The sequence below is a fragment of the Miscanthus floridulus genome, chromosome 10 (assembly GCF_019320115.1).
Source record: "Miscanthus floridulus cultivar M001 chromosome 10, ASM1932011v1, whole genome shotgun sequence".
Classification (NCBI taxonomy): domain Eukaryota; kingdom Viridiplantae; phylum Streptophyta; class Magnoliopsida; order Poales; family Poaceae; genus Miscanthus; species Miscanthus floridulus.
Window position 1 is genome coordinate 112358075 of NC_089589.1, and position 71150 is coordinate 112429224.

The 71150-nt window shown below is 45.5% G+C and overlaps 3 protein-coding genes and 1 long non-coding RNA gene across 15 annotated transcripts; 2 read left to right on the forward strand and 2 right to left on the reverse strand.

Moving 5' to 3' along the window:
• Positions 1–7084: 7084 nt before the first annotated feature.
• Positions 7085–8239, forward strand: LOC136485346 (xylanase inhibitor protein 2-like). Its single transcript, XM_066482261.1, has one exon. The coding sequence runs from the start codon at positions 7119–7121 to the stop codon at positions 8052–8054; it is 936 nt and encodes a 311-aa protein (XP_066338358.1). The 5' UTR covers positions 7085–7118; the 3' UTR covers positions 8055–8239.
• Positions 8240–11545: 3306 nt separating this feature from the next.
• LOC136486967 (uncharacterized) lies at positions 11546–39356 on the forward strand. 12 transcript variants are annotated; one of them, XM_066484058.1, is made up of 11 exons: positions 11546–11935; positions 13143–13351; positions 13450–13752; positions 15508–15665; positions 15844–15959; positions 32051–32235; positions 32331–32398; positions 32502–32728; positions 33597–33816; positions 33900–34085; positions 34916–35054. In XM_066484058.1, exons 8-11 carry the CDS (start codon positions 32607–32609, stop codon positions 34985–34987), a joined length of 600 nt encoding a protein of 199 aa, XP_066340155.1. In that variant the 5' UTR covers positions 11546–11935; positions 13143–13351; positions 13450–13752; positions 15508–15665; positions 15844–15959; positions 32051–32235; positions 32331–32398; positions 32502–32606; the 3' UTR covers positions 34988–35054. The 12 variants fall into 12 exon arrangements, 5 of the variants coding, with proteins under 5 accessions (XP_066340155.1, XP_066340157.1, XP_066340156.1 ...); XM_066484060.1 differs by having other exon boundaries at positions 32526–32728; XM_066484059.1 differs by lacking the exon at positions 32051–32235.
• On the reverse strand, positions 18801–22295 carry LOC136486969 (uncharacterized). The gene is made up of 3 exons (XR_010767100.1): positions 22134–22295; positions 18938–21306; positions 18801–18865 (listed from the first exon to the last, which is right to left on the reverse strand). It is a non-coding gene; the product is annotated as an uncharacterized lncRNA (long non-coding RNA).
• LOC136486966 (putative disease resistance protein RGA3) lies at positions 34917–38251 on the reverse strand. Its single transcript, XM_066484057.1, has 2 exons — positions 37888–38251; positions 34917–36112 (listed from the first exon to the last, which is right to left on the reverse strand). The coding sequence occupies exons 1-2, from the start codon at positions 38164–38166 to the stop codon at positions 34949–34951; spliced, it is 1443 nt and encodes a 480-aa protein (XP_066340154.1). The 5' UTR covers positions 38167–38251; the 3' UTR covers positions 34917–34948.
• Positions 39357–71150: the final 31794 nt, after the last annotated feature.

Genomic DNA, 71150 nt, shown 5'->3' on the forward strand with positions numbered 1-71150 from the left:
CTGGTTCCAGAAACACATCGATGTCATTCCCAGGCTGTCTTGGCCCTTGGATCAGAGCGGCATCTGGATGTACGATCGCTTCATATAGAGCCAAGATGGAAGGTTGTATATATAGAGCGTCATTGGCTAGGTATGTATTTTCTGGTAAATCATTTTTTCTGGGAGCAGTTTCCTTATTATATGTAACAACTAATCAGAGCCTTTATCGCTCAATCCATTTGTAGATTTGAACTCTAACAGCGTGATGTCAGCTTCCAGTTTGCTCACTGGACAATCCTTATACAATGGTGTTTTGCCATCTTGTCTCATTTTCTCTAGCTTTCTCAGCTATTTATCACTAAGAAATCCACTCTCTACATTATGTACCAGCTGAGAAATGCTATCGTCATCCTTAGTGTCGTTAGGCCTTCATACAACGTTGAAGAATGAGCACAGCTTTATGATTGGGGCGCCGACCATTGGGGGGAGGATACCACGCAGGGCAACAAGGAGCAGTTGAATCATAATGACATGAGAGTCATAGGCCTTCATACAACCATAGTTGAACTTGAGTTCTCTAATGTTCACTAGCCTCTTTGGGTTCGCACAGTAGCACGTCGGGACTTTGAGTTCATTGAAGAAAGAAATAAGCGCACACTTTTCTTCCCCCTTCAAGGTCCATGACACAACCAAAAGTTTGAACTGGCCATCATCTTGCTCCACAGGATGCAGCTCCTTCAAATTGAGGCCAGAGTAAAACTCCTTCCATAGCTTGTTCTGTAGTGTTAACACGAGCCAAATCCGACATAGAGGAGGAGAAATAACTTCATATCTTGCTTTAAGTTCTGACCACCAAACCAAGACCACTTGATAGTACCAGTGGCGATGGATCGGCATTCGAGCTAAAGGTGGCTTTAACAAGGTCGTTGAGGGTGGGAGGCCTTGACTGCAACATTGAAGTCCTTGCCCACTGCCTTCGTAGATCTTGGCACCACCACCGTAGATCTTGGTGACCTTGCATTAAGGGCATCTCCAATGACCCAGCTCAGAGCTAGATGATTTTTTAATTATTGCATAGTGCAAAAGACAAGAGACTAGCGTGGACTTAAGAGATAGTCTCGCATATTTCATGATGGATCCCTCTCTCATAGCATGAGATGTTTATAGCTTCTTGCTGCAGTCTCCCTCTCCTCCATATTTATTAGCTTAGAGCTAGTGCTAGCTCATATTGTCGGAGACACCTTCAACATAGCCGTCGACCCAGGGCCACCAACCAACTGCTTGAAGAAGTCGTCCCACAACATGTCGTGTCTCATTAGGTCTATAGACCCGGTGTACCACCATCAGGATCTGAGACACGCATGAGAGAGATGGCACAAGATCTGAGATGTGAGAGAGATGACACTTGAGAGACCCATGAGGTGTTGTTGCCGTCAGGATCTGAGATGCCAAGCATGAGGTGCCACACTACTAGGATATGAAGCTCCAAGGTAGAGCGGTCCTCTAGCAAGGTGTTAGATGGTGGCTCTTAGCCTTAGGCAGGGTAGCAGAGGTGGCAGAGATGAGACAGAGAGTCGATCTGCCTTGGAGCACCCTGTTATTGAGGGCTCATCATAGAGGATTGCACTACTATGGAGAGCTGATGCGTGGAGGGATTTGCCATGTGGTGGGCCACGCCATGGAGGTCAACACCGCCGTGGATCCATGGGATTCCTCTTTCTCCTTATCTCACTCTCTTCTCTCTAATATGCCTACGTCACATCCTTCGGTTCTGTGTGCTCTTGTCGGATCCGGACCACAACAATGGCTAGGATGGGAAGGCAGGAGCTTAGGTGTGGAGCTTTGCTGCGGTGGCTGCGGATTGGAGGGAGAGGAAGGGGCATGGTGTTGGAGAAGGCAAGGTGAGGAAAAGAAGGGTTGTGATGGCGGCCGACTGATACAAGTGAAGAGAGCAAACATGGGAGGCTATGGTTTCGGGTGGGTTGTATATGGACCTTGGGCCCATTTACAGATGTGGCCATTTAAAGAAGCTCAGCTCTGTAAATTGTTTTTCAGAGGTGGCAATCTTAAGAGGTCTTGCCTCTAAAAATTTACTTCTAAAGGCGGTTTTCTTGGGATGTCTCCATAGCTGGGATGACCACCTTTGGAAATCACTAGTATTTTTGGAGATGGTAACATCTTTTGACCGCCTCCACTAAGAAAGGGGTTGTGTCCAAAAAAAATTAGTCATACTTATATTAAGGTTAATCATCAAAAGTTTATTACTATTTCATAGTCTAGTGGACCTTTGCTACTATGTACAAGGCCACCGCCTCACACTAGACACAAAAATATTGCAATACATGGAAATGGAATGAAGTCAGAAGAAAAAAAACACATTGTACATTCTCAGCTTACAAGGCCCAATTCTTGGGCCAAACAAGGAACCACTTCAAGTAGCTCTGGGGGTGGGGGGGGGGCTTTGCCCCATGGTTTTGTTCAAAAAAATCAAACACACAAGGGGGGTTAGTAGGAGATGTGCATGTTTACTTCTTGATGATGATGTGGTCACACTTTGTAAGCATGCATTCCTCATGGTACGGTTCGTAGGGTCCTCACCAGTGAGGAGCTCCTAATTGCGGAGGCAGGCGTGCTTGAGGGATGAGGCCAAGTAACTTCCATCAGTCGAGCTCCCAGTTCCCGCTTCTCGAGTTGGATCTGATGTTGTGCGCCGGATTTAGATGGCGAGGGTGCCACACCACCAGATCTCGAACGGAGGACGCTCCAAATTGTTCGCATGGGGTTCGGGGGTTTTCTCGGGCTGGGTGAAAAGTCATCTACCTTAAGCTAAAATAGCTCGGGGTGTCTACCCCGCAACCTGAGTTTTTTTTTCATACACCATGGGCCCATGAGGTGGTGGCACACTCATAGTAGCCCAAGTTCATTAGGGGCGAACATGGTAGCGATGGCGGAGGAGAGAGGGTAGAGAGGAATGAGAACCACTTCTGAAAAAATAGTGGCGCCTCATAAAGTAGTTTTTTAGTAGTGTTTTAAGTCCACTATTACATGACACTAATGATTTCCTCAAATAATACATGTGTGCAGGGTTGTTTCTATTGGGAAAAATCTCACCTGAGCTCGGGAAGCACATGGAATGATCTCCGAATTCATTAGAGTCACGTCAGGATGTATATACTACAACAATCATACATCCACACTACAAGTAATGAACAATAATAAAAAATTAAGTGGGACTGTTCCCATGGAGCAACTATGGGCACTCACCCGTAGATTCATGAAACTGTTGCTAAAATTTAGGAGGAATATTTAGAAAGAAAAGTATATTCCTCTGATACATTAGATGCATATATGTATGGACATTATCGCGATGGTTGTTCCGACTATCCCAACTAAATTAGGAAATGCTTAGGGGCGGACATCCGATCTTCCGGACGCTGATGTTGCCGTGGGCCATGATGCTGGCATGAACGGCCCAACAAGTGTGTTCCACTATGCTCGCATTTTTTTTATTGGAAAATTGTTCGGTCGTTGTCTACTCTCCAGAACAGAAAACCCACCCACCATTCATCGAGGTCACAGTCTCCTACACCGCTGCCATGTGCCGCAACTGCTCCGCCGCGGTGGCCGCCTGCCTGCCACCATCCCTCCTCTCCACCGGTGGTGCTCGTGCACCGCGGCTGCCGCTGATGCTGGCGGTGCTCGCTCCGCCCATCGCACACGTTGCCGCCTGGCCGAGCCAAGCCCAGTGCTGGTGGCGCTGGTGGTGATCGTGGTGCTCGCGCTGCCGCTGGTGCCAGTGGTGCTCACGCGCTACCACTCGTCGCCGGCTTCGATCCCAACAGCTGGATTCGACCGGCCCTAGCCTCCCCATGTTGCAAAACGCATGTTTCAAGTGTTTTAGATGTTTCATAGGTATGTTGCAAGTATTTTATATGGATGTTGCAAAAGTAGATCGGGGATGTTGCATATGTTCCAATAGTTGTACACGTATGTTGCAAGGTTTTGTTCCCAATGTTTCATCTGTTTTTTTCAGACATATGATGCAAGTGTGCTTATTTGGATGTTGCATATGTTTCGTACATATGTTGTAAGTGTTTTATCTGGATGTTATGTATGTTTACAATGGTTTCAAGTGTTTTCAGTGTTTTTGCAAGTGCTTCAGATGCATGTTTCAAGTGTTTCATTAGTCTTAAGATATATGTTGCAAGTGTTGCATCTGGATGTTTCACAAGTAGATCGTGTGTTGCATCTTCCTCCTCGCCTTCTGTTGCCTCGCCTCGGTGTCTCCATCGCCGCCAGCGAGGTCCAGAATGACCGTATGGGTCCTTCCCCTTCTAGGTTCTCAAGTTGGACGTAGGGCAGCAGTGGAGGAGCAGGGGCCAGTGTTGGCCTGCAGATGGGGATGGCCTGCGGATGTAGATAGGGCACATCGCCTAGTGAGGCATGAGGCTTTTTTTATAGGGAAAGAGGCACGAGCACTACGGGAATCAGTGGCTTTGCCGAGTGCCAGGGGCACTCGGCAAAGCCCAATTTGCACTCGGCAAAGAACACTCGGCAAATAACCCGTCGGCAAAGGCGTCTTTGCCGAGTGTCTTTTGTCGGGCACTCGGCAAAGCCTTTGCCGAGTGCCGACACTCGGCAAAGTTGAAACCGAAAAAAACCCGAAAAAATGGGAATTTTTATCCAAAAAAATGGAAATTTTTTTATCGATGGAGGCCCCCACCGGCCAGCGCCCACCCATCTCCGACATTTTTCGCGTGAATTTCATGACTATGCGGCCGACGCGATTCGAACCCGAGACCTCCCGCTATGCACGTACCTCCTCTACCACTACACCACACTCTCACTTGTGTCTGGATTCCATTTTAGTTCCCAATATATTATACTAAACCGAGTGTAAATTGCATGTTTGAGGCCCTAAACGAATTCAAATAAAAAAGTTGTAAACTACAAAGTTTCATAGCTTTTCGAGATCTACACTTTTAGTTTAGGAAGTTTTTCCATCCGAGGTCGTTTACAAAATTTGAATTTCAAATTTTTAAAATTCAAACGCAGTTTTGCATGACAAGATGTTTTCAAATCAAAAAGTTGTCAACTACAATGTTTCATAACTTTTCGAGATCTACAGAGTTTATTTTGGTTGTTTTTTCATCCGAGATCGTTTGAAAAGTTCGAATTTTAAAATTTTGAAATTCAAATGCAGTTTTGTATGACAAGATATTTTCAAATAAAAAAGTTGCCAACTACAATGTTTCATAACTTTTCGATATCTACAGAGTTTATTTTGGTTGTTTTTTCATCCGAGGTCGTTTGAAAAGTTCAAATTTTAAATTTTTGAAATTCAAACACAATTTTGCATGACAAGATGATTTCAAATCAAAAAGTTGCCAATTACAAAGTTTCATAACTTTTCGAGATCTACAAAGTTTATTTTGGTTGTTTGGTCATCTGTTCATCCGACATGGTCGTTCTAACATTGTTCACAAATCTTATATATCTCTCTTGTAGTTTCATAAACTACAAGAGAGATATGTTAGATTTATGAACAAATTTACTTTCACTTTGTCATATGAAGAAAAGACCAAAACAAACATTGTACATCTTGATGAGTTATACAACTTTGTAGTTGAAAACTTTTTCATTTGAATTAATTTACTGCTTCAAAATATGCTTTGAAATTTTCTTTACCGAGTGTCAAAAAAATAACACTCGACACTCGGCAAAGAGCCTCTTTGCCGAGCGTTAAAAAAAACACTCGGCAAAGAAGTTTTTTTTGCCAAGTGTAAATTGCATGTTTGAGGCCCTAAACGAATTCAAATAAAAAAGTTGTAAACTATAAAGTTTCATAACTTTTCGAGATCTACACTTTTAGTTTAGGAAGTTTTCCCATCCGAGGTCGTTTACAAAATTTAAATTTTATAATTTTGAAATTCAAACGCAGTTTTGCATGACAAGATGATTTCAAATCAAAAAGTTGTCAATTATAAAGTTTCATAACTTTTCGAGATCTACAAAGTTTATTTTGGTTGTTTGATCATCTGTTCATCCGACATGGTCGTTCTAACATTGTTCACAAATCTTATATATATCTCTTGTAGTTTCATAAACTACAAGAGAGATATGTTAGATTTGTGAACAAATTTACTTTCACTTTGTCATATGAAGAAAAGACCAAAACAAACATTGTACATCTTGATGAGTTATACAACTTTGTAGTTGAAAACTTTTTCATTTGAATTAATTTACTGCTTCAAAATATGCTTTGAAATTTTCTTTGCCGAGTGTAAAAAAAATAACACTCAGCAAAGAAGATCTTTGCCGAGTGTCAAAAAAAACACTCGGCAAAGAGCCTCTTTGCCGAGTGTCAAAAAAAACACTCGGCAAAGGCGGCTTTGCCGAGTGCCCGAAAAACAACACTCGGCAAACCACCTGGCACTCGGCAAAGAGCCGGTCTCCGGTAGTGGAGGCTGCGAATGAGTGTGACACGGGCTCTCTGGAGCAACGTTCGGACGTGTCCTACGGCCGGACTTCCGGGCTCTAGCCCTTCGGTACTGAATTTTTCTCCATTAGGACTCGTTTGGTTTGGGCATTTTGATGCCAGGAATCGTTCCAATTAACGAAAACTTATATAAATTAAGTAACGGTTCCGGCTGAGAATTATTCCACCCTCTCATTACAAGAATGGCACACACATTCAACAGATTAAAGCCACGAGTTTGTATATTGATTCAGGAAATGGTTATGTTCCAGGCTGGCCTGCATCATATCATAGCCGGACGCAGCAGGTGTCAAAGTCAAACCACGCCGGCTATCTGGCGAAGCCGCCGCCTTGGTCAACGTCGTCGTCGATCACCGACACATCTTCACACATGGGTCAACATGTGCAAGCTCATCTGCTTTCTGCGGTGCTGTCCTCCACTCACTCACTCACGATGCTTCTGCAAACCCTTTTTTTTTATAATATCATCAACGAAGAACAAATGTGTGGCTAACGTGTGGATTAGCTACCGATAACATTATAACAATAATCATCATGCCCCTCGTCACCCTAGCCACTCCGATCCATGCATAAATACACGTGCTCCGCGCTCGCAATCTTCACCCATCACACACACCACCACTCCACAAGGCCGCCAACAATGGCGTACACGCGGCGTCCGTCTATCCTCCTCCTCCCCCTAGCTCTCGTCCTCCTCTCCCTGCTGGCATCGCCGGGCACGCTGGCGGCCACCGGCCCGGGCGACGTGGCCGTCTTCTGGGGCCGGAACAAGGACGAGGGCACGCTGCGCGAGGCCTGCGACACCGGCACCTACACCACCGTCATCATCTCCTTCCTCCGCGGCTTCGGCGGCCACGGCGGCGGCGCCTACACGCTGGATCTCTCTGGCCACCCGCTCGCCGGCGTCGGCGACGACGTCAAGCACTGCCAGTCGAAAGGCATCCTCGTGCTCCTCTCCATCGGCGGACCCGCCGCGGCCGGCACGGCCGACTACTCCCTCCCGTCCGCGCAGTCGGCGGCGGACCTCGCGGCCTACCTGTGGGACGCCTACCTCGGCGGCGGCTCCCGCCCCGGACTACGCCGCCCGTTCGGCGACGCGGCGCTGGACGGCGTCGACTTCTACATCGACCAGGGCCAGGCCGCCGGCGGCGCGGCCGGGGCCGGCGACCACTACGACGAGCTGGCCAGGCGCCTGTACGCGTACAACAGTCGCTACCGCGGCCGGCTCGGCGTCACGCTGACGGCCACGGTGCGATGCGCGTACCCGGACCACCCGGGCGTGCAGGCGGCGCTCGCCACGGGGCTCTTCTCCCGCGTCCACGTCCGGCTGTACGGCGACCTCAGGTGCACCTGGTCCGACAGGGAAGCCTGGGAGAAGTGGGCGGCGGCGTTACCGACCAGCCGCGTGTTCGTCGGCGTCGTGGCGTCGCCGGAGGCCGACAAGGACGCGTACATGTTCCAGAAGGACCTCTACTACAACGTGCTGCAGTTCGCACAGAAGGTGCCCAACTATGGAGGACTCATGATCTGGGATAGGTACTACGACAAGATCAACCACTACATCAGCAGCAGCTAATCAATTAAGCTTCCGGTCCACCCGGTTTATATCACCTATAATAAGCTTAATCCTTATTTTTGAACTTTTAAATAAGTACTGTAATGTGTAATGTTATATCCACAAATAAAATGGAATAAATGGTCTGTGATTGATATATGAAGAAGACTAGAAGAGACAGGATCCATCTGTTTGTGTTTTTGGGCCTGTTCACTGGTTGGTTTCTGGGCTGGTTTAGGCTGACTGGTGCTGGTTTATTGTGAGAGAAAAACACTGTTGGCTGGCTGGTTTGGGCTGGCTAAAACCAACAAACGAACAGGCCGCTTAAGTATTTATTGTTGTCTTGTGTGGGAGTACAATGACTTGTGAGTTTATTACTAGGTTTGTGCCCTGTGCTTTCGTGTTTCAAAATCCACACAATCCTATGCATTTTCGAGTGACGTGAAAGAAATGTATTTTCAAAATCCTAACTATCCTATGCGTTTTCCAGCTAACACATGAAAGAAATGTATTTTGTCCACAATGGTTTTTATTTGAGTACAGGCAACTGAAGCACTTTGCATATGGTTATAAATAAACTTGGAGAACTTGAAGTTCACTTTACTTAACACCTCCTTAGAAGCCAATGATTAAAAGTCTATCATCAACGCCTAAGTTGTTTATATTACAGTGGAGATATGACATTTGTGACCTGCAAACCTTTCCGATCCACCTTCAAACTAAAACAATATACAATATATGAGGCAACCTAAGATGCACTGCCATGAACATACATGGTCAAGTAAGTCTTCAAAAAAAAGTAAGTCCATTATGTAATCTGGGATCTTTTACTTGGGCCATGATCAATCTACTAAAAATAGTTGACTTGTTCAAAAGTTTTGAATATTAGAGAAATACTATGGTTTTATATATAAAATACCCCCTTCGTTCTAAATTATAAGATGTTTTAGCATTTCTAGATACATTACTTTTGCTATCCATCTAGACATAATGTATATGTAGACATATCACATAAGTAACGTATCTAGAACAACCGAAAATGTCTTATAATTTAGGATGGTGGAAGTACTTTGGTTTTTAAAAGCTAGTGGGTGTTTGGATGCAACAAATCTTGTAGTCTATAAAGCCATAGTTTTGTCAAAACTATAGTCCTTTTTGGAGCATTAGAAACTCCACTTTTTTCTAAACCATTGTTCTATGTCTCTTTGACTTATAAAATCATAGTTCTGTGAAACTATAGTTTTTGAAAACTGCATCATCCACCTTTAGTGTTTTTCTTTATATATACTTCCTCTATTCAAAGAAAATAGAAGTCTCACTTTCCCGATGATACAAATAATCCCTAATCTAACTAGATTTATAACAAATAGTATCAACACTGATATATCTTCAAATAAATTTATTAAAAAATATATTACAGAATTAATCTAATGACATTTATTACGGATTGGTAAATATTAATATTTTTATGTATTTGGTCACGATGGTTTTTGACTCCTTAAAAAGCAATACTTCCATTCTTTTTGGACGGAGAAAATAATATTTTTCCTCTTTTGGACTGTGATTACATGATATTTTAAGCTACTTATCTACTCCCTTAATTTCAAATCATAATATATATCTAAGCATGAATTAAACCTATGTATCGAGACTATTATCATAAAAATATCAGTTATTTTCAAATGCATATTCGACAACTTGCTCCAGATTTGAGTTACCGATTCCTCACCGATATTCGATAGGGTAATACTACCATTAATATGTTTGGAAGGCCGGATGCCTCGCTCCACTCACTGCCACATACGCCACTCGTCTAAAAAAATCAGATCCCCACGGAAGCTCGTCTCTCCACTCCGCGCTCATGCGTCGCGGCTTCACGGCACCTTGCGGCCGTCCGACCGTCCCAATCCGCCGCGCCGCCACCTCCGTCCCTGTGGCACCTTCGTCTCTAACGGAGAGGAGGAATCCTCCGCGTCAGGTACGCTACCAGCTGCCCCACCAACTGCAGCTGCAGCCGGACCCGGTTGCCAGCGCCTCGTCCTCCGCCTCCAAGCTCCATGCTCGTGCTCGACGAGTCTAGCGACACCTCTGTCCCCCGCGCGCGGCGCTATGCTCTGTCCTTCACCGTGCCTAGGCTAGGCGGCTAGGAGAGGGAGGCGTCGCTGGCCAGGCCCAAGCCAGGCATAGGCGCAACTAGCTGCTACTAGGCCGCGCCACCATCCTCGGTTTTCGGCTAGCCGGAACCGGCCGTCCCTCGCTTTGCGCTGCGTCATAGGTGAAAAACACATGTTTCAAGCGTCTGCTTCAAGTGTTTCAACTGTTTAAGAGACATGTTGCAAGTGTTTCATACGGATGTTGCAAAAGTAGATCGGGATATTGCACATGTTGCAATGGTTGTACACGTATGTTGCAAGCTCTTGTTCTCAATGTTTCATCTGTTTTTTGCGACGTATGTTGCAAGTGTGATTATCTGTATGTTGCATATGTTTTCACACATATGATGCAAGTGTCTGGATGTAGATGTTTACAATGGTAAGTGTTTTTCAGGTGTTTTTGCAAGTGTTTCAAACGTATGTTTCAAATATTTCTTTTGTTTTCATACGTATATTGCAATTGTTACATCTGGATGTTTCAAAACTAAATCGAACGTTGCATCTCCCTCCTCGCTGCTGTCTCTTCAATGTTAGGCGCGGGATGGCAGAGGCGGTGGCGGTCACGGCAGGTGAGATGTGGCCGGACATGCACGGGACTCGAGACGGGATGCAGCAGCGTGGGCCTCCGAATGGGACTAGTGTTCGGGCGTCCGGAGGCTACGCACTATTGATACCCTCAGTTCTCGACCCCATTTTTCCGATGACGATCATCAGCATTCCGTGTATTTCGTTTTCATTTTCTGCGTAAAATATGAAACTGAGAGCGACTGGAGTATTTTCCGGACTGTTTTCCATCCGTTACCTAGGAAGGAGCAGAACCGCGCGGGCTCCACCAAACAGCCAGCGTCCAAACGAGAGGCGTCAAACAAAAATAGAAACTGGTTTCTCATTAATTAATAATTATCATTAGTCTGTCCACTGCTCAACCATATGTTTTATATAATTTTAACACATGAATTTTTTTCACCATAAGATTAAGATTCAACAGCCTCCATCATTCTTCTATCTCTAACCTTCTTCTATCTTCAGACAATCACAAAATCACAGATCCACATATCATAAATTGCATATCATAAAAAATATTTTTTTTATATGAAAAGACAAAATACAGAGAGTTGGTTCACTCGTCTGACCGGTGCTGCTGCTGCGCTGTTGGTGCTGACGGACTGCTTCCGCTGGTGTGGCGTCGCAGATCTGATGGACTGCACTGCTGGTGTACTGTAGATCCGACGGACGTCGATAAACCGAGCCGGATCCGATGGACTAAAAATTCATATATATATATATATATATATATATATATTTTTAAATACACATGTATTGTATAGCATTTCTAAAAATTCTAAAAAGAAGAGCGGCTTTGTTGTATCCGTTGCTCGCAAAACGCCCACCCACGCCCCGCACGCCGCCGCCGCCCGCTGGCGACTACCGTTGCGACGGGGAGGAAGCAGCCACGCCACGCCACCGTCCCGGCGCCTGCCTCTCCCCGATCTCGAACGCGATCGATCCGTCTCCTCCCTTCGGAGCCGCCCGCTCGGGAGTCGTCCTACCTAGGAGCTCCGCGTCAGATCCGGGCGCGCGCCGCGCCCCATGGTGCCGGCTCTGGCGCCGTTGGTCCGCGAGATCTAGGGTTTGTCGAGCCGAGCGCCGCGGAGTGGGTGGGAGGCGGAAGGATGGGGCGCCGGAAGATGTCCGCGGCGGCGCCGCCGTCCCGGAGCTGGTCCAACGTCGGCGGGAGCGTCATCCCCGGTGAGATCCGTGGCTTGGTTTTAATGCGCGTGGTGGCGTTGTGGATCGAAGCTTCCTAGCTTGTTGCTATTGATGTGTGCACTGTGTGATGCTTGTGTTGGGGACGACAATGATTCGCTTGTATTCAAACGCGGATCACTGCATTATGTGTGCTTTATATATATATATATATATATACCACGTCGTATCTTTTGTGCTATTGCTTTTCAACGAGCACGTTGTTTCAGTTTGAAGTTTATGTTAGTTGAGGAGCTGTGCTACTAATCAGTTATATACGAGAGAGAATTGAGTTACAAGAGAGAAATATAGGAAGTGTTTATTATGCTACAGATGGTGATTCTTTTGCTTGGGCATCATGCGGGCTTGTCTCAAATGACATGTACGACCATATCCCAAATGTCATCTAGCTTAGTGGTATAGATGAAAAGTGTGCCTCAAATTGTGATGCAAATCCCGTTATGGAAATGTCTTTCATTTGATACATGTGAATTTGTATTATAGGGAATACATTAATTTAGTATGAATAGCTTAGTTAGTCTGGGTTGATGAATAGCTTAGTTAGTTATTTATGACAGATGAACTGATTGCTGAAAATAACTGAATAGCATACCAGTCGCTATGAATTAGCAGCAAACTCGGCTGTTAAAAGGATTTTATGTTTGCTATATAGCATGATGCGCACAACTCAAATTCTGAAGTGAGATAATAGCTCATCAATTTGTCTATGTTGCTGTGGTGCACTGTGAATTCATGACCAAAGTGTAAATGTTGCATCATGTTAATGAGCCTGACCACCCTGGTTCATAGCTGCAGCTGTGTAAAATATTCCTTTCATGCTGTCACTTTCTCAGGCGTCAATGACTCAAAAAAACTGTGGAAAGATTCCTCCTTTTATCACCTAACTTTAGATAGTTTGCAAAATATTGTCTAACCGTTGCCAATGTTTTAGACGTTTGGTACATGAATGGACAAACCATACAGGCCCTAACTGCTTGCCTACACTAAACCACTGTTCCCTCCAGATCAAGATAACTTGCAGCAACAAACAATCTATGTTCTGATTTATCAGTGACAAGATGAATTTTGTTCTTGATAACCAGACATATTACTAGAGTTGAAGCAATTTAGTTTTTTGTTTTGGCATTTAGCTGATGACTGGTGCTGTTGCTCTGTTTTCTTTTATCTCATGTATTTATTTATTTTGCAGAACTCCGAGCAAAACACAAAATGGACTTGGAGAATTTGACGTTGACAAAACAACCACTCAGAACATTACATCTTTTCCTGTTAGCCGTGTTACAATACTTGAAAAGATTAGCAAAATATATCCTGAGCAAGGGTGGTTTGTTCTTTCTCTTAATTGTTTTGGTGGTAGCTCCTGGAATCTTACTCGCTATTTCAGATGGCGTGCATAAGGTGTGCTCTCATTCTAATGCTTTTTTTTTATTAATCTGTGGGATAGGCAACAGAGAGAACTCATTTTAGAAGCTGATGATTTAAGTTTTAACATGCAGGTTCTGGTTTGCGTACATTTGTGCTGTATCTAGGTCCTCATATTGCTCTGTTCACTATTAACGCTGTTCAGTGTGGTCGAATTGATTTGAAAATGGCTTCATATGATACCATACAGCTTAAGGTTGGGCCGTCATGGCTTGACAAGAAATGTTCAGAATTTGGACCGCCTGTGTATCCAGCATCAGCTCATTCTGTTAGGATCCCAGTCTTTGACTTACTACCTCAGATACAGCTGGAAGCAGTTCTTTGGGGCATTGGGACTGCACTCGGCGAGCTTCCCCCTTATTTTATATCACGAGCAGGTAAAATTGCAATGCTTTAGTTTCCTTCTAAAATTAAGTAGTGATGTCCTATTATATTTTAGAGTGGGCCAGGCACAGTGGTAGAGCTTCTGCACTTGTGGCCTGGAGGTTCCATGTTCAAACCAGCCTCCTTGCAAAATTGGCAAGGGTAAGGCTATCTAGAAACCTTTCCCCAGACCCCACCTAGTGTGGGAGCTTTCAGCATTGGGTGGTATGCCTCTTTAATGATATTCTGTTATATGCTGTACAACATTTGCTAATCGCTGTACGGAAACAGAAATGTTACTAGGCTCTGTACTGCTTCTAACTGAATTATTTCAACAGCAACAGATACATCTTTTGTACATACAGTTTTACTATGTAACATTCTGGTTTTTCACTACATTCATTTAACATTTTCCCCCCTTGAACAAGCAAGAGGGTTACTTATCATTTCATTAAGAGAGGAGAATTCACAGGGGGAAGAAACCCCCCACCCAAGAAAAAAACACACACAGAACACACCTCAAATATCCTTGATCTAGGAGGAGAATGAAGTAGCCCCAGAAAGGCAACCAGCAAGACTAGGGGTGTTAGCTCCCAATAAACGACCCAGCAACCATCTCCTCGAGTGCTTTTGCTCCATCAGAACACCAAAGGGTAAACACACTTGCTATTGCCTGCAGCACCATTGAAATATTCGTGAACACGCAATCATTTCGATGTTTCCAAATCTCCTAGGTAACTAGAATAATGAGAGGGTTGAGCCCCTTCTTGATCACCCTGGGAGCTTCTTTGATTGTCTGACCACCAGCTTCAGAATCTGGTTGCACACAGTTGAGCCTAGTCTCTGAAGGATTATGCACCAGACGTGACGGGCAAAGACACAAGTGATCAACATAAGTTGGATTGATTCATCCACCTGGTCACAAAGGGACAAGCAGCCAGATGAGGGAGTCCTCCCTTGGCTAGGTGGTAGGCCGTCCAACAACGATTGTTTATTGAAAGCCAAATGAACCACTGTCTGTGTCTCTGGACCTCGCCAATGTCTGGCCAAGGTGAAACTCAGAGCGGGTGGCATGACGGGCAACAGGGTGTTGTGCTACCAGTTCTAAAGAGACACCTTCCATGGACTTCCTGCTTGCCAAAGCCAAGGTAGCCATGACATCATGATATGACGGCCTCATCTTGGGGCCTGGTGCACTGCGACTAGGAGTAGGACTGGCGTCGCACCAGCGCTCTGACTTGGAATGCCCGATTAGCTGGGGCTTGCCGGAAAAGGAGGTGAGGGAGGTGGATGGCGCTTGAGGGTTGGGTTGCCAGTTTAGCAGAGGACATGGCGGAGGAGGTGGCCAGGCCTAGGATTGGTGCCCGTGGGATGCTCTGGGGAGATGAGACACCATGGAAGAGGACATCCCTACAGTTCAGTGTTCTATCTACACCATACATTGAACTTTTGACTTCATGTTCTTCTAGAGGCGCCAAATAGTACATACTATATTGCGTTTTTGTTTTGTTTTGTTTTTCTTAAATTTCTAAAACTGGGAACAGGGCCATGCCCATTTTCTTGACACTTTAGCTGTTTATTTAGGTAACATTTTGGTGCTGTGGAGCTTCAATTGTTTGATGGATTTTAGGAAAAAACATTTCTAGAAGTGTTATGCCTGTGATGTGAGTTCTTGGGAAGAGTAGGAAGGCTAGTTCTGGCATTTTTGTTTCTATTCCTTTGATTGGTTTAAGCTACCTATCCTAAATTGATCTCTTGTCATGCTGCAGCTCGCTTATCAGGAAGCAAGTCAAAAGCTGTTAAGGAGCTTGATGTTGCTACTTCCAAAGAAGATGGGACAGTAGCATCCACTCTTAATCGTACCAAGCGTTGGCTTCTTTCTCACTCTTAACATCTCAACTTCTTCTCTATCTTGATACTTGCTTCGGTTAGTCCCCTGTCAGCCATCCTTTGTTACCAATTTCTTCAGTGTGGACATCTTACAACCGTATTTGTTTTATTAATCATTTTATGGAACATTTCCTGTACAGCAGTTACCATAAGTTTCCTCTAAGAGGATTTTCATTGAATTAAAAAAAATGCCTAATTTTGATGGCCCTTGTTAGGTTCCGAACCCACTCTTTGACCTTGCTGGTATTATGTGTGGCCAATTCGGTGTACCATTCTGGGAGTTCTTTTTTGCAATTTGATTGGGAAGGCCATCATCAAGACTCATATTCAGGTGAGGCATCTAACTTTATACATTTATCTTATTTAATAATCAGTAATTGTGTTTATTGTGATTCGTGTGTGCCTTTGTTCTACTTGTTGCCACACTCTTCATTGTTTGGCTGTGCATGCGTGTTCAATCTTTTGGAGAGATTTCCATTGATAGCTAGTGGTCTTTTTTAATGTTTGGTAAGACAGTTCTTTTATTAACTTAATTAGATGAAAATATTCTTCGATGTGGTATTGTTTTATGCTTGTATGTGTTCATTATTGTCCATTTGGATTCAAATTTTTTAGGACTGCATGCCAATCTTTGATTTTTTAGGACATGGACATGTTAGAAAGCCTGGGTATGATTTCAGCACAAAATATCTCAGTGTTTGCATAAATTGATTTGATATATTAGTAGGATGAGTGCCTAGTAAGTCTTGTCCTATTCCTCCCCCTAATTTGTTCTTGAATTCCTTTTTTTTTACAAGAATTCAACAAAAACTGAACCAGAAAATGAAATAAACCTTGAAATATAATGTGATGAACTGGATTCGGTTTGATTCTCTAGGTTTATTTGGTATCCATAATTATAGAAGAATAAAACTACTAAAGACTATTATACCTGAAAAAATGTGTGAAATTAATTGTGAAACCTCTCTTGCTAAGGTTTATTATGGTGACTGACTTCCTGAATTTTTGAGTCATTTTAGTTTCTCCATACCTGGTTTAGTGAGTTGTCAGGTGGTTTGACACCAATAGTTGCAGCGCCCCTGCTCCTGATATGCATTTTTCTTCTTTTGCAGACACTTTTTATTGTGTCTTTATGCAACAATTAGCTCCTGTATCTTATGCAAGGTTCGAAAAAACGCAATTAAACTTCGTTTAATCGAGATTAAACGATAAACGGAGGCCCAACGTCTCGTTTAGGGCCTAGGCGCCCAATTAAACGCTGGGCGCGCCTAGACGCTGCGTCTACGCGCTAGGCGGCGTGTAGGCAGCGTGGACGCGTGAAAAATCGGCGCTAGGCGTCGCTGGGCGGGTGGGTGGCGGCCGCGCGCGCACGGAAAACGTGAGCAGGAGAGGGCGCTCTCACGCGGGAAAAAAGCGAAGGCTGCGGGTGGGCTGCGCGCGAAAACAGAGCGGGCGGGAGGGATTAGATAGGTATGGAAATTACTCTGCTCCTTTCCTTTCCTCACACACGCGAGGCCATGACCCGCCGCCGCTCTTGCCGCTGGTTGCGAGCGGAGCCCCTGCTCAAGAAATCGCACAGCCTGGAGGGGAATCCAGGAGCTGCTCAAGAAATCGGCACATCCTGGAGGGGAATCGAGTGCAGGAGCAGCTGGTGCAGGCCGCGGCGTTCTCCTGCGGTCCGGCCCCTTCCATTGTCGCCAGCAAATCCCTGCGCCCCTGCTGCACACCCACATCCCTCCTCGGCTCCTCGACATAGCTGCCTCCAATCTAGGTGTTATTACTTAGTACTTACTACTAATCTTGCTCCCAGCAAGAGGTATGGTCACTGTTATTACTTCTAGTTGTGTTATTACTACTGATTTTGCTCTCAGCATCACAAAATAAAAAAAAATAAAAAAAACTTTTAATCACGTTTAATCTACGTTTAAACTTCCTAAACTCTAAACCATAGGCTAGCGTTCGCCTAGCGTCTAGTGTTTTTTTGAACATTGAATAATACATAAAAAAGTGCCTAAAGTGACAACTTAGTGTGCTAGTCCTTAGGTGCATATAACACCTTAAGAAGGTTGTACTCATATCAGTAAAATTTCATGCATACTCCCGGCCTAGAGAAACTCTGAAATGTTTGGTAGCTCCGCCTGCACCTGATGGGGTGAAGCTAGAACAATGGACCAGCACCACCAATAAAAGGCGACTGCAGACTAGAGTTTAGGAGGCGGATAGGAACAAGTGAACAATGGGCTTGTCATGCTCTGGAAGGGACTCCAAAGTTGAGACAACAGTAGCTTCAGCCAACTACAACCTAACAGGACAAATAAATATTAGGAAACATTACAAAGTTCCTTCAGAATAACAAAACTTCAGTTACACCCTTCCCATAGACTTCAAACGGCCAGGAGGAACAAAATAGCTGAAGAAAGCCTGGAACAAGAAAAAAAAAGAATTGGGACTGATTGGTATAGACAAACAGTCACAAATTCATTTCACAAACCTTCATGTGATGCATCTTCTGAACAATATCATCATCTTTTTCTGACAAGAATGAAATGATAGCATTTGCAGCTGCTTCAGTGGGTACAAAACAGTTAAAGAAATCCTACAAAAAAAAGTTGGTTAAGCAGTTTCGAATCAGAGGTCCAAGAGTTTACAGAATTCAGGGATTAAGGAGAGGAGCTTTTAGCGGCGCAGAAATACAGTAGTTTTATTTATGTATATATATAAGCCACATGTATGTACCTTGGCAACACTCAACATTGTTAGTGTTTCCTGATACTCAAATTTAAGCTCATGTATGACCTGGTCCATCCTTCTCAACTTTTGTTTCATTTCACTCACCTTCTCTTCAAGATGCTGGATTAGCATGCCTTGCTTAACAATCAAGATATCCGATGACTCAGTATTCTGGGAGCAAGTATCTGGGATCGCTGCATGCTTGACTTCTTGCTTAACAGTCAGGATATCCGATGACTCAGCATTCTGGGAGCTAGTATCTCGGATCGATGCATGCTTACTAATGGTGTTTCCTTGCTGGTGGAACCATATTGGCCCTGCACTTCTTTCCCTTTCAGCTTTTGTGTCGCTTCTTGAGTCATCTTTTCATGATGTTCGAATAGTACAATCTTGGAGCAAGGATCTGGGATCGCAGCATGGTTGACTAATGTTGTTTCCTTTTTGGTGTCCCACATGGGCTCTATGGAACCATACTGGCCCTCCACTTCGTTTGAAATTCCTGACTGACTGATATAAACAGGTTAAGAAAATCATAATGCACCAGAAAATTGATCAATAATATGCAGTAGGAACACTAACCTTGTTGCATGGTTCTGCTGCAAAAGTCTAAGTTGCAGCTCTCGAATCTTCTCCTTAAGTAGTTGGATTGTTTTGGCATGATCTGCATCCTCGGTGTCTCCAATGGACTCAATGGGATCATCTTTTTCACTCACTGTACTTTTAATTTCCAAATCACAGGCGTAATAAGCATGACGATCTTGAAAATTTGCTGAAATTATTGCTTTATAGTATTTATTCAATACCTCGTTTGTCCGAATGACGGAACAAAGTGTGAAGCCAACCCACCTGTTTAGTAAAGGGCATCTCCTGATACAATGAATATCGGCCAATTGTCAAGCCATGCATGAGCTGAGGCATAAACTAACAAATAAAGTACTATCACATGCTAGATTAATCATTCATAGAAACATACAAACAGCAGCATGGCAAACATCTCATCAGGAGAACCTTGTTGGAAAAAGCTACGAGCGGACCTCTTGAACCATTTAACCACTCACTAAGCAAACCGGCAATCTGTTACTAGACTGTACTGGTAATCCGAGAGAGTTGGCTTCCTTCGGAATACCTTGTTGGAAAAAGTTTTATCTACATTACATAGTGGCGATGTAGATATGGCGGTGCTGGCTATTTGCCGGAGCATATTCAGAGGAAGTAGAAAAGAAAAGATAAAAGACTCAGGACTGCTTAAGCAAGACTTCTAGATGGAAACAAATCTTCATTTTTCTCCTGAGCAAAGACATATCAGGGTGGCATTTGCATCTACTGGAAGTTAAGTCAGTAATTTCTGCTCTAAAACCTGTCTCTTATTAGTAGTAAACACACTGAGCAAGCCCATTAGCCTGTTGCTGTGGTTCCCCATGTAGCTGAAATGCTGCTTGGGCAACCTTGCTCAACTCAAACTGAAACTCATGGACTATTCTTTCACAACTGGCTACCAAATTACTGGTCAGTAATATACAGTGAAATACACAGAGAGACAAAATTTAAAAGGAAGCAATGGACACAAATGATCACTGAACTAAGACAATCTAGCAAGTTAAGACAAAAATAAGTACACGACATACTCGTGAACTAACACCAGCAAGCATCCGAGTGGCATTGGTGATTGGACGTACCTCGACAGCAAAGTGAGGTGGATCCGAGCGCCGCTGAGCAATTAGGGTTAGGGATTGGGGAATAGGGAATGGGGAGCGGAGGCCTGGAGTTGAGCGCGCGGCGATCAAGTGGGTCAGGCCAACAACCCAGTGGGTCTAGGAAGAAGGTGATGGGTCTGTTGGGCTCATTTCTTATTCTTTCCCCTTGTTTTGGTGACACGGATTCGTGTTTGAAATACACGGATTCCTGTTTTGGTGAATCGAATTCGTGTTTTTTTACACCTGGATTCGTGTTTTTTTACAACTGAACGCGATCCGCCAATCATCAAGCACATGAACATAGCATATCGCCATCATCACATGCAAGCAAGGTAGATTGAATAAGACAACATTATACCATAAAGAATACTGATTCTCTAATAACATTAGAGAAAACATCACTAAAGGCATTGTTCAAGCAGAACTCGATCATAAAATAGTACTGGCCAGTGGCCAGCGGCCACTGCCCACAAGTTCACTACTACTAGCACAAGTTGGACAATAGTTATCAACCATCCATCGTCAACCAACCACATGCCACTGTCAACTACTCGCCATTGTTGCAATTACTAGAAGCCCCCGTAAACATGATTGTGAATTCCATTCCAGTATGGAGCATGAGGAGGATCTGCACGAGGATCTGCTTCCATAGGATGTTCAGCTTCTTCAATAGGCTCGTCACGGAAGCGCAAGTGAGTTCCATTCCACCGGGAATGACAAGTAGGAGGAGATTGAGAATCTTCAAAGCGTATGTGCTTTCCATGCCACAGGGAATGACACGTATAAGCTTGTGGATCTTCTTCCATAGCTTCTCCTTCAGGAGCTGACAGTACATAAGTACCACTAGATTCTCCTTCAGGAGCTGACAGTACATAAGTACTCAGAAACAATGACACTTCAGTACTAGCAGAACTCTGGCCACCTTGGTGACGCTCCAAAGTCTGATTGATAGATATGTACATTAGGAAAGTGTATATTAGGCAAGTCTATATTTAGTATGATTAGCACCTGCCATGTATTGCATATATGCTGCCATGTATTGGCTATATATATCAAGGTCACCCCCCCACGTTGGGTGTGTGGTGTTTCCCTTCTATCTCTGTTATTGGCTATATATATCAAGGTCACCCCCCCCACGTTGGGTGTGTGGTGTTTCCCTTCTATCTCTGTTATTCTACACTGATGTATGTCCGATTCCCACATTTGAGCCCAAGTATCTAAAGCATCATGCAGCCACTCCCCATGTTCAGCAACCTACAAAAGAGAGAAATAAAAAGCTGAACATTGCATTTTGATTGCACATATACTTCTGAGCACAGATCCAGAAGGGAGAATCGGTACCAAAACAAGAATCTATATGACAAAATGCTTTATATATAATTGGTCAAATTTTAAACATGACTACAAATGTTTACTGCACAATACAATCCAAATGCTTAGTGGACACAATAATGGAAAAAACTGACTTCATCATAATTAAGCACTTCAGATTTACAAGCTCCTTATTCTTTTCAGTCCCTACAAAAAGTTCATCTAGTCCAAACCTCAAGCAAAGTTTATCTACAGTTTCATATCTGAATAATGGTGTGGCTGTCCTATACATATAGCAGTGTTCAAAATCTTCGGCTAACTTTACGTATTTTGGACATGATAAGTCTATTAAAGGTATACATTTGAGCAGGAATTGAAGTTCATATAGGTAAGGAAGAAACAAATTGTGGTGTAAAACAAATCTGAGCTCTAGGATTCAAGACCATAGGTGGAGATTTAAAAACTTGGCATATAGAGAACATTGCAATGCAGAGATGAAAAACAAACATGATTAGCCTTCATATCACTGCTGTTAAACATTATGCTACAATCTGGACAATAAAGTGCTCAACATGCATTTTGACAGATAAAAAAAAGGACAAGATAAGGACCTAACATGCCATCTCTAAGCATAGATGTTATCTCTACCAATATTTGTCAAACAATAGAGAGAATTGCAATGCAGAGATATAAAAGAAACATGGTTAGCCTTCATACAAATCACTGCTGTTAGCCTTCATTCCATTTGACAGATAAAAGAGGACAAGTACCTCCATATACGGATCCCTCTTAATGAGGCCTGCTTCAAAATCATACTTGATATTGTATTTGAGGCAATAGGCCTTTCCTAGAGTTTCACGAGTTCCTGAAATCAACGCCGTAAGGCTTCTATTGAAGCGGGCGTATAGCTTTTTATTTATTTCTTTAAATTCCTTCTCACACGAGTGGACTGACTGCAAAAAAGGAAAAGAAATCTAAGAGTGGTAAATGGCCGTCGAAATTTGAAGATAAAACAACAATATAAATTCAAACATACCCAAAACTCATCGAAGGTTTGTTGCAACATGCCACCAAGGAAATAGTGTTTCATACTAGCAGCAGCAATCGTGAAGTTCTTTTCATCTACTACTAGTCCAGGATAGTTGTTCTTGAGCACTTTAATGATATGTGCTCTGGTGAAGCGTGAATCGAAAATGTGATCAGAAAGCTTCAGTGGAGTCTTGCCGTTGACCCATCCCTTCACCTTCTTAATAAAACTGTGGAAATCAAAACAAAAAGAGATCAGTACTGGAAAGAGAGAAGAAAATGGAGAAGAAAAGGGTTGGAGGTGAAAATGCAAGTCACATATAGGTTTCAGACTCGTAAAAAACAGAGAAGAAAATAGAGAAGGAAAGGGAGCACACCAAGCTTCAGTTCAAACAAAAAGCAGTGAAACATTTCTAGAAGTGAGAACAAATAAGAATCGAACCAAGAAACAGAATGCAGAAGAAAATGGAGAAGAAAAGGGTTGGAGGTGAAAATGCAAGAATCAAACCAAGAAAAAGAATGCAGAACACTTGCCTCGCCATCTTGGAGGAAATGGAAGAGATGTGAGGAAGAGCCGCACTGGTGTGTGTGTGTGGGAGAGAGAGGGAGTGCTCTTGGGAGTGAATGCGCGTAGGAGTGAATGGAGCCTCTGCAGGGTGGTGTGGAGGAACCGGTGTGGAAACCAGTGCGCGGGAGTGAAGGGTGGTGTGTGATTTCAAGACGAGCTTGTGTGCGGGTGTGGAGAAAGTCTGCAGGCTTCGGGTGGTGTGTAATTTTAAGGGTGTGGAGAAAGTCTGCAGGCTCTGGGGTGCTGCATTAGTACCCAGGTCCTATCAATGTACGGGGGATGGCTATAGGGAGCTAGGGGTAGGGATGTAAAAGAAATTAGTCCACTAGGGGTAGGGATGTAAAAAAAACATTCAACAGAAAAGGCTATACAACAACATGAAGGGCCAATAAAGTCTAAAAAACAAAAGAGTTGCTTGTAAAAAATTTCACTGTACAACAACAAAAAGGGCAAAAACAATGTTGCTCGCCAAAAATCATCACTGGGAGGAGATCAACAAAAAACGAATGCAAAGGTATTAAGTTACTGACCTGGAGAGCTCGCAAGAACAATCATCACACAGCTCCTGCACGTTGCGCTTCAACATCGACTTCTCCAAATGCAGGCCCATCAAAAGCAAAATTCTGCAGAATTCCACAGACCATGACCATGGATGGGTCTGCCTTGATGGTGATCAAGTGAGCACGTTTTGCAGACTGAAGTTTCCACTGGATGTGGAATTCTGAAGAATTATGTCCAGCAGATCACCATCCATTCTATCAACCAGGTATTCAAAAGATGTGATATGAACATGTTTCAGATTGATACAAAAGGATTAGAAAGAAAAACTGCGCCAAAAGAACAAAAATAATTACATACCTTAGCTTGTAGCTTGAACTCCTCCAAGCTCGCTTCATTCCACCAGCAGCAGGCTGGTTGGTACGAGTCTATGAGAATAGCAAGCTAACACTCCAACAAAGCATGATTATGAAATATACATTAAAAGTACTGACTTGTAAGATATCAAATTAATCCGCACAAGCAATACAAGCCCATCATTAAAAAAGCACTTGGCGCACAGGTGGGCTGCAACATTATCAAAGCAACATCCATGTTCTGTATGCTTGTTTATTACAACATCAGATTAAGGATGCATGAAAGTACTGACTTCTAAGATATCAAATTAGTCCACACAAGCAATACAAGCCCATCATTAAAAAAGCACTTGGCGCACAGGTGGGCTGCAAGGCTTGCCGAGCCCTGCGAGAACCTGTTGATCCATGATAACCAATAGAATGGCTCAAGAGAGAAAGCACTGCAGTAGAAGAGTTAGTTAGGATAGGAATCAAAGAAGTGAAGCAATTTAATAGAATTAAGAGAAATATTTGCGTGCCTGCACAATATGAATTTTTTCTATCATTTTCTGTAGGTGCAGCCGACATGAACTCCACTTTTTCGACTTTTGGTAGAGTTCCTGCTCACATAACTCAAAATGCACTTGCATCATTTCAATCTCATTGACAAGTAGTTGGAGTCGCCTGCCCTGCTCACTTTGTTTACCGATCCAGCTAGCAGATGACTCACCACAGTCAAATCTGTCCGCGTACCTTGCATCACTGAGGTCATCCCAAGAGGGAGAAGCATAATAGACAGGTCCTGTAATGAAGTAATGAAGATTTTCAGCATTTGCTAAAAGTAAATATCATTGTGCAAAATAAAATTGGACTTCTTACATCAAACAGGTCCATCTCACTTGAGGCCTCAAACAAGCCAAACTGACTGCATAATCAATAACGAGACCAAGGAAATCAGAGTCCATGACATATTGCATATAACACCCTGTTTGGATGTAGATATTGGAGCCTGGAAAAAGATTTGGTATTGTAGGCCATTTCCAATATAAGGCTGATTTGGTATTAGTATCCAATTCATTTCCACTACCTCCAATTTCTATATCCAAACATACCCTAACTGATATTAAATAAGAATGGTACCTGGGTAACGATCCTAACGGAAAAGTCTCACATGAGGTCCCGAACAAGTCAGACGAACTGCATAAACAAAATAGACACATCAAGGAAACCTGGCATATTGCTTCAACTAGATATAAGAATACTACCATATTTGCCCACGACAGGTTAATACAGAGAGTAGGGAGTGAAGGCCCAAGCCAACCAATTTCTTTGGTACCATCTTCAGGCAAATTTGCTTCCCCAACTTCGTACAATGCTGATGAAATAGATTTGAAACCATCAGTGTTTGAAGTTGTTTCACGTTTCTGATCTCAACTCATGCGAAGAAGAGCTGCAGTTGGGTACATGAACAAACCTGCCAAATCTGAAGACATGCGGACCGCTCCAGATCGCCGTCCTGATCCCGCAGGCTGCAGGTCTGTACATTGCAAATCAGTAAACTCTAAACCAATATTTGCAACCAAGACCAAATTGGAGTATGGAGAGTGGAGGAATGAGGATGGAGACCCGCTGTATGTAGACTGTAGAGTCGTGACTGGCGGCTGCGACCCCTATCCCTGCCCCTGCCCCTGCCCCTGCGGCCGGCGCCGAGCACCCGGCTGGGCGGCTGTGGATCGGAGCCCCCTGCCCCCGCCCCCGGCCGCCGCTTGCCGCGAGTTGCTATGCTGCTGCTGGCAGCCGCGCTGGGGGCTGGCTGCGGTGCTGCCTTTCTCGGCCTCCGCCCCCATGCTCGCCTCCGTCCAAGTTATTCTGGTAGCATCAATCCAAGTTATTCTGGTCTCTTGTCTTGAGTCCTCGTGAGCTGCTGGCTGCTGGGCCAGGGTGGGCTGCTATGCCACCTAAGGAGACAGCCAAATTAGCTGTGGTATTAATAAATACTAAATTTACTGAAAAGAAGATTGAGCCTCACTGATCTTAACTGGAGTAATAGTAAATGAACAAAGAATGTTCCAATGTCACTATGTTCAAACAAATTGCAGAAATCAATTTGGGAAGAACTGATGAAAATGGCTGTGCAGCTAAAATGCAAAGGTTCAATTACTTTACAGCTATTATTAGACACTAGTCTCTTTTAATATTTGTCAGATAATGTGATCACAATTCTCAGAAGTGCATTTGATAAAATGTAGGATTCCACACAGAAAAGAGGAATCTTAGCGAATAAACAAGGATCACACCAGGTATCGCGAAACACAAGAATGTTTCACAGTAAAGGGGAATCGCCTCGGAGAAACAAGGATCTTACCAAGGAAACAAACATGACAGATTTTTGCATAGAAATAGATAATACTTGATAAACGATAAGTTTTTAACCGCAGATCGTAGGTCATCAGTTCACAAATTTCAGAGTAATTACACATGGGATCAGTAATTCAGTGTCACCTCCTACAAACAAAGCAAAAGTAGCAGCCGAGAGAACACCTAGTACTGTGATTGGGGCGTCAAGCGGAGGGCTAGCAGGGCGTCGGGCGGGGGGCTGGACGGGGGGCCGGCCAGAGGCGCCGGGGACCTGTCAATCTTAGCCTATGCAAAGACGTCATCCTTTTGCGAAAAATTATTTGCCAAGCATCTTCAGCAGCTTCCTCTTCCAACATTTCTACATATTGCTGCTCAATGAAAAAAGTCCAAATGGTATATGCATCAGTAATTAAAAAAGTAATGGCTGAAGGGATAGCTTATGCAAATGAAAGAACACAGAACCTATATGCACTCTGGTCTCTGGAAGACATCCATTCATCCTCAAGCCTTCTACAGATCAAGTGATCATCAATGGTATACACATCGATTTCGACTTTTTCAATGGTACGGGCGATTCGGACTTTGAAGCTCTCTTCGATTCTTTCGTTTTTTATTCGAATTTGACTCCATTTTATACTTTTCGTGCTCTACACATTTATTTCCTCCACTCTCGGGTACAAATTTCTCTTTAGTCGCACTGTTAATTAGTAATATGATGTATGAGGCATATGACATTCTTTTAGATGTGATTGTTTTTCATCTCCTCGAACATCATGTCTACTATGTCAAAAGGCTTCCCGAACAAAATATGATACAGTAGGACCCTGCTTGATCCATAAACATTACTTTTATCTCCAATCAAGGGATTGATAGTCTTTCTAATAATCCGGTTTAATGAATTCACTTGGTTACCATCTGCACTCATGAGCTCTTTTTCTTGTGCATCAGTCAATTGGCGCTTAATCTTAATATTGTGCTCGGACGAAACACGTCGAACCTTTTGACAAAATATCTTTGTGACAGTAATCTTCTTATTTATGCCTGTCATCCAAGTCAGTGAGGTCCTACTTTGATTTATGGACAATGTGGAGTAGAACTGTTTGATCGGCTCTTCATGCCAGTTCTGTTTTATAGCCATCAATTCATGAAGACCAATGTCACGACATGCTTTCTCAACATATGGCATCGCCGGTAAACGTTTGATATTTTCCCAATCGATCCATTTGTTGTCAGCACATTTCTTCTTACTATAAATACTGTTGTATAGATCCATATGCTCGTTAGACCAAAAACGCCCATCGCTTGCAGATCTGGTCTGTTCATATAAATTTACAAATTTAACCAATTTCGAAGACTTCTTCCGTTTTGATTTTTTGTAGCTCATAGGCGTCCTGGCTACAGCCTCAGCTAGTTGGGGCAAACCATCCAGAAGGTTAATTTGAGGACGGTCTTCTTCCTCTAGTGCAGCCGCTTCTTCATCTGTGAGTTGAGCACCTGGAGCAAACTGACTGAGACGGGCCATCTCCCTTGATGGACTGGGCGAGAGCTGAGCAAGATGCACTTGCTCAGCATGTGCAGGCTCTACAACCTATTCATCTGTTAGTTGTTCACCTGTAGCAAACTGACTAGTAGGCTGGTCCTCGAGCAAAGAATAGATTCTCTTCCTTGAAAGACTGGGCGAGAGCTGATCAAGACGCACCTGCCATGTCTTCTCTGCAGACCTTTTCTGACTGCACAGGCACCTGCTCTGCATGTGCAGGCTCTACAATCTGTGCCTTGTCTGGTATTGTGGCACGGTTGTCACCTGTGAGTTGTGTATCTGGAGCACACTGACATTCAATGTTCCATCGCGAAACATTGTCACCTGTGAGTTTTGCATAAGTCTAAACTGATCCATTGTTCTAGCAAGAAAATCATCATCGCGAGCTTTAAAGAAACATTCACGATCCTTCGCGTCTTTGACTAAACCAGACCATGTTGAATTACTGTCAAGGAGAGTCGTTTCATGTCCAAGGATCCACATGCGGTGCCTGTGGAAGAAATAATTATTTAGATGAGTATGTACTGGGATCTTGAATTAACTAAGTATCCAAAGGCTGATCCTTTGCCAATAAAAAAATAAAATTTGATTAAGCCAACAAAAAGGAACAAAAGTTAACCTACTTTGTTCTTGTCAAAGCCACATTAGTTCTCTTATCACAATCAAGAAAGCCTATATTCCCACCATTATTGTGTCTAACTGTTGAAAGGATTAATATGTCCTTCTCAGCACCTTGACATGAATCAACAGTGCATACTTCAACAGAAAGAAAGTCATGCTTCTCATAATTCTGAACTCTTTCTTGCAAAGAAATTACTTGGGCTGCATATGGAGATACTATACCAACGCTGGTTTTCTTCTTCTGCTTGGTGCATGCTGTAGTGGTTATAGACCAAAGAAACATGGATGACACTTAAACAGATCAGCTTTAATTAAACTTACATGTTCTTTATCAGCTCAAATGTTAGACATACCTTCAGCAAGTCTGCCAACAATATTGGCTACCACAGCAGCTTTAATAATATTTTTTGATCCCTGTTTATTGTTTTCTTCGAAACCATCTTCAACATGGATGAATGAATAAGGACCATACATATGGCCATTGAGAAAAATATTGTTATAGTCCTTAACATTGGGACCATCTATAATTTTTTCTTCATAAAACTTTTGATTTGGAAACTTGCTGATGGAAGGGTGCATTCTATATTGAATATTTAGCATGTGCTTTGAGAAATCAAGTCCACTTAATCTCTCAAAGAGGCTTCGCCCAAACCTGTTCTCTTTAGCAATCTTACCAGTAAGAAGAAAGTATTAGCAGTATAGAAATAATCATTGGTAACACAAGGAATCAAGGATACATTCAAATGATCTTATAAGTTATAATGAAGATATGCCGTGCTCTTTACCACTAATTGTAGTTGCTTGTCATCCCCAACAAGCACCACATGTTTTATCCCACTAGTTGCAAGAGGGATCAATGATTCACATTCTTTTAAGTATGCTGCCTCGTCAATAACTATGATGTAGAATTTCTGATTTTTCAACCAACTAGACCTAGGTCTAGTTTTATCCCACTAGTTGTAAGGGATCAATGATTCATTCTTTTAAGTATGCTGCCTCATCAATAATTATGATATGGAATTTTTTATTTTCCAACCAACTAGACCTAGTTGGTTGAAAAATCAAAAATTCCACATCATAGTTATTGATGAGGCAGCATACTTAAAAGAATGTGAATCATTGATCCCTCTTGCAACTAGTGGAATAAAATATGTGGTGCTTGTTGGGGATGACAAACAACTACAATCAGTGGTAAAGAGCACGGTATGTCTTCATTATAACTTATAAGATCATTTGAATGTATCCTTGATTCCTTGTGTTACCAATGATTATTTCTATACTGCTAATACTTTCTTCTTACTGGTAAGATTGCTAAAGAGAACAGGTTTGGGCGAAGCCTCTTTGAGAGATTAAGTGGACTTGATTTCCCAAAGCACATGCTAAATATTCAATATAGAATGCACCCTTCTATCAGCAAGTTTCCAAATCAAAAGTTTTATGAAGGAAAAATTATAGATGGTCCCAATGTTAAGGCCTATAACAATATTTATCTCGATGGCTATATGTATGGTACTTATTCATTCATCCATGTTGAAGATGGTTTCGAACAAAACAATAAACAGGGATCAAAAAATATTGTTGAAGCTGCTGTGGTAGCCAATATTGTTGGCAGACTTACTGAAGGTATGTCTAACATTTGAGCTGATAAAGAATATGTAAGTTTCATTAAAGCTGATCTGTTTAAGTGTTATCCATGTTTCTTTGGTCTATAACCACTACAGCATTCACAAAGCAGAAGAAGAAAACCAGCGTTGGTATAGTATCTCCATATGCAGCCCAAGTAATTTCTTTGCAAGAAAGAGTTCAGAGTTATGAGAAGCATGACTTTCTTTCTGTTGAAGTATGCACTGTTGATTCATGTCAAGGTGCTGAGAAGGATATATTAATCCTTTCAACAGTTAGACACAATAATGGTGGGAATATAGACTTTCTTGATTGTGATAAGAGAACTAATGTGGCTTTGACAAGAGCAAAGTAGGTTAACTTTTGTTCCTTTTTGTTGGCTTAATTAAATTTTGTTGTTTGTTGGCAAAGGATCAGCCTTTGGATACTTAGTTAATTCAAGATCCCAGTACATACTCATCTAAATAATTATTTCTTCCACAGGCACCGCATGTGGATCCTTGGACATGAAACGACTCTCCTTGACAGTAATTCAACATGGTCTGGTTTAGTCAAAGACGCGAAGGATCGTAAATGTTTCTTTAAAGCTCGCGATGATGATTTTCTTGCTAGAACAATGGATCAGTTTAGACTTATGCAAAACTCACAGGTGACAATGTTTCGCGATGGAACATTGAATGTCAGTGTGCTCCAGATACACAACTCACAGGTGACAACCGTGCCACAATACCAGACAAGGCACAGGTTGTAGAGCCTGCACATGCAGAGCAGGTGCCTGTGCAGTTAGAAAAGGGCTACAGAGAAGACATGGCAGGTGCGTCTTGATCAGCTCTCGCCCAGTCTTTCAAGGAAGAGAATCCATTCTTTGCTCGAGGACCAGCCTACTAGTCAGTTTGCTCCAGGTGAACAACTAACAGATGAATAGGTTGTAGAGCCTGCACATGTAGAGCAAGTGCATCTTGCTCAGGTCTCGCCCAGTCCATCAAGGGAGAGGGCCCGTCTCAGTCAGTTTGCTCCTGGTGCTCAACTCACAGATGAAGAAGCGGCTGCACTAGAGGAAGAAGACCGTCCTTAAATTAACCTTCTGGATGGTTTGCCCCAACTAGCTGAGGCTGTAGCCAGGACGCCTATGAGCTACAAAAAATCAAAACGGAAGAAGTCTTCGAAATTGGTTAAATTTGTAAATTTATATGAACAGACCAGATCTGCAAGCGATGGGCGTTTTTGGCCTAACGAGCATATGGATCTATACAACATTATTTATAGCAAGAAGAAATGTGCTGACAACAAATGGATCGATTGGGAAAATATCAAACGTTTACCGACGATGCCATATGTTGAGAAAGCATGTCGTGACATTGGTCTTCATGAATTGATGGCTATAAAATAGAACTGGCATGAAGAGCCGATCAAACAGTTATACTCCACATTGTCTATAAATCAAAGTAGGACCTCACTGACTTGGATGACAGGCATAAATAAGAAGATTACTGTCACAAAGAGATTTTGTCAAAAGGTTCGACGTGTTTCGTCCGAACACAATATTAAGATTAAGCGCCAATTGACTGATGCACAAGAAAAAGAGCTCATGAGTGCAGATGGTAACCAAGTGAATTCATTAAACCGGATTATTAGAAAGACTATCAATCCCTTGATTGGAGATAAAAGTAATGTTTATGGATCAAGCAGGGTCCTACTGTATCATATTTTGTTCGGGAAGCCTTTTGACATAGTAGACATGATGTTCGAGGAGATGAAAAACAATCACATCTAAGAGAATGTCATATGCCCCATACATCATATTACTAATTAACAGTGTGACTAAAGAGAAATTTATACCCGAGAGTGGAGGAAATAAATGTGTAGAGCACGAAAAGTATAAAATGGAGTCAAATTCGAATAAAAAACGAAAGAATCGAAGAGCTTCAAAGTCCGAATCACCCGTACCATTGAAAAAGTCGAAATCGATGTGTATACCATTGATGATCACTTGATCTGTCTTCCAGAGACCAGAGTGCATATAGGTTCTGTGTTCTTTCATTTGCATAAGCTATCCCTTCAGCCATTACTTTTTTAATTACTGATGCATATACCATTTGGACTTTTTTCATTGAGCAGCAATATGTAGAAATGTTGGAAGAGGAAGCTGCTGAAGATGCTTGGCAAATAATTTTTCGCAAAAGGATGACGTCTTTGCATAGGCTAAGATTGACAGGTCCCCGGCGCCTCTGGCCGGCCCCCCGTCCAGCCCCCCGCCCGACGCCCTGCTAGCCCTCCGCTTGACGCCCCAATCACAGTACTAGGTGTTCTCTGGGCTGCTACTTTTGCTTTGTTTGTAGGGGGTGACACTGAATTACTGATCCCATGTGTAATTACTCTGAAATTTGTGATCTCATAGACTCGTACCAACCAGCCTGCTGCTGGTGGAATGAAGCGAGTTTGGAGGAGTTCAAGCTACAAGCTAAGGTATGTAATTATTTTTGTTCTTTTGGCGCAGTTTTTCTTTCTAATCCTTTTGTATCAATCTGAGACATGTTCATATCACATCTTTTGAATACCTGGTTGATAGAATGGATGGTGATCTGCTGGACAGAATTCTTCATAATTCCACATCCAGTGGAAACTTCAGTCTGCAAAACGTGCTCACTTGATCGCCATCAAGGCAGACCCATCCATGGTCATGGTCTATGTGGAATTCTGCAGAATTTTGCTTTTGATGGGCCTGCATTTGGAGAAGTCGATGTTGAAGCGCAACGTGCAGGAGCTGTGTGATGATTGTTCTTGCGAGCTCTCCAGGTCAGTAACTCAATACATTTGCATTCGTTTTTTGTTGATCTCCTCCCAGTGATGATTTTTGGCGAGCAACATTGTTTTTGCCCTTTTTGTTGTTGTACAGTGAAATTTTTGACGAGCAACTCTTTTGTTTTTTAGACTTTATTGGCCCTTCATGTTGTTGTACAGCCTTTTGTGTTGAATGTTTTTTTTACATTCCTACCCCTAGTGGACTAATTTCTTTTACATCCCTGCCCCTAGCTCCCTATAGCCATCCCCCGTACGTTGATAGGACCTGGGTACTAATGCAGCACCCCAGAGCCTGCAGACTTTCTCCACACCCTTAAAATTACACACCACCCGAAGCCTGCAGACTTTCTCCACACCCGCACACAAGCTCGTCTTGAAATCACACACCACCCTTCACTCCCGCGCACTGGTTTCCACACCGGTTCCTCCACACCACCCTGCAGAGGCTCCATTCACTCCCACGCGCATTCACTCCCAAGAGCACTCCCTCTCTCTCCCACACACACACACCAGTGCGGCTCTTCCTCACATCTCTTCCATTTCCTCCAAGATGGCGAGGCAAGTGTTCTGCATTCTTTTTCTTGGTTTGATTCTTGCATTTTCACCTCCAACCCTTTTCTTCTCCATTTTCTTCTGCATTCTGTTTCTTGGTTCGATTCTTATTTGTTCTCACTTCTAGAAATGTTTCACTACTTTTTGTTTGAACTGAAGCTTGGTGTGCTCCCTTTCCTTCTCTATTTTCTTCTCTGTTTTTTACGAGTCTGAAACCTATATGTGACTTGCATTTTCACCTCCAACCCTTTTCTTCTCCATTTTCTTCTCTCTTTCCAGTACTGATCTCTTTTTGTTTTGATTTCCACAGTTTTATTAAGAAGGTGAAGGGATGGGTCAACGGCAAGACTCCACTGAAGCTTTCTGATCACATTTTTGATTCACGCTTCACCAGAGCACATATCATTAAAGTGCTCAAGAACAACTATCCTGGACTAGTAGTAGATGAAAAGAACTTCACGATTGCTGCTGCTAGTATGAAACACTATTTCCTTGGTGGCATGTTGCAACAAACCTTCGATGAGTTTTGGGTATGTTTGAATTTATATTGTTGTTTTATCTTCAAATTTCGACGGCCATTTACCACTCTTAGATTTCTTTTCCTTTTTTGCAGTCAGTCCACTCGTGTGAGGAGAAGGAATTTAAAGAAATAAATAAAAAGCTATACGCCCGCTTCAATAGAAGCCTTACGGCGTTGATTTCAGGAACTCGTGAAACTCTAGGAAAGGCCTATTGCCTCAAATACAATATCAAGTATGATTTTGAAGCAGGCCTCATTAAGAGGGATCCGTATATGGAGGTACTTGTCCTCTTTTATCTGTCAAATGGAATGAAGGCTAACAGCAGTGATTTGTATGAAGGCTAACCATGTTTCTTTTATATCTCTGCATTGCAATTCTCTCTATTGTTTGACAAATACTGGTAGAGATAACATCTATGCTTAGAGATGGCATGTTAGGTCCTTATCTTGTCCTTTTTTTTATCTGTCAAAATGCATGTTGAGCACTTTATTGTCCAGATTGTAGCATAATGTTTAACAGCAGTGATATGAAGGCTAATCATGTTTGTTTTTCATCTCTGCATTGCAATGTTCTCTATATGCCAAGTTTTTAAATCTCCACCTATGGTCTTGAATCCTAGAGCTCAGATTTGTTTTACACCACAATTTGTTTCTTCCTTACCTATATGAACTTCAATTCCTGCTCAAATGTATACCTTTAATAGACTTATCATGTCCAAAATACGTAAAGTTAGCCGAAGATTTTGAACACTGCTATATGTATAGGACAGCCACACCATTATTCAGATATGAAACTGTAGATAAACTTTGCTTGAGGTTTGGACTAGATGAACTTTTTGTAGGGACTGAAAAGAATAAGGAGCTTGTAAATCTGAAGTGCTTAATTATGATGAAGTCAGTTTTTTTCCATTATTGTGTCCACTAAGCATTTGGATTGTATTGTGCAGTAAACAGTTGTAGTCATGTTTAAAATTTGACCAATTATATATAAAGCATTTTGTCATATAGATTCTTGTTTTGGTACCGATTCTCCCTTCTGGATCTGTGCTCAGAAGTATATGTGCAATCAAAATGCAATGTTCAGCTTTTTATTTCTGTCTCTTTTGTAGGTTGTTGAACATGGGGAGTGGCTGCATGATGCTTTAGATACTTGGGCTCAAATGTGGGAATTGGGATCTTGAATGTTGCAAGAATGACATCCCTGATAGTTTCATAATGCAGCTCTCGCCATGCAGCCAGGTGGACACTTCACTAGACGGTTTAATAAAACCAAGAGCAGCCCATTGATAAATGAGATCATCTTTAGTCATCTTGTGGCCCCTAGGAAAGATTGCACAATAAGCAAAGCAAAGCCTTTGGAATGGCGGCATACTTATGTAGCTTAATTTCAAGGATGCAAGAACATTGTCATATGGCGAAGGTGTATATCCTGTCGCAGAAGCATTCCATATTCCATTGTCTTTTACAGAAACCCATCCAACAAAATTCCTGGATCTCAGCATGTACCCAAGAGCTCGAGCTGTTAGTGCCACACCTCCACACTTCATTGCAATCTCCTTTCCTATATCTTCTAACCTTCCTCTGTCTGCTCTTCCTTCAAATCCAACAATCTGTTTAATTATCGTCCAGCATACATCAGATGACAGAGGTTCTATGGGGTATGCTTCGGTCGTTTGAATTTTCCGAGCAATATTAGCATCTCGTGTGGTTACAATGACATGCACTTTGTATCCATTCAAAACCCTTTTCAGGGTATGCTTTAGATCATCAACCTTAAAGTCATCGTTCTCCCACAAGTCATCCAAAACGATCAGAATCTTCTTAGGAAGTGGTGGATCAGCATCTGGCTCTTGCATGTCGGTTAGCTGCCTCTGATCCTTCTGAAGTTGTGATCTTATAGTGTCATCAATTTTTTTCAAATCAAATATTTGGGAAACATATACCCATGCTTTCTCATAGTCCTTGAAATACTTATCATTGAAAAGCAGTTGTGCTAACGTTGTCTTCCCAATACCTCCAATGCCGTATATAGGAAGGATAATGAACTCTGATGAGGTGCTGGCTCTAGTTAAAAGTGCTATTACTCTCCGTTTCTCTTGATCCCTTCCCAGGATATCTGCTTCTACCACCTCTGACTTTGTTTCACGTTCATCAATAACTTGCTGTGCATACGAGCTGTTGCCTGCCGTAAAACTGAATTCGTGCCGTTGCTTTGAGATATTCTCCAGTTTCTCCCTAACCTTCTTCATCTTAGCAGCCATACCAATCTCGGAAGCAAGTGTGAGAAAGGGATTTAGAACTTTGAACTGAAAGAAAAAAATGTTCTGTTAGTATATTTGAAACTGAAGTAATACGATACGAACAAACATCCATCCATCCATCAGCACGGCAGCACCTACCTATAGTCCTCGCATGATCGTACGTACCTGAATGCGAGATGCAGGGCCGTCTCGGGAAAATTTGAGGCCCAGGTGCAAAATGAAAAATAGGACCCTAGAATTAGATCAATATTTCACTGCTACAAAATCGTTAGTAGCAACGGGAGGTTTTTTTTATATAGGCGGCTCATTTTCCAACCATGCCTAAGCCACCTCTACAAATACCACTAGTTTTAGAGGTGACTCTATTTCCATACTACGCATGCAGTAAGTTTTATTTTTTTAAATGACCTTAGATAGAGAAACGATCCAAACAAAAGTTGTAAATCTTGAAAAGTTATGCAACTTTGTAGTTGACAACTTTTTCATTTGAAATCATCCATGCATGAAAAATTGCGTTTGAGTTTCTCACATTTAAAATTTAAACTTTTCAATGACCTCAAATGGATAAATAAACGACCAAACAATAGTTGTACATCTTGAAAAGTTATGCAATTTTATAGTTGACAATTTTTTTATCAGAAATCATCTATGCATGGAAAATCTACATTTGAGTTTCTTGCATTTGAAATTCGAATTTTTCAAATAATCTATGAAGGAGAAATGACTAAAACAAAAGTCGTAGATCTCGAAAAGTTATGCAACTTCGTAGTTGACAACTTTTTACTTGAAATCATCTATACATGAAAAATCTAAGTTTGAATTTCTCACAGTTGAAATTCAAATATTTCAAACGAACTCAGACGGAGAAAAGACCAAAACCAAAGTTATAGATCCCAAAGATAAAACTATGTAGTTGGCAATTTTTTTTCATTTGAATTCGTTTAGAGTATCAAATACTTATTTAAAATTTGAATAAAAATAAAATAAGGAGGACGAATATCCTAAATGGACACAAGTGTATTATAAAATAAAGATACTCATTTGAATTCATTTTGGCTTTTTAGAAGCAAAAGAAGCTCCCAAAAACCCAACCAAAGGCATGTTATAGAGAGTCTGTTGGAGTTGCTCGGTTTCCAACGATGGTTTCCTAATGGCGTCCTGACTATGAAAACTCGTTGGTAGTTTTGAACTGTCTTTAGCGGTGATAAAAATTCCTCATATTCTATAAGAGATAAGTAGGAGTATGTGTTCAAGAGCAACGTGGGACTCCGTGCTCTCGTCGCTCTACAGATCTACCTCGTTCCCTATATAGCTGCATGCAGGTTCTCTAACAATGAAGATCCCTTCAGGAGTTTTTTTTTCTTCAGCTCTACCGGTAGAGCTAAAGCTATTTTAATGAATCATTTGGCAAAACAATTCAACATGTAGAGCTCCTCAAAATATACTCTCGTAGAATCCAAACGCAGGGGCCTACGTAGAGAGTTGAAGCTAGGAGAAGCAGTTTTTCAGCTCCATCCCACATCAATCCCTTGTGAGAGCACGTTTGAAAGAGTTTCACATGTGAAGCTGTTTCAAAAATACTCGTTTGGCACGTAGAAAACAATTTCAAACAGCTCGTGAAAACTGTTGGAGAAGCTACGACAAACAGAACCTTACTTCCGTAGAGTGAGACGACACAAAATACAGGCGGGCTCTCCTAACGAGAAGCACTTTGACCAAAATTTGACATGCAACTATGCTTTTTTAAAAAAGAAAATACGACACCGAAGGGAGTACTGATCTGATGAATTAGTGATTGAATGAATCAGGTGCTTGCGTACCTGATTCCTGCTAGTATTGACCTCGAATTCATCAAACATGTCGGATATGCTGCAGGAGGCTGTGGTGAGGCGCTTGAGCTTGAGCCACACCCGCACCGACGCTTCACTGATGGAGCGCCTCTCCGCGTCGTCGATCACCGCCTCGATTGATTCCATCATGTCCCTCAGGTCGTCGTCGAATCTCCACTGCAGCATGACCCGATCTGCAGCGGCGGCTGACACCTTTCCGGCCGCCGCCTTGAGGACGGCAGCGGCGAGCATCCCTCCGATTTCCGCCATGGCTAGCTATTGAGCTCTCACGTCTTCCGCTTCTACCGAATTCGTCACCTAGCTTCGATGGACAAGGCAAAGGGTGGGTGAGTCAACTGCGTGCTGTTGTCGTGCGCCCCGCCCCCCCCCCCCCCCCCCCCCTTCTTGTTGTTGTACGTCGTCGTCGTCGTCATAGCTAATATGCTATTAGTATTAATTTTTCATTTGTTTATTGCATCATAGTGCTTAGCTGTGCTTAGATGGTGACAATATATATATTTATTTATAGTGCTTATTATAATTTATCATTGGCTGATAGCTAGGTCGAAGGCTGCTACAGCCCTGCACGTTATTTGATTGTCAACGCGGACGGCACGTAGTTTTTTTTTATGTACTCTCAGTTCTAGATAAGTCACGTAGTTTTTTATATACTCTCGGTTCTAGATTGTAAATCGTAATGTATCTAGATAGAGCGTAAATCTAGTTACATAACAAAAACCTATATACCTAAGTTATACCGACTTACAAATTTAGAATGGAGTAAATATATATATATATATATATATTAGAACATAATATATGTACGTTCAACCAAGAGAGTAACAACCATCAAACGGTTGTAAAAACAACGACGGGAACGATACATGCATGCATTTTTATATTTTATTATCCTTTCTATAAAATTAAAAGCTAGAGTTTATTTTATAATGACTATGACATCCACATAATACAAATTAATATTTTTTTGAGGGCTCAGTGGGAGAATCCCCCACCTATTTTTTGTATTAATAAATATGAAAGTAGTACAGGTGCACAAGGAGTGCTAAAAGAGCTTTCAAGCTCAAAAAAGAAAAGAACAACACTTATGTAAATTCTCCAAATAATACATGTCGAGGGAACCTTCTGCAAGGTTCGACTTGGCCTTGATACAAATCAAGCCAATCTCTTCTCTAAACCGAGCTTTCCGGTTGTTCATGATGCAGGGCTTGTTATCGAAAATAAGTCCATTTCTCGAAGTCCAGATAGTCCAGCAGGTTATGATGACAATCTCTCTGAAGATGGGGCTCTCAAATGCAGTTCTTGCTTCTATGATCATATCCAGAGGAGGAAGGTTCATGTTCCAGTTAATACCAAGATGGGTCCAGCAGTCCAGGCTGAATGGACGTTCAAAGAAAAGATGCATGCAGGTTTCCTCATTTCCCAAATTACATATAGCACAAGAGTTTCCTCCAAAATTTTGTTTTTCCTTCATAGCAGATTTCTATTTCTGGTATTCAAACGGTCCTTGAGCAGGAGCCAAAAAAAAAGAACTTGTGCTTTCCTAAGCTGCCGGCTGTCCAAAGCCAAGAAAAAAGGGGAGATGCTTCCTGAGTACCATGTAAAAATTTATATGCTTTCTTTGAACTGAATTTTGAGGAGTTCCACATGTACTCCCATCTGTCCCATGCCTCTTGATCTCCAGTACCTTGCTGTAGAATATTTTGAAGAGTTCTAGTTCTTCAGATGCCTGAACTAAAAGGGGTAGGACAAAGTTTCTATTACCTCACTATCCAGAACGAATCTTAGAGAGCACTTCTGTTGTTTAGCAAAGGAGAATTGTCGATGGTGTAAACAAGAATAAATGAGGGAAGCTGTCACTGATGCAGGGGTTGTTAGCTAATCTACTACCACCTTGTATGAACACAGCAGAGGAAGGCGGCGCCGTCTTAGCCGCCTGCTGTGTGTGAACACAGCAAGGGAAGGCGGCGCCGACTTTGCCCCCTGCTGTGATACTGTAAACGCTGTAGGTGCAGGCGCCGCACGGCTCACCTGCAGCACTGTAGGAACAGGCAGTGGCCGGCACAGAGTCAGCCCTGTCAGGTTATCTAGTTACTGTGCCAGCATGGGCGCTGCACATGGACTAGATAAGTTAGAGTTGTATAAATAGACATGTATGGCAACTCAGTAATGAGAGCTCAGATTTGCCATCACACAGACTGGGCCTCGGCCAACGCTGTTGTCTTGTATTGTGCGCGCTTGCTCTGTTCTCCCTTCTTCTCCCAGCTCGTTCCGTAGTGTGTGGGTACAGACAACGCCGGTACGTGGTCTGCACGGCTAGTGGGTGCTCGGTAACACTAGCGCGTGCTCGGCGAGACCGTCAAGTGCTCCACTCGCCTGAGCCGGTGGTCGGCAAGATAGGCTAGAGTGGTTCACTGTCGTGAGCCGGTGATCCTGTGAGACCAACGGGTGGTCTGGAGGCTAGTGGTCTGGAGGCCATCTCAGTGGTCGGGAGGCTAACTGTGGGCCAACAAGTGGTATCGGAGCCGTACAAGCGCCGTCGTCATTCTAACCGATGGCGATGACAGGCGGTTCGGAGTTGGGCGACGGCAGTGGCACTGTCGTGGCTGCCCAGCCACTACCGAAAGTAGTTGTTCGCACGGTGCGGGAGGTCAGCGGCACCACTTGGCCGACGCTGACTCGCACTAACTATGGAGAGTGGTCGGTGACCATGAGGGCCAAGCTCAGAGCCCGACGGCTCTGGAATCCTGTTGACAAGGGCACCGACGTGGAAGAAGACGACATGTCAGCGTTGGAGGCTATCCTCGCTGCTGTACCGACAGAGTACAGGGAGCCGTTGGGGACGAAAAGCTCAGCTAAGGAGGCGTGGGAGGCCATTGCGGCGATGCGCGTCGGTTCCGACCGCGCAAAGAAGGCGACGGCCCAACTTCTGAAGCAGGAGTACGCAAACCTCAAGTTCAAGGATGGTGAAACAGTGGAGGACTTCTCCCTCCACTTGCAGACGCTCATCAGCAAGCTGAAGAGCCACGGCGTCACCATCGACGAAGAGGAGGCGGTCTCCAAGTTCCTCCACTCTGTGCCGGCAAAGTACATCCAGATCGCTCTCTCCATAGAGACGATGCTGTACTTGTCCACCCTCACCATTGAGGATGTGGCAGGCCGTCTGGGGCGGTGGACGAGCGCCTAGAGCAGGTGACAGCAACGAAGGACAGTGGGAAACTCCTGCTGACGGAAGAGGAGTGGGCTGCTCGGCGAAACTCCGGGAAGGCAGCCTCCTCCAGTCGTGGTGGAAAGGGCAAGCACCGAGACAGGGCTTCTTCGGAGAAGAAGCACATCGACTCCAACGCATGTCGGTGTTGCGGGAAGATGGGCCATTGGGCATGGGAGTGCCCAAATCGTAAAAAGGAGAAGAAGGCTCAGGCTCACCTGGCGAAAGCCGATGATGAGGATGAGGCCACTATCCTTATGGCGATGTTCTGTGCACTGCACGACGTCGAGGCCATGGAGAGGGAAGAGGCAACGACGGTGGAAGGACCTAGGAAGGCCCTAAAGATCGTCAACCTTGATGAACCACGCGCTCAAGTTCACCTCGGGCGTGTGGGCATCGACCAGGAGCAGCGGTGGTATCTGGACTCTGGTGCCAGTAACCACATGACGGGCTCCAAGGACTCCTTCTCCGAGCTCGACGACGATGTTACCGGTACGGTGAAGTTTGGTGACGGCTCAAGGGTGGCTATCCAAGGGCGCGGCACCATAATCTTCAGATGCCAGAACGGGGAGCACCGCGCGCTAACGGATGTATACTACATCCCACAGCTGCGTTCCAGCATCATCAGCATTGGCCAGCTGGATGAGCGCGGTAGCGAGGTTCTGATCAAGGATGGCGTTCTGAGGATCAGAGACCGGGAGCAACGACTTCTTGCCAAGGTGAAGAGGTCCCTGAACCGGTTGTACCTGCTCGACCTGAAGGTAGAGCAGCCGGTTTGCCTAGCGGCAAGGCACTCCGAGGAACCGTGGATGTGGCATGCCCGGTTCAGACATCTCAGCTTCGACGCGCTTGGTCGGCTTGGGCAGATGGTCCGAGGGCTACCCCACATCAAGCACAGAGGCGAGCTGTGTGACAGCTGCCTGGCCGGGAAGCAGAGGAGGCTACCTTTCCCAAAGGCGGCCAAGTATCGCGCAAAGGAAGCTCTCGAGCTAGTTCACGGCGACCTCTGCGGGCCGATCACGCCTGCTACATGCGGTGGTCGGCGGTACTTCCTCCTACTTGTGGACGATTGCAGTCGCTACATGTGGCTGCAACTCCTAACGAGCAAGGATGAAACAGTGGTGGCGATCAAGAAGTTCAAGACGCGCGCGAAGGCCGAGAGCGGCAAGAAGCTTCGCGTGCTGAGGACTGATCGGGGTGGTGAATTCACTTCGGTGGAGTTTGCTACGTACTACGCGGATCAAGGTGTGGGGCAACATCATACCGCGCCGTACTCGCCACAACAGAATGGCGTGGTAGAGCGACGGAACCAGACGGTCGTCGGCATGGCCCGATCCATGATGAAGGCCAAAAGGATGCCAGCGAAGTTCTGGGGAGAGGCGGTGACCACGGCGGTGTTCATCCTCAACCACGCTCCAACCAAGGCCCTGACGGGCAAGACGCCGTTCGAAGCTTGGTACGGGAGCAAGCCGAACGTGTCATTCCTCCGGACATTCGGTTGCATCGGCCACGTCAGGAGGACAAAGCCGAACCTCACCAAGCTGGAGGACAGGAGCACACCAATGGTGTTCCTGGGCTACGCGGAGGGTACCAAGGTGTACCGGCTTTATGACCCACGCGGAGACAAGGTGACTATCTCGCGCGACGTTGTGTTCAACGAGGAGGCGGCTTGGGACTGGGACAGTCCGAGCACGGGGGAAGCGGGAGGCTTCACCAACACCTTCGTCGTCGAGCACTTGGTCATCCACGGTGGTGGAGACGCTGCGGAACAGGTGCCACGCACACCGGGAGGAGGGCCGAGCACTCCGGCGGTAGAGTCGAGTACTTCTGGGGCAGTGCCGAGCACTTTGGGAGGGATGTCGAGCACTTCGGCAGGAGTGTTGAGCACTTCTGGAGGGATGCCGAGCACGCCAGGAGTAGAGCCAGGAAGTTCTACAGTGGGGGCGACCACTTCAGGACGGGTACCGAGCACTCCCATGGCGGAGCCAAGACGTCTTACTGTGGTGTCGACCACTCCAAGACTGAGGCTGGGCACTCCTAAAGTGTGGCCGAACACTGCATGAGTTATGACGAGCTGTTCAGAAGTAGTGCCGAGCACTCTGGGTGCTCTGACGGGCACTCCAGTGGAAGAGGGGACTCTGTCGACGTCGATCGAGTTCGCCTCACCTCCAAGTGACATCACTGAGTTCGTGGACGCCTACCACGAAGGTGAGGAGTTGAGGTTCCGCAGGCTGGACGACATCGTCGACGGCACAGGTCCCTCAGGTCTGGCGGGTAGGCTGCTCAATGACATAGAGCTGCTACTCGTCAGTGCAAAGGAACCACCCACGTTCGCGCTAGCCGAGCGCGATGGAAACTGGCGACAGGCGATGCTGGAGGAGATGAAGGCGATCGAGGAGAACAAGACTTGGCACCTCGTCGATCCACCTCCGGGATGCCGTCCGATCAGCCTGAAGTGGGTGTACAAGGTCAAAAGGGACGAGCATGGCGCCATTGTCAAGTACAAGGCGCGCCTCGTCGCCCGAGGCTTTGTCCAGCGCGAGGGCATCGACTTCGAGGAGGTCTTTGCGCTAGTAGCGCGCATGGAGTCGGTCCATTTGCTACTTGCTTTGGCGGCAGCAAAGGACTGGCGCGTCCATCACTTGGATGTTAAATCGGCCTTCCTCAACGGCGAGCTGGCGGAAACGGTCTTCGTCAGGCAACCTCCAGGGTTCGCCGTCAAGGGAGAGGAACACAGGGTGCTCCAACTGCGCAAGGCGCTCTACGGGCTGCGGCAAGCCCCTCGAGCATGGAACGCCAAGCTTGACGCCACGCTGGGCGAGCTTGGGTTTCAAAGGTGCACAACCGAGCACGCGCTCTACACGCGATGACGGGGGAAGGAAGCATTCGTGGTCGGCGTGTATGTGGATGACTTAATCGTCACCGGCGCGCGCACGGAGGATATCAATAGCTTCAAGCGAGAGATGGCAGCTCATTTTCGACTGAGCGATCTCGGCGCTCTCTCCTACTACCTCGGCATCGAGGTGAGACAGGGGAAGGAGAAACTCACGCTCGAGCAAAGCGCGTATGCCTCCAAGCTGTTGGAGAGGAGCGGCATGGTGGAGTGCAAGCCATGCGTGACTCCGATGGAGGAGCGGCTGAAGCTGACGAAGGCCAGCACTGCGGCAAAGGTGGATACAACACTCTACCGATGCATCGTCGGTAGTCTGCGCTATCTAGTCCACACGAGGCCGGACATTGCGTTCGCCGTGGGCTACGTCAGTCGCTTCATGGAGGATCCCAGAGAGGATCACTGGGCTGCGGTGAAGCAGGTACTACACTACATCAAGGGGACGGTGAATCATGGAATCATCTTCCCAAAAACCGGCAGGAGTAGGCTGCAGCTCACGGTATTCAGCGATGCAGACATGGCGGGGGACATCGACGGACGACGGAGCACCTCTGGCGTGCTCGTTTTCCTCGGGTCAGCCCCAATTTCATGGCTGTCGCTGAAACAGAAGTTGGTGGCGCTATCTACGTGCGAGGCAGAGTATGTAGCGGCGGCCACAGCGGCGTGCCAAGTTGTGTGGCTACGCCGGCTGCTGGGCGAGCTGACCGGCGTGGAAGCTCACCCACCAGCACTGATGGTGGACAACCAGCCCGCCATCGCCCTCGCGAAGAATCCGGTTCTGCACGACCGGAGTAAACACATCGACGTTAAGTTCCACTTCCTCAGGGACTGTGTTGATGAAGGGCAAATCGTCATCGAGTTCGTCGAAACTGCTCGGCAGCTCGCGGACGTCCTCACCAAGCCGCTCGGACGACTTCGACTCACGGAGCTGAAGGAGATGATCGGCATGGAGGGGGTACAAGAGTTAGCAGTAGGATTAGGGGAAGATTGTTAGCTAATCTACTACCACCTTGTATGAACACAGTAGAGGAAGGCGGCGCCGTCTTAGCCGCCTGCTGTGTGTGAACACAGCAAGGGAAGGCGGCGCCGACTTTGCCCCCTGCTGTGATACTGTAAACGTTGTAGGTGCAGGCGCCGCACGGCTCACCTGCAGCACTGTAGGAACAGGCAGTGGTCGGCGCAGAGTCAGCCCTGTCAGGTTATCTAGTTACTGTGCCAGCATGGGCGCTGCACATGGACTAGATAAGTTAAAGTTGTATAAATAGACATGTATGGCAACTCAGTAATGAGAGCTCAGATTTGCCATCACACAGACAGGGCCTCGGCCAACGCTGTTGTCTTGTATTATGCGCGCTTGCTCTGTTCTCCCTTCTTCTCCCAGCTCGTTCCGTAGTGTGTGGGTACGGACAACGCCGGTACGTGGTCTGCACGGCTAGTGGGTGCTCGATAACACTAGCGCGTGCTCGGCGAGACCGTCAAGTGCTCCACTCGCCTGAGCCGGTGGTCGGCAAGATAGGCTAGAGTGGTTCACTGTCGTGAGCCGGTGATCCTATGAGACCAACGGGTGGTCTGGAGGCCATCTCAGTGGTCGGGAGGCTAACTGTGGGCCAACAGGGGTCCCTCCAGTTGTCTTTCTAGAACAAAATAGAATTACCAAGATTTGGTTTGCAGACTGCCATAGAGCTGAAGTCAGAGAGGAGTTTGAGTACATCTTTCCATCAGAATGAACCCACAGGACATCTTGCATGTGGTGGAGTGTTGTTGTTGGCATAGAACTTTTCCCAAGTTAGCCTAACCCAGGGTATCTCAGCATGGTTATAGAATTTGTCTAGGTATTTCAGCAGGAGGGCTTTGTTTTGAGTTTTCAAATCAATGATGCCAGGTCCACCTTCATTCTTGGGTCTACATGCTAGTCCCCAAAGCTGCCAGACAGGTTCCCCTCCTATTGATATCTCCTCCACTCCAGAGGCAATGCTTTTTGTACCTTTCAATCTGTTTGATAACTTGTGGAGGAAGCAAAACACTGCACATGTAAAATGGTTGAACCATCTGCACCCCTAAGTAAGGAATTATGTAACATATGTTTTGAACTAGATCAATGTAAGGTGAACCATCTGGTCTTCTATGTATACATGGAAGTACGTAATGTATCTTTTGAACTGAATCAACGGAGCTTACCATACATTAAGTGATAAATAAGGCTATTTGTTAACTGTTGCATACATAGTATTCATTCCAGATTGTGGCCAAAGCATCCATAACATGTTTTGGTGATAGACAATTACACCCATGGCATAGTTTGGTCCATAGTAAGGGACCAAAGCATCCACCATTGTTTTATTAATTGGTGCTATGTGTTCATATCATTATAGGTGTTGTTGCCCATCATCCACAAAAGTGACCAAAAGCCATGTGTTTGGGGCCATCTTATCCAACCAATGATATCCATCTACATTGATTGTCTTCATCTTGTTCATATGGTAGTTCCATTTGACAACAGTAGAAGCCCGGCCCCTTGCAAATGCCCATAATTGGTTTTTTTTAATATTTCTCCTTTGAAGCCATCATCTCTGAAGTTGGCCCGGAAACGACTAACACAAAACCTGTGCTCAGATTCTGGAAAAACATCTTGAATAGCAGGAATTTTTTTTTTCGAAAGCGTGCGCCGCACGTGCTTCGTTAAGAGAAGAAAGAGCTTTCGTTACATAATGGTTGCACACCACGGCGAGTTGCCATGATATACAAACCACTCACACTAACAAGGATCGCCGGCTTTAACGGCGGTGCTAAACCGTTGTACTAAACGTTTAAACAAATGTTGCGACCGAAGGAGGTGGGTGCGCGCTCTAACCGCCAGCCATGAAGAACGACGCCAGACACCTGTACCCGGCGCCGATGCAGGCGTCCAGCTCTTCGGTGACCACGGCGAGCACCTGTGTCGTCGTCTTGGCAACGTTGCTAAAGATCCTGCTGTTCCGTTCTTTCCAGATGATCCAGGGGACTAGGAGGACGAGTGAGTCGAAGGGCCGTCTGAAGGTTCCTGGGGCTTCGTCGCGTGTCAGCAGCCACCAGTCGGCGAGTCTGGAGTCGGCCACCAGTCGGCGAGTGTGGAGTCGTTGCCCGGTGCAAGGTGCTGGTGCCCCGCCGAGGCGAGCAGGCGTGCCCAGACCTCGCGCGTGAACGGGCAAGAGGCCAGCAGGTGGTCGGTCGTCTCGCCATCTTGATCACAGAGCGCGCACGTAGCTTCTGGCTGCAGTCCATGTCGTTTGTGACGGTCCGCTGTCCAGAGGCGACCATGCAGAGCGAGCCAGAAAAAGAACTTGACCTTTGGCGGCACGGCCGCCCTCCAAACGAACTTGGCTCCCGGCAGAGAAGTCATACCGATGAAGAACGCCCTGTACGCCGACGACGCGGTGTAGGTGCCGCTGGCAGTCCACTTCCAGATGAAGCGGTCGGAGGTGTGCAGTGATAGCTGGAACGTCTCCAGGGTGTCCCAAAGATGGATATACTCGCACAGTACCGCAGCGGTGGGCGCGCCAGTGATGCCCCTGGTCCATTGCCGGCCGTCGAGGGCGTCCTTGACGGTGCGGTTGCGACGGCGGCATGCTACTGCCCTGAAAAGGTTTGGGGCCGAGCGGCAGATAGGCCCGTTCGACAGCCAAGAGTCCGTCCAGAAACAGGCCGAGGCGCCGTCGCCGACCTGGACGGACACCGAGGCCCGGAACATATGGTCGACCTTGCGTTCCGGCTTCGACGGCAACAACGACCAAACCACGTCCGGCTGGGATCGACGCAGCCACTCCCAGCGAAGGCGCAGAGCAAAGCCGAGCACCCTCAGGTCCGGCAGGCCCAGGCCGCCGAGGTCTTTGGGGGAGCAAATGATCGGCCAGGCAACCTTGCATTTTCTGCCGGCGACCGAGTCCGTGCCTGCCCATAAGAAGGCGCGCCTGCGCTTGTCAATCTCACCGATGGCCCAGGCGGAGAGGCTACAGCAAATGGAGACGTGCACCGGTATCGCTGACAGGGTAGTTTGCGTCAGCGTCGCCCTGCCCGCATTCGTCAAAAGGCCCGCCTTCCAGGTCGGGATTCTGGCAGAGACGTCATCGATGAGTGTCTACTCGTGCGCGCGGCAAAGTTTGGTGAGTGACAATGGAGCCCCCAGGTACTTGGTTGGGAACTCCTGGACTCTGCACGGGAACACCGATAGCACCTCCCCTCTGAACAGCGGATCGGCGTGATTGTGCACTTGTCCAAGTTGGTCGTCGGTGCATCGTGTAGCGATGGTGTACACGATGGTGGAGGACAACATATATCAGGCTAGTCTTTTGGGTTGGAAAGACCCAAGACCTTATATGTTGTACTAACGAGACGGGCCGGCTGTAAGCCAGCTCCAAGATCATGAACTAGCAATGGTGGGGGAGCACAACATATAAGGCAGGGAATGTCCCCATCTATCAGGCTAGTCTTTTGGGTTGGGCGTAGCTCCGGTAGACCTGTGGGAGTGCAGGCTCATGGTAACGAGCGGGGCCGGCTGTAAACCAGCTCCAAGATCGCTCGGTGGTCACCACCGGTCCCAACAATAAGCTCCCGTGGACCTGGGACCTATGGACCCAAGGCCTTATATGTTGTAGCTCCGGTGGACCTGGAACCTGTGGAAGCGCAGGCTCGTGGTAACAAGACGGACCGGCTGTAAGCCAGCTCCAAGATCGCTCGCTGGTCACCACCGGTCCCAACAATAAGTATCGTGAGCCCATGGTAAAAAAAAAGCTAAACCCGATAAAAATCTCGAGCGTCACAGCATGGCGGGGGCACTCCGATGTGTGACTAAGGGGAAGATTATTGGGGTTTAGTCACACATCGTATAGCGATGGTGGGGGAGCACAACATATAAGGTCGGAGAACCCACACGTATTTGGCTAGTCTTTTGGGTTGGGAAGGCCCAATGCCTTATATGTTGTAGCTCCGGTGGACCTGTGACCTGTAGGAGCGTAGGCTTGTGGTAACGAGCCAGGCCGACTATAAGCCAGCTCCGAGATCGTGAACGGTGGTCACCGGCCGGCCCCGGCGAAGAGCTCTAGTATCTGCCTGATGCAAATGAAGTCCTGAGTTGATGGTGCTGGTCGGCCTCTGAGATGAGGGCGTTGAGCACATCCATCACAATGACGAAGAGGAGCGGAGAGAGTGGGTCACCCCACGCAGACCGCGTGGGTGGCAGATGCGTCGTCCAGGGCGGCCATTGACGAGCACCTTGGTGCTGGCTGAGCCCAACAACGCCGACAGCCAGTCGAGCCGTGGTAGCGGGAAACCGATGTGCTCTAGGACTTCGAGGAGGAAAGGCCAGGCCTAGGGTTTGAATAGCAGGAATCAAAACCCTGCACAAATTTATTACACATCGAGGTTAGCATTAACAACATCATCATGTTAGTTACAGCAATACAGTCAGGAATGCCAAGGATAAGTGTTATTCACCTTTCTTTAATATTAGAGTCATTATCCTTGCAATAAAAAATCGTCCCTCCTGTTTTCTCAACCAAACATCGATGATAAGGCCAGGCATTTTTCTATTCCAACAATTTGATCATTTTTTGAATAAAATTTATGTTTGACCTCCTGAAAGACTTAAACTCATCTTTAAACCTTGAGATCGGCGCCACGACATGACGCCGAGGTAACACGTCTCGACGCCACAGACCTTGACGCCGAGGTCGAAAACCAGATGATAACATGGCGTTGATGCGGTGCATAGCTCGGCGCCGCAAAGCATGGCGCCGATCTCGGTTGTGACGACCTCGCCTGGCGCTAGCCTGCTCGCGCGGGGTCGATGCGCTGCTCCTCGGTACCGTGGCGCCGCGCGCCGAAAGTTTCTTTTCTTTGGCGTTGGGACCCATGCGTTGGGTAGCAGGAGCACGCATGAAGCTACTAGCTAGTGCCCTGAAAAGGGCCTGTCCTTTCCCTAATCTTCCCCCAGATGCCTGCAGAGAGAGTCAAACCTTTTCTGCACAGCAGATGTGCTGAGGGTAGTGCTAGGCTTCGCCACGTGCCGGATTGGCTTATGCATGCAGGCGGCCATGGCTGGCCAGCAGGGAATTTTTTTAAATATTTTTTGGAAATTAATTTTAAATTTAGATCGTTTTTTTTTTACTAACGCTTTTGGCCGCGCCTATTGCTCTGGCGCGGCCAAATGTCTGTACCGCGCTATGCATGGTGGCGCGGCAACGGGCTGACGTAGCGGCGACCGGAATCGCTGACCGGTGACGTGGCAGGGCTCTGCCGCGCCCTGATCCGTGGCGCGGCAGAGCCGAATAAAACCCCCGCGGCTAGTCCTGCTGCCCGAGCAGCAAGGCCGCCTGGCTGCCGTGCCCGCGTCCGCCCGCGCCAGCCCGCCGCCGAGCATGCCGGCCGCCGCGCCATGAACGCCTGCAGCCCGCCCCCCACCCAACCCTCCATTGCCGCCTCCCTCCCTTCCCTTCCATTCCCGACCGCCTCCCTCCCTCCTCGTCCTCGTTCGAGGTAATGACGCACATTTTATTTTCGTTTGAATAGTGGATAGGATATTATGAATAGGAGTTAAGGTTAGGAGAAAAATTATGTTTGGGAACTATGGTCTATGGTTTGAAGGAAGATATTAGTTTGATTTTGTCAATGTTAAGGTTAATTATTTAGTTAGAAGTATGTTTAGCATGTATTTTTTTGCTATAATTGTTGTTTATATTATTTTAGTTGCATTGCAAATGATTATATTTTACATTAATTTGCGTTGTTTTGATTGATGTTTAATTTGAACCGTTTTATTAGATGGAAGACTTGTTTCGGGAGCAGTTATGACGAAAACGAGATCGTCCTAGAGAATTGTACCCCGACGAGTCTAGCAAAGATGCCCCCGTCCCTTCTAAACTCCATGTCCCTAACTGTGACTGTGGTCGTCCGGCCGGCGTGTTTCAATCGAGACATCCGGATACAGCGGCTCGTTGCTTCTACACATGCAGTCGTTTTAATGTAAGTAATTATTTCCGTATGTTTTTTTTCTTTATTTGTATTACTAGGTTACTAATATTTTGTTAGAATTTTGTTGTGTAGGCCCATGAGAGGTGCTTTTTCTTTTAGTAGATCGACGGTGCTGACAAGTTTGACCCCAGGTACCTCCTTTTTGACGTTTGGTGGAGAGGGCGACATCCACGAGAGCACTTCGAGCGGTGGGTTCCACCTCCCCCTAACCCCCCTCCAATGACGGCTAAGGAGAAGCACTTAGCCGTAGTTAGACGACTCGAGGAACCTCCTCTATGCCATTGCAGAGACCGAGCCGTGATAAACCCTAACAATACGTTGGAGGTTTGTGTGTCCAAACAAGCATGAAGTAAGTGCAAAGTGTATGTGTTGAAATATTGAGCTATATATGTCATGTACTAATGTCACGTTATTTAGGTGTATTCAATGGCGAAGTGTCGTTTCAAGGAGTGGTTGTATGGTCCTAAGAACAAATGGTCCGAAGAACCCCCAAAAGCAAAGCAAAAGAAGAAAAAAAGGTTAATTTACAAAGCACCGCTAGTCAAGTGCGAATGTGGTGTTAAATCCAACTACGGTCTAGTCCCTTCGAAGCTTGGAATAGGCCATTATTGCGACCATATGATTGACTATGATGAGGTTGGTTATTTTTGTGGTAACCATGAAATCGTATTTTGTTTCTTTTGCTAAGACATATATGATATAATTTATCGTTTGAACAGAGCACTAGAAAATGCAGGTGGGAATGTTATGATGGTCAAGCTAAGTTCTGGGATGAACTAAAGGGGAAGCAAGTAATTGCACGAAAGAGGGGATATGAACCTGACTACATCAACCTTTTCGTTAAACATCACAAAGACAAGATGCGTGAGTTTGCTAGACAACTCGGTATTTGTAACCCGATCGACGTTGGGCTTGTCAAATGGGGATTGGAGAGATGGATGACATTAGAGGAGGAGAGAACAAGGTAGGAGGCAAGGACGGAGATAAGAGTAGAGATACAGGTCTTGAATGAGTATGTTGTTTCATTATATGCCAGTGAGTGCTTGGAAGCTTTTTTTCGTTGCCTGATTTTAAATGTAATATAGTCACGTTGCTAACTGATTGCATTTTATATATGAAGGGATTGGATGCAGCGAGGACCATATTGCAGAGGTGGCTCATGCAGGGTACGAGGAAAAGAAGTTAGATGAGCACAAAAAGCGAGCTGGTCGCACCGTTGAATTACCGATTGTGTTGTCTGATGAGGGGGACGAGGATGAGGACGACACTGCCAGACTCAGCGAGCTCATCGCTCTAGCAGAGACACGCTTGCAGGCGGATGAGGTTGAAGACGACACTGGTAGACTAAGCGAGCTCATCGCTCTAGCAGAGGCGGGCTTACAGGTAGAGGAGGCTGAGGACGACACTGGCAGACTGAGCGAGCTCATCGCTCTAGCAGAGGCGGGCTTGCAGGCGAAGGAGGATGATGACGCATTCTTCACTCAGGCCGTAGAGGTCGCAGATGAAGCGGAGGCCGCTTACTACAGGCGAAAGGCAGATCAGGGCAATGCAGGTGAGCCTAGCCACAGCAACAGGGTTGTGGTTGAGGATTGTTACTCAAACGACGAGTTGCTTACTCAGTATGTTTCTGACTGAGGGTTTTTGATTGCGTCGTCTATTAGTTCCATGCTTTATTAATGATCAATGTAGCTATGTAGTAGAAATTCCATTGTGTTGTCTTATATTCCATTTGAACTACTGATGTATTGTACCCATGTATCATGTACTTGGATTACCCATGATCGATCTTAAGTGATCACATCTGTTTGTATCATGCGTTCAAAATTTCTAAAACGAACATAATCGGGTGAAATTATCTCGAATACAGCGCCTTAGCCCACTGATTCGGCTATGTCGTAGCCCAGGTTCTACCGCGCTAGAATCCACGGTGTGTTAATGACGCGCCATAGACCACAACGTGGGAGTGACGCGGACAGGCAACATCCAGCTTCAATTGAGTTGTTGTCGGTGTTGTACAAGTGCTGTTGCGACCGTGCGCAAGTTGAAACGAACATGAAGCAAATAAATGGACGACAAGTTACCACATAACATTTTCATTGGTTTATGAGTCTACAAGTTTTTGACGACAATATTCGTTCGACATAAGTTCGACGTAATGAACTAAGTCCCAGGAATGTAAGGATCCCTCGAACGCCTCTTTGAAGCCTCGTCGTCCGGTGGAAGAAGGGGGTCGTCGTACTCCACCTCAAGAAGGGGGTACAGCTGGTGCGGCATGGGAAGGGCCATCCTGTTATAAATTGATAAACAATGGGTTAGAGTATTCAAATTAACAATATTTAGATTAACATTATGTAGCATTGCAAAATTTGAACTACTTGTTATGCAATACGAACACAATATGAAATCACCTGCTACCCTCATCTTCTATGCTGGCTAGCCTTGTGACCAGATTGTTTACAAACAGAGCAAAGATTTCTGCCACGGGTCTCGTTAAAGTCTCCCCCACCGTACATGTCTTCGCCGTACCCTCTCATAGCGTCCATGTCCTCCTTGAGTCGCTTCTTCTTCCTCTTACCCTTCTCTACCTTCATTAGATCCGGATGCGGCACGTAGTCATAACCATTATAAGGTGGCCACTGTGTCAGGTCAAGGTATGGCTCGAAGCTCATCTCCCAAATACTAACGGTGTTTGAATAGAGATACAAGGGTGACATATATGGCAGATCCTCATAGTTATACCCGCGAACCCTATAGGCCATGATCATATGAGAGCAAGGGGCATGCATGATCTAAGGGACGTTGCAACTGTACTCTACCTTTTCAAGATCAACTCGGTAGTTTCGTCCACCATAACGTTCGCCGCCCAAGCTTGTGCCACCCTTGCATCGTACACTAAAGATATGGCAGCGGGGTCCATACGGCTCGGCGGTGTGCTATTTGGCCAATTCCTCGGCCTCCTTCAAATGTTCAGCTCTGACCTTTTCCAAAACGCCCCTGCTCAGCTATATTTCTCTGCACAAGTTCCCACCTATTCACAAAATATTCATTGCACTTATGAAAGGAGAACTCAATAATTCCAGACACAAGCAACGATCGAACTCCAGTGAATACACGGTTGAACGACTCCGAGGAGTTAGTGGTCATGATGCCATACCTAAAACCCCCCTCGTCATATGCTAACGTCCACTGAGCCTTCTGTTCTATCTGCGCCTCTAACCAAGCCTTTCCTGCTGTATTTACCATCTTGTCTAGTTCTCTCTTTGTCTCCTTGAACTGGTGCTCTGTACATACACAACATAGAGCCTTTATCTTGTCACATACCTCCTACTTCCGCTGACGTCGTTAGAAATTAGCGGTAAAGTGTCTCATGCACCATCTATGTACTAGAGGTGGAAACCCATCTATATGCTCAGCTGCAGCATTAAGAAGCCCTACGTGACGGTCTGAGATCAAACATATAGTGTGAGTTGGGCCAAGCACTTGCACACGTATAAGCCACATGAACCATGACCACAATTCATTGTTCTCTCCCTCTGTCAAAGCAAAAGCCATGGGTACTATCTGGTCCTCAGGATCAACAGCAGCAGCCATCATCAAGGTGCCCCTGTACTTTCCTATCAGGAAAGTGCCATCAACAAGTACGACTGGCCGACAAAACTGAAATGCATGTTATATTTGCGCGAACGACCAAAACACATGATAGAGGACATGCCTCAATGGGTCCCAAAAAAACATCCCTCCGGTGTCCACAAACCATTTCAAGCCAGGGTTGTAGTAATGCATTGCACATAAGATGCGGGGCACCTAGTTGTACGCTTCCTCCCAAGTACCCCATCGAATCGCTAGAGCAATTTGCTTAGCATGCCAAGCCTTTCTGTACATCACATCATACTTAATGAATCCAGATATGGACTATTGTAAAGAAGACACTGAGATGTCATTATTATCATCAACGAGCCCCAATATACGACGGGCAAGGTAACATTAACCTCCACATACAACCGTTTTTGCATATCACGTGGTACCTCAACTCCTAGTCCGAATGAGTGACGGTATACGGCCTATGGTGGTACACAGCATAGTCCTGAAGAAAGAGTTTCATCTCTGACATTGTGTTGAATATCATCCCCATCCTAAGGGTTTCTTTCTCATGGTTGTACAATGAATTCCTACACATCTAGAGACCGATGTCACAAACTACCATATCCGTCTTGCTGACATCCCTATAGTTTGGAACGCCCCTGAAAGGTACATTCTTGGACCTTAGTTGCTCAAGCTCAGTCGCTGTGTAAGGTGGTGGTGGAACATACTTCCGCGCTTCGCTAATTCTGGCCCATAAATCATTAGGTGTATCATCTGCAGCCAAATCTGTGACTAGTCTATCTTGAGCCTAGACACCATGCAAAACCTCAGTTGGTACTGGTAATGGCATAGTATGAACCGGTACTGGCATGGCATCAACCGGTGTTGGCATAGCATATGTACCTCCTTGGTCATCATCAGAATCGTCTGAATCACTGCTAACTACATCACCGATCCTGTCCTCCTCCTGCTCCTCCTCTTCCCGTTCGAAATCATTCACATCGAAGTCATTGCTTATACAACCTACTGCAGTTGAATGAAACTGCTCCTGCATCAATTGACCGTCTAAATCCTAGTGTCGCGGGACCGATGAGCAGGGTCGCGCAAGGACCTTGGAGAACCCTAGTGTAGCGGGACCGGTGAGCAGGGTCGCACAAGGACATGAGGACATTGTCGATGTTTTACCACCGATAGCCTGCCACGGGGGTCCCCGAGGCAGTATGTTCGGGCTTCAGTGTATGCAGAACTTGATGGTAAACACAAGAGACAGTCGATTTATCCTGGTTCAGGCCCTCGACTATGGTCGAGTAACAGCCCTACGTCCAGTCGGTGTTAGCCTCTACGTTGGATTGATTATGAAGTGTCGTACAATTGTTGTTCTGTTATCCTTTTCCCCAGGAGCCCTGCCCTCCTTTATATAGTTAGGAGGCCAGAGTCCTAGTCGGTTTATAATGAGGGTTTCTAGTAGGATTACTGAATAGTACTACTACTAAGATTACATGGGAAGGATCCTAGTTGGACTAGATCTTCTTTCTCCCTTGCAGGGTATCCTGTGGGTCCCGCATCGACAAGCCCCCGAGCACTTCATGGTTGAGCTCTGAAAGTCTCGCTTTGCTCCTTCAGGTCTTGTTTAGTAGGAACAAACGTCATCCGAGTGCTTTCTAGAGTGAAACCTTGTAGCGCTTCTTGGGACCTTCGAGTGGTGAGTGCTTTTTGAAGAAAAAGTACATCCATCTGGTTGTAGCCCCCGAGCCTCTTGCTATTTGGAACAAGGAGCTGGAGGATCTTGTCTTGAAGTTGCTCTGATTGTTCGTTGAAGTTTTATCAAAAAGAACTCGAATATGGCTCGTTCCGGGTTCTTTTTGTCGTAATGTCTTGGAGTGGTCTGTGTTGAGGAAGTCTTTTGGTGACGTGCGCTTTTTCGAAGAAAAAGTGCACTCACTGAGTGTAGCCCCCGAGCCTCTTGCTATTTGGAACAAAAAGTTGGAGGGTCTTGAATCTTTATGTTGTTTGAAAATTTGTGTTCTGAAGTAGTCCCCGAGACTTGGATTATGTCATCATCCGAGTAGTTTTGTGGCATCTTTCCGAAGCAGCCCTTTAGTCTTGGATTAAACCATCATCCGAGTAGTTTCGCAGCATGCAGCCTCCGAGCATACATCCGTGTTGTTTTGTTCAGGAAGAACTCGGATGTGAGGTCTTGGCGTATTCTTTGATAGTCTGCTGTTGTCAGATGTAGTTGTATGGTGGTGGTTGAGTGTAAATGCCTTTTGTTCACGGGTTGTACTGTGCTGGTATATTCTTCCGAATATGCTCGTCTTCGAGTACCGTTCCCTCTCGCCCGAGTCTTCCATTATTGAGTCCTATCTTTTCACTATGTTCTTTGTTAGGCTTATTTCGTTGGTACTCCTAGTCTATGTGCACCGCTCCTTTGACCTATAAATACTCTCCCGGAGTGCTTATTTTCATCCATTGAACATTCTATTGAAACCTTCGTGGTCATGAACATGGTAGTTTATGAAGTAGAGCAGCCCCCAGGCATATTTTGTAGTTCCTGTGTGTCTTGTCGTAGCTGGAGGAAGTCTTGTGATAGGGATTAGAGGTAGGCTAATCCCGCGACAGCATCGTATTAGGATGTACATGGCGGTAGTTGGAGGAAGTCTTGTGATGTGGGCTTTGTTTCTTCATCTGGCAGTTCTGGGTTGATCCTCGTCGCCTGTCCTGAGACTGTCCAGCGCAGATCAACACCATATCCAGCATCACATCGGTCTTGGGTAGACAGATGCCCGCCGGCCTTCTCTGTTCCATGTTGTCCTGCCGTGCTGCTGATTTCCACCTTGGATGCACTGCGTCCGTCCTTTGAAGAAAACAGTGTAGCTGATGGCGGTTTGTCCTTCCGAGTAGCAATTTGGGACACATAGTCGTTCCAGAGCCTAGCCGTGTCCGTGTTCCTCTTTGCTACTTTGCTTTTCATGGTACCGAGTTCGTTGGGTCTTGTAAGATTTGTAATCTTCTATTTTTGAAGTCGCTTGTAATGGAACGAATCTTGTCTTCTGAGTTGTCCTTTACTTCTCTGCTATGATCCCTGTCGTTCATGAGATTACCGAGTTCTTTCTTAAATAATCGGGTTCTTTTGTTCTTTGCGAGGTAGCCCTCTGTTTCTTCTTGGTTGACGAATTTTTCTTGTAGTGATCTGATAACCCTGCCGTGGTGCTGGATGGATAAGTCTGAAATCTGCCCATTGGATTGTACCGTTGTGTGGATTTGTGCCCTTCGTCGTTTTAGCTGCATCGGTAAATGGACCGTTGCGTTCTCACACTGTGTTTTAACGGGCCTGGTGGGCCGCTGTAAAATCTATTTATAGACCCTTCGTCCTCTTTTTCTTTACTGCCTTTCTTTTGCCTTCAAACCCTAGCTCTTAATCATCCGCCGTTGCCATTGCCGCCGCCGTCCTTAGCACCGCCATCTAGCTTCATCTTCCCCAGTACCTTTTTGCTTCCACTAGTTCATGGGTAAGAAGAAAACCGTGAGCAAGTCCTAGGCGACCTTCGTGGATGAGGAGTCATCCCTTTCTTTGATCGAGAACTAAGAGTTCGTGGCCATGAGGGCTGCTCAGAAGGTTTGGCCGGCTCCAACAACAAGCGAAGATCAGCTGCGCGAGCTCATCAGCGACGGCTTGATCCAAAGCAAAGTCATCGTTGAATGGAGAGTTCCGGGCGAGCATCGGGTTCCTGCTCCGGGTCCTGGTGAGATTGTCCTCTTCGTTTCCTTTGTCCGCGCCGGACTTTGCCTTCATGCTTCCGCCTTCCTTCATCAGTTTCTTGGTTATTTCGGGGTTAGTCTAAACCATCTAACCCCTAATGCTGTTCTCCATCTTTCCATTTTCGTTCATCTCTGTGAAGCTTTCCTTGGAATCTCTCATTCTCTATCTCTTTTTCGCTACTTCTTTCGTCTGAAACCTCAACCCCGCCGTGAAGAAACCAGCGTTCTTGGCGATTGCAGGATTTAGTTTCGCCAGGGTCTTAAGAGCAAGTTCTTTGACTATGACCTGGTTGATTCTGTAAAAGATTGGCGTGCCGAGTGGTTTTATGCTGCCAATTTGATCCCTTCCCTTGTCGTCCACTCTGGATCTGGTCCTGTGGTGAATGACCGATGGGACAAGAAACTTGAGTCTCCTACTGAGATTCAAGTGATCCAGCCACTCCTTGATAGGATTAGCATGCTGAAATAGCAGGGTTTAACCGGTTTCGGTATTGTTTCGAGTTTTCTTCGTCACCGAGTTCAGCCTTTGAAAGAGCGGGAGCACCTTGGCTTCAAGTATTATGGGGCCGAGGATCCTTCACGCATGGTCCCAGCTCTTGAGCTGACCGATGAGGAGGTACTCGAGCGTCTTCAGAAGATGCTGAAAGGAGTGAGCGTTATTCCTCCTCCTGTCTCTGAGTTCTCTACCAACAACCCGCCCCCAGCTGTGAGTTGTTTATCTCTTTGTTTGGATACTTTATGTACTCTTGCTGCATCCATTTTTGCTTAGCTTTTCCTTGTCTTGCTATTTTATCCTTTTTCGTAGGAGCTTGGGCGGAACTTTGCTGACCCGATTCCTCTTGATGTTCTCCCTGCCGTGGCGGAGACTGGGGATAAACTTGCTGGAACTTCTGCAACTAGTAAGTCCCCATCCTCCACAGCGCTTCCTGGAGTTACTTCTGGATTTGTTGATGTATATGAAGAATATGTTCCTCGTCTAGTCCCTCGCGGTCCTCGTAGTGTCCCGAAGAGGGGGCGAACAGATGGGTCTTCATCTGGCCTGTCTGTCTCCAAGAAGCCTCGCAAACCAAGTACTCCAGTTGTTGCTAGCATGCTCTTAGGTGAGCACATTTAATACTCTTTGTTCCTTTGTTTTCCTATTTTTCTCTTGAACCGAGTACTTTTTATTCTTTTTTTAGCAGGTGCTCTGGTTTCCTTGGCTGAGGGAGAGGAGGATGATGAAGTACCCCTCATCATGCGGCGGTGAGTTGTTTTCATATTCCTGTTGCATTGAATTTTTCTTCTTTGTCTTGATTTTTAGTCTTGAACTTTTTGAAGTAACCGGACGTCGGGTACGAGTTCTTCTGAGGCTCCCGCGCCGACTTCTTCTAGAGCTCCGGTGTCGAGTTCTTTGGTAGCCTTGGTACCGAGCTCTACCGTTCCTCCAGTGCAGAGTTCTTCCACGGCTCTAGCCCCTGCTTCTTTCGTGGCTCCGGTATCCGCTATCCCGCTCCCGTCGTCGGGTGGCGGGGACGTTTTCGCCGTCGTGGTCCCCCCTGCGGGGCCTTCTTTTGGCTCCACGAAGAAGAAAGTGGCTGGGTGAGTAGATTCTGGCTTCATCCTTTTGCTTTTGTCTTCTTTCTTCTAGTTCTCATCGGTGCTTTCTTTTATCAATTTTCAGTCTTTCGTCTTCTCTCGTTTCTTCATCGACTTCTTCTCAACCTTCCGCCGTGCCATTGAGTTCCGAGCCTCAGGACTCGCAACATACTGTTGGTGAAGTTGCTGCGAGGGCTTCGGAGCTACCTGGCGAAGTTGCAGACTTGGCTGCCCTGGAGGTGACTGTGGCCATCGCGTCGGGTCCTTCTGAGGGATTGGCTTCGGCTTCCCGGGAGGTTGCTTTGGTCGTTCCTTCTTCGCCCCAGCCAGCCTCTCCTTCCCCTTCTCTTGCTTCTGGCGGTCCCTCTTTTACCAGTGACGTGGTGCAACAGTTCGATGCCACTCATTGGCTATCGGAGCTGACTGCAGCCTGGGGGAGCTTGGCGTCCTCTGCGACTTCTTTCGAGGAGAAGCTTTACGTAAGTTTTTCTGAGATTCTTTCTTAGGCCATTTGTTTTGCCTTCGTCCTTACGCCTTATTTTTTCTCTTTCTTTAATTGTTTAGACTTTCTCTCGTGACCATACCGGCTTCTTCTTTTCGTCTGAAACCGAGAAGAGGTTGTCCTCCGAGGTAAGTTCTCTGAAGACTGACCTTGACCTCCTCCGGGCCGAGTTGGAGACTGAGCGTAAGTCGCATCAAAAGGAGGAAAAGGCTCTCCGTGCCCGGGTGGTAGAGGTAGAGAAACAGAGAGACACTGTTGCCCAGGAGTTGGAGAAATAGAAAGATGCTGCTATCCGAGAGGCTTCAAAGAACTCAGAGGCCATGAAGAGCTTGGAAGCCATGAAGAAAGAATGTAAAGGTATTATGGGTTCTCTTTGTTTCTTTCAGTATTCAAACTTTTCCCTTCTGCTGACTTGTTGTTTGGTGTCTTGTCCAACTCTCCGAGTTGAAGGAAAAAAGCTCTCGGAAGGCATTAATGAAATGAAGACTCTTGTTCGTACAAGTCATAACAAGGCTGAGGAGGTAATTATTCATGCTGAGGAAGAACTTGCACTTGCTAAGTTGATCAGGCATGGAGCTGATAAAGATCTTGTGCAGGCCCAAAAAACTATTGAAGACTTGTCTAGGAAGCTGGCGACAGCTACTAAAAATTGGAATGTTTTGTGGAAATCTTTTCATTCAGTAGCTGATGTTCTCGGGACTCCAGCGGATGACGGGCAATCTTGGGCTCAGTTCATTCCTCGGATTCTGACTCGTTTCCAAGAGTTCGCGAAGAAGTACGCTCAAGTATGTACCAAGAATGTGCTGGCCCAGGTCTGGGTCCTTGCTCCAGAGGCGCCTCTGTCCAAGATAGCAGAGGAAGCTGATAGCCAAGAATACCTTGATGCCGTTGAGAGGATGGAGCCTGAGGTCGAAGGTTTAGCCAGTAGGGTTGTAGATAGTCTTAATATTGATATTTCTCTTCCTGATGACAATGCCTGATCCAATTGACCAGCCTCTTGTAATATTACACTCCTCTTCAAATGAAGATTCTTTATTTTTGTTGATGTATTCTTTGCCCGGGTGTGGTCGGAGTTTACTCGACTTGCTGAGTACTTTGTCCCGTTTTCATCTCTGCTCTGTAAACAACTCTGTGCGTTATCCTAACGAAATCCCTCGATTTGTCGAGTACTTTTCTTTTCTTCCTCTTTTGTGATCCGTCGAGTGCTTTATCCGTGCTATGACTTGTTAGGTGTAGATCTTTGTGTTGACAACCTTTCGTCCGCGCTATGTAAAACGACTCGGCATAGAATGTTGGCTTGACAAACTTTGGCATCCGAGTGCTTTCTTGAGTGGCGCTTGTGCTTTCCTGAGGAAAAAGTATTCCTATCTGGATGTAGCCCCTGAGCCTCTTGCTTTTCGGAACGAAGAGCTGGAGGGTCTTTTTAAGCTTAATTTTGGTCGACTAGTTTTAGGTGTTAGCTTTTAGCTACCCTCATCGGCGGGCTCAAGCGTCTTCTCAGCTATTTTGCTCTCGGCCGGGATGCTCAGGCATGCTTTCAGCCATTTTGCTTTTTGTTTCGGGTGTTAGCTTTTAGCTACCCTCATCGGCGGGCTCAAGCGTCTTTTCAGCTATTTTGCTCTCGGCCGGGATGCTCAGGCATGTTTTCAGCCATTTTGCTTTTTGTTTCGGGTGTTAGCTTTTAGCTACCCTCATCGGCGGGCTCAAGCGTCTTTTCAGCTATTTTGCTCTCGGCCGGAATGCTCAGGCATGTTTTCAGCCATTTTGCTTTTTGTTTCGGGTGTTAGCTTTTAGCTACCCTCATCGGCGGGCTCAAGCGTCTTTTCAGCTATTTTGCTCTCGGCCGGGATGCTCAGGCATGTTTTCAGCCATTTTGCTTTTTGTTTCGGGTGTTAGCTTTTAGCTACCCTCATCGGCGGGCTCAAGCGTCTTTTCAGCTATTTTGCTCTCGGCCGGGATGCTCAGGCATGTTTTCAGCCATTTTGCTTTTTGTTTCGGGTGTTAGCTTTTAGCTACCCTCATCGGCGGGCTCAAGTGTCTTTTCAGCTATTTTGCTCTCAGCCGGGATGCTCAGGCATGTTTTCAGCCATTTTGCTTTTTGTTTCAGGAAAACAACTCGTTGAAAGTCATGACAAGACATGCTGTGGATGAATATCATCTTTATTGATCATGAATATAAACTAATACATATGTTGTCGAGGAATATTGTCCTTTGTCGATTGTGAACGTTGGTCCCTTGTGGTTTGCATATCTGTTTTTTCTTGAGTTGTTTTTACGCGTAGAATCTTCTTAGCTGGCTGATGTACCATGTATTGCTGACTTCTCTTCCATCTTCGGTTATTAACTTGTATGTGCCTGGTCTGGTGACTTTTGTGACAATGAACGGACCTTCCCATGGACTGAGTAGCTTATGTCGTCCGTCAGTCTTTTGTATCCTTCTTAGCACTAAGTCTCTGACTTGTAATGATCGAGGATGGGTACTCTTGTTGTAGTGTCGTCTTAAACCTTGTAGGTATCTGGCTGATTGGAGGGTAGCGTTTACTCTGACTTCTTTTGAGCTGTTGAGTTCTAATCTTCTTGTGTGTTCTGCTTCTCCTTCATCGTATTGTTCTATCTTTGGTGATGTCCAGATCAAGTTGGCAGGCAGTACGGCCTCTGACCCATAAACTCGGAAGAAGGGTGAGTAGCCTGTTGCTCTACTTATTTGAGTTCGTAGCCCCCATACTACTTTAGGTAATTCTTCAATCCATTTGGACCCATAGTCCACTAGCTCTTCGTATAACCTTGGTTTTAATCTGGCTAGTATGAGTCCATTAGCCCTTTCTACTTGTCCGTTTGCTTCTGGATGTGCAACAGACGCATAGTCTATACTAAAACCATAGTCTTGTGCCCAGCTTTTGAATTCTGTAGCTGTGAAGGGGGAGCCTAGATCTATGATGATTCGATGGGTATGCCGAAGCGATGCATAATGTCTTGGATGAACTCGACTGCTTTGGTTGCGCTATATTTCGCGAGTGGTTTGTATTCGATCCACTTGGTGAACTTGTCGATTGCTACGAAGATGTACTCGAAGCCGCCTTTTGCTTTCTTCAGGGGTCCTACTTGATCCAGCCCCCAGTAGGAAAAAGGCCAAGCGGGTGAGATGCAGATAAGATTGTGAGCTGGTACATGGGCTTGTCTTGCAAACATTTGGCAACCTTTGTATTTTCTGACAAGTTCTTCTGCGTCTTTCAAAGCGGTTGGCCAGTAGAATCCGGTGTGAAATACTTTGCCAACCAGTGTTCTTGAAGCGGCATGATTTCCACAGCAACCTGAGTGTATTTCATCTAGGATCTCTTTGCCTTCTTCAAATGAAACACATTTTAGGAGTACTCCTGATGATGATGCTCTTCTGTAAAGTCTATCTCCTACTAGAACGTAGTTTTTGCTTCTGCGAACAACTTGGGTGGCTTCTGCTTTATCTGCTGGCAATTTATTTTCTTTGATATAGTCGATGAAAACTTGGCTCCATGAAGTGTTGATTACTAAGATCTGAACGCCTTTAGCCTGAATTTCAGGGGTTGTCTCACCGGGTTGTTTGATAGAGGGAACTGATAGCTCTTCTATGAATACGCCGGGTGGAACCTTCGCTCTGTCTGATCCGAGCTTGGCGAGGACATCTGCTGCAATGTTGGAATCGCGCAGGACGTGTAGAATTTCTAATCCTTGCAAATGTTTTTCAAGTTTCCGTATTTTAGCACAGTAAGCACCCATGTTTTCTTTGGTGTAATCCCAATCTTTGTTGACTTGGTTGATGACTACTGCTGAATCGCCGTATACGAGTAATCTCTTTATTCCGAGGGTAATTGCCACTCGTAGCCCGTGGATGAGGGCTTCATATTCTGCTTTGTTATTTGTAGCTTACCATAATATCTGAAGGACGTACTTGAGTTGTTTTCCTTCTGGAGAAATGAGGAGAACGCCTGCACCGGCTCCGCCTAGTTTGAGTGACCCATCAAAGTGCATCTTCCAGTGGTCAAGGATTGTATCTGATAAAGGCTGTTGAATCTCTGTCCACTCGACCACAAAATCGGCAAGGGCTTGAGATTTGATTGCTTTCCGCGGGGTGAAATCGATGTTAAGAGCTCTAAGTTCAACTGCCCACTTTGATATGCGTCCCGTCGCATCTCTGTTGTGTAAGATGTCTCTGAGCGGGAAGTCTGTCACCACTGTGATCTGGTGGCTTTCAAAATAGTGGCGAAGCTTGCGTGAAGTGATCAATAGGGCGTAGAGTAGTTTTTGTACATGCGGGTACCGTATTTTTGATTCAGATAATACTTCGCTGATGTAGTATATGGGTCGTTGTACTTTATACACGCGTCCTTCTTCTTCTCTTTCTACGACTATTGCCGTGCTGACCACAGCAGTAGTCGCCGCAATGTATAGCATCATATCTTTGTCTTTCCTTGGGGGTGTGAGAATTGGTGAGGATGTGAGGTATGCCTTAAGTTTCTTGAAAGCTTCGTCGGCCTCTTTTGTCCACTCAAACTTGTCTGTCTTCTTTAGTAGTTTAAAGAAAGGTAACCTCTTTTCGCCGAGTCTTGATATGAAACGGTTGAGGGCCGCCATGCATCCTGTTAGTTTCTGCACATCTTTGATACTTCTAGGTGGGCCCATTTCTGTTATAGCTCGAATTTGCTTAGTGCTGGCTTCAATCCCGCGCTGACTGACCAAAAATCCGAGTAGTTGTCCTGAGGGAACTCCGAATACACATTTATTTGGGTTCAACTTCCATCTCCATCTCTTCAAGTTTTCGAAGGTTTGCTTTAAATCTTCAATCAGAGTGTCTGGGTTCTTTGTTTTCACCACTACATCATCCACGTATGCCTCCACATTTTCACCGATTTGATCCCCAAGGCAAGTTTGGATAGCTCTTTGGTATGTGGCGCCAGCGTTCTTTAGTCCAAACGACATGGTCTTGTAACAGTAAGCACCGAACGGAGTAATGAAAGACGTCTTGCTCTGGTCTTGTTCTTTTAATGCGATCTGGTGATACCCTGAATAGCAATCGAGAAAGGATAATAGTGCAGACCCTGCTGTTGAGTCGACTATCTGGTCGATGCGTGGTAGCCCGAACGGATCTTTTGGGCAATGTTTGTTGAGATCTGTGTAGTCGACGCACATGCGCCACTCGTCCGTGTTCTTCTTCTGCACGAGGACCGGGTTTGCTAGCCAGTCTGGATGAAGGATTTCTCTGATGAATCCGGCTACCATCAGTTTTGTGATTTCCTTTTTAATCGCTGCCTTTTTGTCGAGTGAGAATCGTCGTAGCCGTTGCTTTACAGGCTTGGATCTTTCATTAACATCAATTCTGTGCTCAGCCAACTCTCTTGGGACACCTAGCATGTCGGCCGGCTTCCAAGCGAAGATATCTTTGTTGTCCCGAAGAAAGTTGGTGAGCGCGAGTTCCTATTTTGCCGAGAGGTGAGCACTGATGGTTGCTGTCTTGGAGGTATCGCTAGTGCCCAAGTCGATTTGCTTGACGTCGGCTTCTTTTGGTGGTGTGATGATGCTGGGCTTTTTAGCCGGTATTTCTAATTCTTCTTGGCTCATCTCTGTAGCAATTGTGGCTATTTCTTTTCTTCCATTGTCGGCCTGTGCTTTGGCTGCAATTTGGATTGCCTGAACGTCGCAGTCAAAAGCACGCTTCAAATCACTTTGAAGAGAAAGGATACCGTTGGGTCCTAGCATCTTAAGCAGTAAGTACGGATAATGTGGTATTGCCATGAATTTTGCCAGTGCTGGGCGTCCAAGGATTGCATGATATGATGAATCGAAGTCTGTGACCTCAAATTTGATAAACTCTGTTCGGTAGTTCGAAGGAGTTCCAAAAGTAACGGGTAAAGTAATTTGTCCGAGCAGCATGGCTGCTTTGCCGAGTACTATTCCGTAAAAAGGTGTGCTTGTTGGTGTGATCATCCCGGCGAGTTGTAGTCCCATCTTCCTTAGTGTTTCTGAAAAGATGATGTTGAGTCCGGCTCCCCCGTCGATTAGTACTTTGGTGACAGTCATACCAGCAATAGTTGGATCTAGAACCAGTGGATAATGGCCTGCGTTTCCCACGCTAGTCCATTGGTCTTCTCTGGTAAATTGGATAGGATACTGTGACCAATTGAGATATCTTGGTGTAGCCGGTTCTGCTGTCATGATAGTTCGTAGTGCTAGTTTTTCTTGATGTTTGCTTCTGCAATCTGGAGCCCCTGAGAAGATCACTACTACCGTTCCCCTGGGTTTTTGGAATCCTTTGTCCTCGTGGTTGTCTTTATCTTTTTTCTGATTATCCTCTTTGGTGTTCTCCTTACTATCTTTTCTTGTGTATCGATCATTGAAAGTGTAGCAATTTCCGATGGTGTGTCTCCCATTGGGGTGCAATGGGCAACGTATGTTTTCAATGTCATCATATCTTCTGGGTTTGGAAAACTTCTTTAATTTGTCGGCCATTGCTATGGTATTGTCTGGTCTACGTTTTCTTTCTTGATGTCTGCTATTTCGATGATTTTGCTTGTCTGGGTTGTCCTGGTTGCTTCTATCCGGGAACCTCTCTCATGTTTTTTCTTCTGCAGTAATCATCTTTTCCACCGTTCGTCTGAATTCTTCATTGTTTCTCAGATTTTCTTTGCAGAAGTCTTGAAATTGCCACCTAGCCATGATTCTGTGAGAGAAAGCTTCAATTACTTCTCGTTCGGTGATGTCATGCACTTGAGCCCGTAGTTCGCCGAATCATCGATAGTAATTTCTGAGACTTTCGCCTCCCTTTTGCTTGAGTCCTTTCAGTTCTGCATGAGTGATTGGGTGTGTAATGATTCCTATGAAATTTTCACACAAAGCTCTTTGCAAGTCTTCCCAATTTCTGATAGATCCTGGATTTAATTTGTCGAACCATTGGAGGGGCATGGCTTCTAGTGCCATAGGAAAGAACAGGGTTTTGATATCGTCGTCTCCTCCGGCTAGTTCAATTGATTGTGAATATATTCTGAGCCATTGCCTTGGTTCAGTTTTGCCATCATACTTGGTGTGGTTAGACGGTTTGAACTTGTGAGGTAATCGTACCGATGCAAGCCTGTTCGCGAAACAGGGGAATCTGTCGTGTGTTCCGACTTCTTTGAATTCGGATTCGGCACCTCCTTCTGGCCAACTGTTGTTTTGATGGGAATAAGTCTGCGAGGCTGTCTGGGTAGGCACCCTACTCCTGGTCTTTCTTGGTTGTTCAAATTGGTGGCCTTGATTATGTTCCTTCCTACTTTCTCCGTTATGGCTTCCTCCTGGCCCAAGTCTTTCGAAAGCGGACTTCCTTTGATTTTGATCTTCTTGCCTGTGGGTTGTTGATCTGGCGGGTAGTCTTGATTGGTCTCTCTCTTCATGCGTTCACGGGATCATCGTCCGGAGCAAGTCTTGGAGCTGTTCATACTTCTCACCGGGATATGAAGTTGCCCTGAGTTCTTCTAATGCTTCTCGAATCTTATCGTAAGGCGTATTTGCCGTGCGTCTTCCTTTGACTTCTTGTTGTGATTTTCTTCTGTCGTATTCAGCCAACTCTGACTCATATCTGATCTAGGCTTCCCTGCGCTGCCTAGCACGGTGTTGGCGCCCTTGCTTCAACTTGTTTTTTCTTTCTCTAGCTTGTTTCTGACTCTCGGTTTCTCCATCGTAGCCCTGGGCAAAGGGTGATATGTTGGATTCTGATTCATCTGATGACCTGACATCGGGTGCTTCTGGGGGATTTAATGGTGACCGAGGACGTCGAACCATGAGTACTTCCCGTGCGTGAGTCGTTCTGTTATTGGTGTTAGTTTTCATACTGTTGGAGTTGCTGATGACTTCAGTAGATGCCTTGATGTCGCAGATCGAGTCTCCTTCTTGGTAAGGTAGAATAGCTGTTGTTGTTGTGCCGACTAGTTGGGTTCCGCTATTTTCAGGAACGGAACCTGGCCAGTGGATGATACAGTCCTGCGATGTTATCATTAGCACGAGACCCTTCTGGGCTCCTGTCAGTGGTATCCCAAGCATTGGATTGAAGGATCTTTCGAACTGTCCCTGATAGGATTTGGCCATGTTGTCGAGCCCAAACGGAAAGGAACTCGACTTCTTGAAAGAACTCTGAATGTAATCCGAGTTATTTTGGGTTGTGCTCTAGAATTCTGCCTAAAAAGAACTTGGTTTCTTGAAAGGACTCGGATAAAATTTCACCTTGGACACGGAACTTGAATTCGAGTCGGATGCGCATAGCCGTGAAATCTGATTTGAATTGGATATTATGAGCTGCGCGAATCTTCTGGTGAGCTGATCCGTCGTAGTTGTTGAAACAGGAAATTCTCCATGATGATCCGGATCTTTGAGGAGATGGCCTTGAAGCTTGCCGTAGTTGTCCGCCTCGCAGATCCATGAGCCGAAGATGAAAGTTGATCCCATCGGGAAAATCATGTTATTGAGGTCCATCGAGCTCTCGGATGCAAATTCGCCGAAAGCCCCTACCTGGCGTGCCAGCTGTCGATGTTTTACCACCGATAGCCTGCCATGGGGGTCCCCGAGGCAGTATGTTCGGGCTTCAGCGTATGCAGAACTCGATGGTGAACGTAAGAGATAGTCGATTTATCCTGGTTCAGGCCCTCGACTATGGTCGAGTAACAGCCCTACGTCCAGTCGGCGTTAGCCTCTACGTTGTATTGATTATGAAGTGTCGTACAATTGTTGTTCTGTTGTCCTTTTCCCCAGGAGCCCTGTCCTCCTTTATATAGTCAGGAGGCCAGAGTCCTAATCGGTTTATAATGAGGGTTTCTAGTAGGATTACTGAATAGTACTACTACTAAGATTACATGGGAAGGATCCTAGTTGGACTAGATCTTCTTTCTCCCTTGCGGGGTATCCTGTGGGTTCCGCATCGACAGACATAGTGTGCCCTAGTCTTCCCAGTATCAAACCTCCCCTTCAGTGTGAAATCACCATCAAACTTTGCATTCAAACGGACACAAAGGTCGTTGAAGCTAGGAGGTTCATCAAACCATTCCAATTCTTCTTCCATATCCTCAAACATACCATCTTCTCTCTTAATACTTCCTCCATACAAAACTCTAACACAACAATCCATCTGCAAAAGAATTTCAAGAAACTTCATCAAGTCATCGAAATCGTCGTACGTAATGTCCATAGTAATATTAATACATATTGTACCTATAACTATACTAACTAATCTAATATTAACATCTATACAAGGCTAACTACAATAACTAATTAGACTAAATCCAATGTATAACTAGACTCAATAACTGTACTAACTAAACTATCTAACTTTACTACCTATACTAACTTACTATATTACCTATACTAACTAAACTAACTATCTTTGCTAACTATACTAACTATACTTTAATAATTTTACTAACTTTATTAACTATACTAACTATATTAGGGGAGTACCTCGCTGCAGCGCGCTAGACCGAGCCGGGAGGCGCGGGCGCAGGCCTCGGCGGGCAGCCGTCGTGCTTGGCCGGAGGGGGTGGCGCGCCGGCGTGCGGACGCGGCGGCCGTGCCGTGCTTGGCGACGGGCTGGGGGGGCCGCGGGCGAGGCGGCCAGGTGGCCTTGCTGCGCTGCTTGGGCAACGACGGCTGCTCAGCCACTGGCGGACGCGGGACACGGCGGGGGTTTTATTCGGCTCTGCCGCGCCAAGATCGGTGGCGCGGCAGAGCCCTGCCACGTCACCGGTCAGCGATTCCGGCCGCCGCCACGTCAGCCCGCTGCCGCGCCACCATGCATGGCGCGGCACAGGCATTTGGCTGCGTCAGGGCAATAGGCGCGACCAAAAATGTTAGTTTTAAAAAATAACCTACCATGTTAGATTTAAAATTAGTTTCTAAAAAATGTTAAAATTAAAAAAGATTCCGAGCAGGCAGCAGCCAGTATAGTACATACGTATATGTACTCCGGTCACATGCATTGCAGCACTCAAATTGTAAAAGTTCTCGCTCCTTAAAAAAACAATCTAGAACAGCTAAGTCACTAACTTTTAAGTTTAACTTGATTTATATAAAAATGATATTAATATTTATTATGCTAAATAAATATTATTTGATTCACCATGAATTGTATTTTTATGTATCGTCAGAGGCATACATGTTAGTAGTATTTTCTATAAATTCAGTTAAATAATCTAAGATATTAATTTTAATCAGATCTAAATATGTATTTTTTGGATGAAGATAGTACATTTAGAATATGCTGTACAGTGTACATTTAAAAATACACCCACACCCACACCGTGAAGATGGAGCTAGCGATGGAGCTAACCATGGAGAGTGATGGAGGAGTACATACATGGATGCATACGTAGGTGCAACGACATAAATGAGATTCCCTGGCCGGGCCACGCCCACACCCATACTCAGGCTGTATTTAGTTGGGTGAAATTTATGAATTTGGCTATTGTAGTACTTTCGTTTTTATTTGGTAATTAGTATTCAATCATGGACTAATTAGGCTCAAAACGTTCGTCTCGCGATTTTCAACCAAACTGTGCAATTAATTTTTTTCGTCTATATTTAATGCTCCATGCACGTATCGTAAGATTCGATGTGATGGTTAATATAGCATTTTTTAGGAAAACTTTTTAGAACTAAACAAGGCTCCAGCTTTCTTGCCCGATCTGACCCCTGCCTTCGATCCCCGAGGGTTTGCCATAATT

Excerpts from the sequence above, each read along its gene's own strand:
- LOC136485346 (XM_066482261.1), top strand. The coding sequence starts at position 7,119 with ATGGCGTACACGCGGCGTCCGTCTATCCTCCTCCTCCCCCTAGCTCTC.
- LOC136486967 (XM_066484058.1), top strand. The coding sequence starts at position 32,607 with ATGGTCATGGTCTATGTGGAATTCTGCAGAATTTTGCTTTTGATGGGC. Across the intron at positions 33,817-33,899 it reads AAACCTTCGATGAGTTTTGG|TCAGTCCACTCGTGTGAGGA; the intron begins GTATGTTTGAAT and ends CCTTTTTTGCAG. Across the intron at positions 34,086-34,915 it reads AGAGGGATCCGTATATGGAG|GTTGTTGAACATGGGGAGTG; the intron begins GTACTTGTCCTC and ends TCTCTTTTGTAG.
- LOC136486966 (XM_066484057.1), bottom strand. The coding sequence starts at position 38,166 with ATGGCGGAAATCGGAGGGATGCTCGCCGCTGCCGTCCTCAAGGCGGCG. Across the intron at positions 36,113-37,887 it reads TCAATACTAGCAGGAATCAG|TTCAAAGTTCTAAATCCCTT; the intron begins GTACGCAAGCAC and ends TTTTTCTTTCAG.